The sequence below is a fragment of the Nicotiana sylvestris genome, chromosome 2 (assembly GCF_000393655.2).
Source record: "Nicotiana sylvestris chromosome 2, ASM39365v2, whole genome shotgun sequence".
Taxonomy (NCBI): Eukaryota; Viridiplantae; Streptophyta; class Magnoliopsida; order Solanales; family Solanaceae; genus Nicotiana; species Nicotiana sylvestris.
Genome location: NC_091058.1, coordinates 1241256 through 1313344, shown reverse-complemented (window position 1 = coordinate 1313344; position 72089 = coordinate 1241256). Strand labels below are relative to the sequence as shown.

The following is a 72089-nucleotide window of genomic DNA, read 5'->3' as shown; positions in this document are numbered from 1 at the left end:
GTTGTGACAAGCTCGATGGTGCACTCTAGAATAGTACATTTAGATATGAAATACTAGAATGTCTAGAAAATTTAGATGATCGCCACAATCCTAGAAGAGATAAATATTTACCTTTGTATGGCTCTCGTCCCTAGTGAAAGAGAGAATGTTAGGCGACCCAAAGATCCAGTGGATGGAGCAAGGGGAGCTAAAAGCGTAAGAATGTTTTGTTGAAGTTTTCAGAATAAAGAGATAAATAGAAATATTAGCAGAAGAATAAGAAGAGAGTAAATAATGTATTATGAGTAAGATGTGATAAATGGGTGATAACAATAAATCAAAATATGAAACGATAATAGAGTCTATAGTCAAGTGAAGGAAAAGACAAGAGGTGACAAACATTGAGGCAATAATAGAGTATAGGCCAAAGGTCATATCCTCATTTCGAGAAATGAGTTGGTGACTGTCACACCTCCTTTTTCCTATACACCCGAAGGGTGTAAGGGAGTTTTTTCCAATTTAAGTGACAATCTAAATGGGATGATATTTATTAAAATTCAGAGTCGTCACTTGGGATAATTTATGGTGTCCCAAGTCACCAGTTTAAAATCCCGAATCGAGGAAAAGAATGACTTTGTTTAACAGTCCGCGAACCAGAAATCCGAGTAAGGAATTCTGTTAACCCGAGAGAAGGTATTAGGCATTTCCGAGTTTCGTGATTCTATCACGGTCGCTAAACTGTTATAAATGGTTCAATTATCTGATTTTAAAACCATTATAAACTTATGTGTATTTTTACTTTAAACCGTTTTTATTTAATTAATTAAAGGAAGATTGCAACATCATTTAAAATATGTTTCAAACCACGTCACATAAATACACCCGCAGTTCACAACACATTTCAGCTAATGTTGAGATTTGAATTTGGGTCACATAAATGCGCACCCGAGTTTAGGAAGGTAAATTATTAAATAGTGCGCCTAAAGTAACTATGCGTTTTTAATTTTGCGAGGCCCTTGGAAATTTTCTAAATGGCACGCCTCAAATTCTAAGAATTTTAAGGGATATAATTAAGTGAGGACCACACATTTGGGATTATATTTGGTGCGGCGCACCTCAATTTTTTTTTTAAAACCAATTAATTGATTAAGGAGAGGCGTAATGTGATTCTACTATTTTTTACCAAGAGTTCAAGCCTGTTTAATAGCTGATGGACCTTGGTCAACATATGTTATTAACCAGAAGACTGCGTCCCAAGGACATAAGGGTATACCAAATTAAGAATACAAACCCAATATGGCTTTTGCTGACGAACTACCCTTTGACAATTGCTTCGGTTAATTATATAGGGACAGTTATGTGAGATTCCCAGTATAATTTGAGCCTATTTACATGCGTAATGTTAAGTAGAATCTTATGGGTCTATCCATTAGATGTAAGTCCTAAAGTCTATTTTAAACTAACACATTTCTGCATTACAAATGAATCAATGCATAGCTCGTATTTTAAGGCAACTTGGATCATTTTCCTTTATTCTAAGCATGAGTCATATTGATTACTACTTAAAAAGAATTTGATCACTCATTACATGAATATGGCACTATTGAATTACAAGGTAACATATTGTAATAACCATATGCATTGCTTAGCAAGAAGATACATACACAATTTATACCATTTGGCATGATCTAACTACGTACGCAACCAAATAACCTATGCACCCAACTTTCCCAGAAGACTTACAATTACACAACATTTAACCTTAAGATACTTGCTAGAGGACTGATCCCTCATCAGATAAAACCAAATACAGCTTTCAACATGATTTTTGACATTACTCAGCAGGATATAATGCACCAGGCAAACTCATTAAACTAAAATAAAACTAAGCTACTGAACAGAGCAAATTTGGCAAGATTACTAGAAGAAAACCAACTTGAACCAAATGGATTAAACCAAAGATCTATATTGAGATGCATTTAGACATAAACTGAAGGCCAAACAGTTCTAACTAATTAAATCAAACCAGAACCCTTATCTATTACTGATGCCACCAAGTCTAAACCACTCTAGGATCATTCACATCCAAACAAAACCCAATTTCAGCATTTGAAAAAGGCTGACAACAACTTCAATTAAGAGTCCAAGCAAAAGGGATACAAGTTATATCCAAACTTGATTAAACTTAATGTTAAACGAACCGCCATAAAAATTTAGAATCATGAAAAGATTCAGTTATACAATACCAAACTTTAACTATGAAATATTAAACAGAACATTGAATTTCTTTGCTAATTCTTGAACCAAATTCAACTCTCAATGAGTGCTATCACCAAGAGGGAGAATATGCACCAACCACTCATAGTTTCATAAAAAGTAAAGCTACACTATAATAGAATAAACAAGTTGATATTATGCTCTAAACTTCCAGTTTTCCATATCAAACATGAAGCAAACTTTACATTAGGAGGAATTAAGTAATATACCTGAGAAATAAGAGGAAAACAAGAAGTAAATGAGGGTCAATGGATACGAAACAACAGATCAGCAATGTAACAGTAGTAGCAACAACTCGAAATCAGATTTTAGAAATAATGGAATTTGAGCTATCTTAAATCAGATGCAGGATCTTTGAAGCTTTCGGAAATTCTAAGTAACCAAGAACACAAAAACCAAACAGAATTTGAGTGGCTTTCAACAAGGAAATGCAGGAAACTTAAGGCTATTTCGGAGTTTTCTTTTCAGTTTCCTTTCAACTATCTCTATCAGTGTCTCCAGTGAATTCTCTCTATGTTCTTAAGTTCTCTTTTCCAAATTTTTTTAGTCTTTTTCACCTCTAAACTCTGTCCTTTTATTTCTGTCCCCAACAACCCTTGAAATAGGCATTAAGTTAGTATTCTCTCCACTACCAGTCAACTTTTTCATTTTTAACTATCCACTAACTTAGTGATTATTATTTAATTCAGTAGTGCCCTTTCTAAACCTTATCACTTATTAGCAGCCACCTAATTCAATTATTGAGGTTTTCTTAGGCTAGACTACCTAAATTACCCCCCATGACCCTGTTATTATTTCAGAAAATAGACCAAACATGGGTCAGATTGACCCAAATTGACTTGGTGTGGGTATGTATAGCCCAGGTCTTGAGCTTCAAATTTCAGTGTCCAACTACAATTCAGAGAAAGATAGCAAAGCATATCCAATTTTAATCAGACCTCAAAGCCAAATGATCTCAATCAGCCCAAAGCTAAAAGAAACAAACAAAATAACTAAAATTCAACCAAGACTAAATAAGCTAATAATTATCATGCCATAACCAAAAAATAAAATGCAGCAATTTAACCGTAATTAAATTTTTTTTTAAAAAAAAACAAAACCGAAAAACTAACAATCGATCCTGAAATTGATATAAAAGAAAAATAAAACTGAGTTCGAAATTATTCGAACACTCAAACCAAGAGCAAACCATTAGAACAGGACTAGAATACAGAAGTTTCACCGGCTTTGCAACTTGTCCGAACCTCGTTCTACAATTGGGATATGACTCTAACAGAAGAAAAGTCACATGAAGTGCACACTTCCCAGATGATTTAGAAAACCCAGAGAGAAGAGGGTTTCTTAATTTATATATAGTTCAACAATATCAAAGCGGTAAAAAAATGGTATTTAGTACATTAGGTTCAAACATATAGATAATAGATAAAGCCAACTATAACAGGTATTATAAGCTTGAATTCTGAACCCTGAACCAGAAGTTTTGGGTTCTTATCCCCAGCGGAGTAGCCAGAGTTGTCATACCTCCTTTTTACTACCCCGGAAAGGCATAAGGGAGTTTTTTCTAATTTAAGTGACAATCGAAATGGGATTAAATATTAGATTCAGATTCGCCACTTGGGATAATTTATGGTGTTCCAAGTCACCGGTTTAAATCCCGAATCGAGGAAAGATGACTCTTATTTATAGTCTGCGAACACAAAAATCCAGGTAAGAAATTCTGCTAATCCGGGAGAAGGTGTTAGGCATTCCCGGGTTCCGTGGTTCTAGCACGGTCGCTCAACTATTATTATTGGCCTTATTATCTGATTAATCACATGTTTTAAACCTACGTGCATTTTTAAACCTTTTAACCGCTTTAAATATTTCAGGAAAATTCAAGGTTATTTAAAACACATCGTAAGCCACGCTACAGGAAAAGCACCCGTGATTAACGACACGTTCTATTTAACCTTGTTGGAAATAAGAACCAGGTCACATGAAATGTACACCCGGATTTATAACATGTTTATTTTTATTATTATTATTATTCCAAATTCTGGCAGGGTCACATGAAATGCACACCCGAGCCCCTTTAATCTAATTTGACGTAGTTTAGTGGATGAATAGCAACCCGATTTCTATACTGTGACAAAATCATGCTTAGTTATAACCAATTCGAGTAAACATACGAGCAGATAACTAAGTGAACAAATTCAAAGATATGAAGAAAAACAACTACGCAAACAACACGATCATATCGCCAAACAAACATTTAACACTAAGCTTGAATAAACGGATAGAGGGTGATAGAATTGGACCTCAATATAAACGAAAAATTGGTTGTTTCAATGTTTAACACTCAAAATGTGACTAATCGCGGACAGAACTTGAATTAGCACCGGAAAGCTCGAAACCAAAATGACCTCAATCAAACACAATCTTTAGAACCAACATACAATAGACAGTACAAACAGATTCGGACCTAATGCAGGAAGCTATCCTCCAGTAACCCCAACTCCATGTGAAGTCTAAACTTGATGGACATGAACATTTTTATAACAGACACCAGGTAATAGATGCTTCTTGAGCGCCAACATCACAGCAGAATCGGATCCAATTCGGATATCGAAGAATATCAATTTTGGGTTGAAGTTTTTTATATGGGTGGTTCTATGGAATTATCAAGAGGCACAAGAGAGAAACGTGTGATTCTATGCAATTACTTCACTTCTCTTTCACCCTCAGGACCATATCAATCACAAAATGCACCGGGTTCCAATAACATGAACCCAATACAACCAGCCTCGACACTGACGATAGGGGATTTGTGTTTGTTTTGTTGCTGGTGTGTGAGCTCCTAGTTTGATAAGATGAGGAGTTGATTAGGGAGCGGTGTGTGTTCAACGGCTGGTCGTGAATGGTCGTATCTAGTCGGAGATGAACGGCGGTCAGGGGTCCTTGTTCTCTGTCGTTGCTTTGTGTTTAAAGTGAAGAAGAAGAGGTGTTGTCAATGGGTGTGCTGATGGTTGAAGAAGGTGAAGCTAGGGGTGCTTTTGTTAAGAAGAAGCCAATGAAATGGCTTTTCTTCTCTTGTTGAAGGAGACGAGATTCATAGGGGGTTCGAAATCTATGTAAAAACGGCGCCCCTTTTCAGATCTTAGAGTCCCTACGTCTTAGAGTCTATTAGGTCTTGTATTGTTTTTATAGGGTTTGTTTTAGGTTAGGAGGTATGGCCTAGGAATTATGGGCTTGGTAATTATGGGCTAGGTCCAAAAATTAGGCCTAAAAATGGGTTGCTCGAGCCCAAGTTTTATTCTTTCCCCGCGAACGAGACTTAAATGCGATATCATTTATTAATTAATCCTCCTTAAGTAAAATAGTTATTAAAACGAGACTGGCCGTGAAAACAAAACTATTTTTGGTATTTTCAAGATTAAAAATGACTACAAAATATTAATGAAACTATTTTTTTGTAATTTTCATTTTCTTGTAATAAAATAAAGTAAAAGAGTCAAAATTAGTTGAAATAGCGATATTAGGACTAAATTAAATATTTACGAGCTAAAATATGAAAAATCTTGGGGAGGGTCAAAAATCACATGTCTACAACAGCATCTCACCTGTGTTGGTCTTTGGCGTTGTGCGGTAGGCCCATAGCACTTCCTATAGTAGTTCCGGCCATAGCCCTTTGGCATCTTCAAACTTTTTCTTTAATATGCTTAATCTTATTTTATTAGAGGATTTCACTTTACCGTTGCCGGCAGGATGATATAGCATGGAGAGTATCCGCTTGATATGCCATTTTTCAAAGAACTCAGTTATCTTTTTCCAGACAAACTGGGGTCCGTTGTCACAACTGATTTCTTTGAGGATGCCAAAACGGCATATGATGTTTTTACAGATGAACGTGATGACTTCTTTTTCGCGTATTTGAGTGAACGCACTTGTTTCCACCCATTTGGAAAAATAATCAGTTAAAACTAAAAGGAAACGTATCTTACCTTGCCCTACTGGGAGGGGCTCGATGAATATCCATCCCCCATTTTATAAATAGCCATGGAGAGGTGACGGAGTGCAGGAGTTCCCTTGTCTGGTGTATCATAGGGGCGTATTTCTAACATTGCTCGCATTTCTTGACGTACTCCACGGCCTCTTTTTTTATAGTAGGCCAGTAGTATCCTGCATGAATAAGACACCTAACGAGCTAGTTGCTGGTATAGGCGCTGCAGTGGCCTTCGTGTACCTCTTCGAGCACACGCCTTATTTGATTGGGTTCGAGGCATTTGGCTAACGGGCCACCGAACATCCTTTTGTAAAGGTCGTGGTTTATGAGACTGTACCTGGCCGCTTGTATTCGGAGCTTTTTGGCTTCTTTTTTATCTTGTGGGAGTGTTCCTTCCTATAGATATGATATGATGTTATTACACCAGTCCCAAGTTAAATTTATAGAATGTACCTCAATTTGGTCTATTGATGAGTGGAGAAGGGTGATCCTGTTCTCCTTGGTGATGTTTTTAGTTGCTGCTGCCAGCTTGGTGAAAACATTTTCTTCGATGTTTTATGCTTGGGGTATTTGTTCGAATCGGCATTCGTCGAATTCCGACAACAGTTTGTGGATTTCGGTCTGGTATTTCTACAACCTTTGTTCCTTAATTTGGAAAGTCCCGATAACTTGGTTCACAACGAGTTGAGAGTCACAGTAGAGGATGACCCTCCGAGCACCATACTTAAGGGCCAATTTTAATCCTGCAATTACGGCCTCATACTCGGCTTCATTATTAGTCCTTTTAGGACATTGTACAGACTAACGAATTACTCTTCCTGTTGAGACTTCGAGTACGAGTCCCAGTCCCGATCCCGATGTGTTGGACACGTCATCGGTGTAGAGTAACCAGAGGTTGGATCGCTCAGATGAAGTGCGAAGCGGTCCTTGCTCAACTTCGGGCAGTATCTCTATGCTGAAATTGGTGACGAACTGCACTTACCGCGACTTCGGGTACGGCTAGGTAAACTAAGAGGCACTCGCCTGGGTCTGTTTTGGCGAGTAAGGATGGCGAAGACAAGTATGCTTTTAGTTTCCTCAGGGCGTCGACACACTCTGTATTCCACTGGAGCTCGTTGTCCTTCCTTAATACATTAAAGAATTTATGGTACCTATCTGATAACCGTGAGATGAACATCGACATCACTGTTATCCGTCCAGTCAAATTTTGTACTTGCTTTTTGTTGGTCAGTGTTACGGGTATTCCTTTGATGGCCTTAATCTGTTCCGGGTTGACCTCGATGCCTCTTTGTGACACTAGGAAACCGAGGAACTTTCCCGAGCTTACGCTGAAGGTGTATTTTTCGGGGTTTAGTTTCATGTCGTACCATTTCAATATGTTGAAGGCTTCCTTCAGATGACCGATATGATCTTCTTTCCTCTTTGACTTAACCAACATATCATCGATGTAGACTTCCAATGTTTTACCAAGTTGGTTTTTGAACATTTTGGTGCCAATCTCTGATATGTCGCCCCCGCATTCTTTAGTCCGAATGACATCACTTTATAGCAGTATGTCCCCTAGTGAGTGATGAAACTGGTTTTTCCTGGTCTTTTCTTCCATAAGGATCTTATTGTAACCCAAATAGGCATCCAAGAAGCTTAGCAACTCGTGTCCTGATATTGCGTCGATGAGTTGGTTGATGTGTAGCAATGGAAAAGAATCTTTCGGACATGCCTTGTTTAGGTCCGTGAAATTTACACACATTCTCCATTTTTCGTTTTTCTTTTTCACCATGACCATATTGGCAACCCATTAAGGATATTCGATTCTCGGACGGAGCCATTTGCGAGTATCTTATCGACCTCTTCGCTGACGACTTCGTTGATTGTGATGTTGAACTTTTGTCTCATTTGCCGCACTGGCGGATATAGGGGTCGACATTTAACTTGTGGGTGGCGATATCTTTTCGGATGCCTGGCATATCTACATGGAATAATGCAAAAAGATCAACATGGACAGTCAAGAACTTATGAAATTTACCTGGTTCTGAGAGATTGTGCCCGATATAAGCCTTTTTTGTGTTGTCATTGTCGTCTAGCAGGACAAGATCAAGATTTTCTATCGTTGATTTGGATTCTTCCACGATGTCGGGGTCCTTGATAATGTCGGTCCGCACATTATGTTTGACTCCCGACATCGCTGATTGCTATGCTTCCACATTTGCTACTTTGAGTTGTTGGGCGTGCGCGCAATCTTGGGTGGTGTGATACCATTCTTGTGTGGTGTGTTTCTCCCCTTGAATGTTGAATATTTCCCATGGGGTAGGAAACTTGATAACTTGATAGAGACTGGAAGGGATTGCTCGCATATCATGTATCCATGGGCGCCCTATGATGGCGTTGTAAGTTGTTTCCTGGTTCATAATGTGAAATGTCGTTTCCAAGGTAACTTCTCCAGCTAGGACGGGTAACACTATCTCTCCAGAAGTCCGTTCAACTGCATTATTAAAACCTGTTATACATCGCAATATTATTTTATCTTCGAGTCTTATCTGCACGAGGACTCGAGGATGGATAATACACTCGCCGCTCCTGTCATCTACCATTATTATTTTTACATCAGTATCTGCGATACGTAAAGTGATAACACATCATAGTGAGGGAAATACAAACCGTCAGCATCCGACTTATCGAAGATGATAGTGTCTTCGAGGTCATCATACCATTTGTGAGTGATTGATTGTTTGAGTTTATGTGTGGTGGTGAATTTGACATGATTGATCGTTGCGCCATCACCCCTCCCCTCCCCCCTCCCCCCCGATGATCATCTGTATGGTGAGAGAGGGAAAAGGCAGTTTTGGAGGTCCTTGGGGTTGTTCGCATCCTCGGGCGAAGTTAGTCCGCCCTCGGTCTCTCAGCAACTCCTTTAGGTGACCCTGGTTTAGCATTCGTACTACTTCCTATCGTAATCCTATGCAATCTTTGGTCTTGTGACCCCTTTCTTGGTGAAATTGGCAGAAATCGCTTGATTTCTGGGTGTTAGGATCTGACCTCATCTTTTATGGCCAATGCACCTTTGGTCCGAGTTTCTCCAGGGCGTACACTATTTTTGAAGGAGAAACACAAAAATTATGAGCGGATAGGAGTGGAGGCATATCTTCTTGTGTCGATATGGTGTCGTATGTTGATGAGCATCCGTGTGTCATGGTGGAGGTAGGGCAAACGTCCTAATGTAGGATTGATGCCTTTCCCGACTGGAGCAAGGCCCCAAGTGATCTCATCGACCCTCATTGCAATGATCTTTCCTTGCTTCGGTTTGGAATTATGTCAACCGTTGGTTCGGGCCATTTAGATCGTCCTCGTCGGCTCATAACTCGGCGTAGTAGGCGTTATGGATTTCTTCCCAAGAGGGTATTTCATGAGCCTGCTTAGCAATTTTTTGGTCGCTCTCGACCCGTTTCTATTTAATCCGTTCTGGAAGGCCGTTACTTCCCTTCCCTCTAACACATTTGGCGAGCTCATTCTCATCTTGTTGAACCGAGCTAAGAAGTCCCTGAGTCCCTCGTCGTGCATCTGTCTTATGGCAAATATATCATTTACCCTAGCCTCTGCCTTTTTGGCTCCTACATGGGCGGTGACGAATTTGTCTGCCATTTTCTTGAATGTTACTATCGAGTGCGCTGGTAATTGAGAGTACCATGTCAAGTCTCCTCCTGTTAAGGTTTCGCTGAACTTTTTCAACAGCACTAATGGTACCTATTCTTTTGAGAGATCGTTGCCTTTTACGGCTATATCATAGTGGATGATGTGGTCTTCTGGATCGGTAGTACCATCATATATCTTTAAGTAGGGCGTCATTTTGAAGTTCTTTGGAATGGTGTAGGCGGGCGCTTCTTCACTCTATGGTTGCTCGATGAATTGACCAACATCGCGTTTTGGCAGCAACTTTGGAGCGCCTGGTATTTTGTCAACTCTCTCTTGGGGTTCTTTCATTTGGTCACGTCATGCCTTATTCTCATTTTCCATCCTCTCCATTTTCTTGAAAACGACTGTAAACGTATTATTGCATGCGTTATTAACAACATAAGTGTTACCTGTATGGGGGGCGTCTTGCTCACCCTCGTTTATCGTGACATCTGCATGTGCCACATTTCTATCATCCCTTTGGGCAGGTTTATCAAGGATGGTGTTCAGAGCACTTGTTAGCCACTCTTCCAGCAGGCTTCTTACTACCGGTGGTGCCTCTCCTGTTGCAGATGTGGAGGCTTTCCTTTCATGTGAAACAGTCACGCTTTCGTGCGAGGGAGGTGAAATGTCTCCTCCGGGTGTAATGTTAGGTGTTTCATTTTCATGATCCTCTCTACTATCCTCGTTGATGATGTCTAGGAGGTTGGTTGTGACGCCTACTATGGCTTTTTGCCTTGCATCTCCTTTCCCTGCCATTGTTGGTCTGTACCAAGCTCGGAAGAAGTGATTATCCCTTTCAAGAGTCTAGATGAAACTATAATCTTAGCTAAAGAAATCCTCACGGACGGTGCCAAATTGTTTGACCCAAAAGATTTTGAAACTTTTTTGATTAAATCAATTAAAGAAGTGATGATATGCTATAATTGTGTATTTTAGTAGCTTATTACACTCTAATTTAATGTAGTTTAATTGAGTTTTGAGCTTTAATCGCTAGTGTTTTGCACTAAATATGTGTTTTATGCCTTGTAGGAGTGATTCCGATCTATGTAGGCATTATGGAATGAATTCAAGTGATTTGGAGCTTTGAAGTCTGAGTAAAAGCCCAAGACAATAAGCCGGGATCGTGTTCGTAGGTCGTGTATCAAATCTGGATGTTAAAAGAGGATAAAATAAGTTCACTCTGAGAAAATTACACTATCGCGCCGTAAGGCACGGCGCAGCAGTGTAAAATGCTATTTGATGTAAAAAGTTGAGGTTGATGATAATTTCCATTAGCGCACTGCATGGCGCGGCACATGGTGCGGTGCGGCTGTACAAAATTTATAGAGCCAGAGTCCTATTTTGGGCAGGAGAAGGTGTTTTCGTCTGGGCCCGACCCTACTTGGTATATATACATGGAAAAACATTACTTTGAGGAAATCTAACAGACTTTTGACAGATCTTAGGCCTAGGGACACATCTTGGACGTGGAGGAACACAAACCACGCTTGGAGGAGGCTTCTAACTAGTTTCTCTTCTCTTCTCTTCTTTTAGTTTCATAGTTTATTAGTTCTAGAGTTTTTGGTGCTACATGAACGTTGTAGTTTGAAACTTGAATTGTTCTTATTATTTTATCATATTGGTTTATTTATTCAATCTTGCGCTTAAGTATTTGATTGTTTGATCACCAATTGAATACTATCTACGAATCTAGGATTGAACTCGGGAGAGGGAATTCTAGATTGCATATAAGATTGAGTAGAGCAAGATTTTACTCTTAGGGGGGCGGATTTGCGGTTAGGATAGGAATATACCTAATCGCCTTGCTTGGTTATTATATGGGAAATATAAATGCGTTCTTGTTAATCCTAATTCCATAGGAATATAGGCGTTAGGTTAGCTTGAATAGGCGAGTTGTACTTCGGGAGAAGGCTACGAGCAATATTAACCCTGTCAACCAATAAACCAGATAAATTAATTAGATGATTTAAGAGGAAAACTCAACGGGATTGTTAGTGATAATAGGCGAAATCTGGGTGATTTAGCTATTGTTTATGCTTCTGCTTGATTATATTCCAATGTCATATTATGGATAATTGATGGAAAAACAGGCTCTACTCAAAATATGTATACCTTGCAGGATGAGAAGCCTAATGATACTTTCAAGAGGAGATTAGAATGATTTATGAGCAAGAATAACCCCTAGGAGTCGAGTGTGTGCAAGGACTAGACGGAAAAAATCACCAAAATCGAGCTACTGAAGCGCGCGAACTATCGCGCTAACTTTGAAACTTCACGCGATAGTTCACGCGGGTCCTATCCGGAGAAGACTTTGTTTAGGGGTAAAATCGGAATTCTTTCTTAAATCCCACTCAACTTACATAAAGCAAGAACTCCATTATGGACAAGATCAGATTTTGGAGGGGAGTAAGTGCAAAAATACTATTCATCCTTGAGAGAGAAAGTGAAGGAGGAGTTTCATCTTGGAGCTAAGAGAGGAGAAGAAGAACAACATCTTGGAGAAGGATTTAAAGAGTTCTTTCAAACTTTCTTCTTGTTGATTGTTAATATTATGTTTAAAACTTTTATTGTTGATTTTTGTATGATTATGAGTAGCTAAATACTCTAGATTCTTGGGTCATGGATGTTAGATGATCTTGTTGTTTGAAGCTTAGATTGAAGATCTTAAATCTATCGTTATGAGTTGTTTATTTGATTCTACTTCTAATTATTTTACTGCGTAGCTAACAGTAAAATATTATTTACGAATCTTGAATTAAACTTGAAAAAGAAAATTCTTGATTGCATATAGAATCAAATAGAGCAAGATCCGGATCCTGGTCATCGGGTGAAAGATTCGCAATTAAGATAGAACTATACTTAATTGCCTTGCTTGGTTGAGAAATAGGATTTGTAAATGCATTTGAGTTAATATTAATACCATAGACATATAGGTATTAATTTAACTTGAATAGATGCATAAGAACTCGAAAGATTCTTATGAATATTATTAACCCTATAATCAATAACCCGGATAATTCAATAAATCAATCTTAAGCTAAAATAGTAGCATGACCTCTAGCAAGTCCATGACCCTGGAATATCTTTACCCAAATTGTTTTCAAAATATTGTGTAATTGGTGTAGTAATTTTGTATTGAATTATTGTTTAATTATTAAGTAAATTATAAATTGGTTCTTTATATATTTTGTGATAATTTAGCTTGAATTGATAGTTGTTTGAGACTACATAAGTCGATAAGTTGATCACAATTCCTCGTGGGAACGATACTCTACTTACTACTATATTACTTGTCGATCGCGTACACTTGCGTGAGTGTTTTGGTCGCAACAAGTTTTTGGCGTCGTTGCCAGGGAATTAAAATTAGCTACTTGACTGTTTTAAGATTTTATTAGCTGTTAATAAAAACCTAAATTTTCCATCTACTTTGTTTGTGTTGCGCAGGCTCTTCTCTTGAATGCGGAGGAGTAGAAGCACAAACAACCTCTTCCCTTTTGATCCTGAAATTGAACGAACAATTCATAGAACAAGGAAGGAGTGGGAAGCTAGAAACAAAACAGAAAGAGAGTTGGACATTCAAATTCAACCACATTCAACAGTGATGGGAGGTAATGAAGAACGTGCGGTGATAGAAGCAGCAAGGCCAAACCTTGCTAATATGACTCAGGCCATTGTGAAGCCTGAAATCACCGGTCACTTTGAGCTTAAACAGTACATGGTGCAGCTGATACAGTCCACTGGGCAATATGTTGGTCTATCTCATGAAGACCCACAAAGGCACATTCAAAATTTTTTGGAAATAACGGATACTTACAATTATCCAAATGTTTCCAAGGATTATGTCAGGCTGACCTTATTTCCCTTTTCATTATTGGGGGATGCTAGAGAATGGTTGCAAAAAGAGCCAGCTAATTCAATCCACAATTGGGATGATTTAGCAAAGAAATTCCTAATCAAGTTTTTCCCCACCAAAAAGACAAAGTTTTTGCGGAGTCAGATTCTTGGGTTTCAACAACGGGATGGTGAAACTCTTCGCCAAGCTTGGGAAAGATACAAGAAACTACTTCGGGATTGTCCTCATCATTGTCAAACTGATGAAGTATTGGGCCATAATTTTGTTGATGGATTAGACGAAACTTCCAAAATGAATCTTGATTCAGCTTGTGGAGGTAGTTGCATGGCAAAATCATACAGTGAAATACAACTTCTGCTGAATAACTTTACTGCTAATGATCATAATTGGCAAGGTGAAGGAGAACCAAGAAGAGCAATGAAACAGAAAGCAGGGTTACTTGAACTGGATGACATTTCCGCCATGAGAGCAGATTTAGCAAAGTTGGCAAATCAAATGACCAGAATGACAATGGGACCATCACAACCAATGCAGCAGGTTCAACAAATGTCAGTTTGTTGTGAAATGTGTGGCGATAATCACACCAGTGACATGTGCCCCGTGAATCCTGAATCTATTTACTATGTTGGGCAACAAAGCAGAGGGCTGATGAACCAACAGGCACAATATGGGAACACTTACAATGCAAATTGGAGGAATCATCCTAATTTCTCTTGGGGCGGAAATCAATCAAATCAGAATCAATATAGACCCCAAGGAAATTTTAATCAACCACAAAGGCCACCCCAGCAGGCAGAAGAAAGTACAAATGATTTGTTGAAAAAATTGTTGCAAGACAATCAGCAACTCAGAACGGACTTCAGAAGTCTTGAAAGGCAAATGGGACAACTGGCTGCAAATCAAAACACTAGACCTGTAGGGGCTCTTCCAGGTGATACAGAAAAAAATCCTCAAATGAGTGCAATTACACTTAGAATGGGAAGGGAATTAGAAGAAGTTTTAAAGAAGAGAAAAGGCAAGCTTGTACATGAGGGTGAATTGATTCCCAAAGCAACACAAGAGGAAAAGAAAGATGATACAATTCCAGCACCTGTAAACATTCCAAGACCACCACCACCATTTCCACAAAGGTTGTAGAAAAAGAATGATGATCGCATGTTCAACAAATTCCTCTCTATGTTGAGTCAGATTCAATTGAATATTCCGTTGGTAGATGCGATTTGTGATATTCCAAAATATTCCAAATACATAAAAGACATTGTGGCTAACAAGAAGAGACTGATTGAATTTGAAACAGTTGCACTTACTGAAGAGTGCACTTCAAGGGTCCAAAATAAGCTTCCTCAAAAGCTAAAGGACCCTGGCAGCTTTACTATCCCTGTGAGAATAGGCAATGTTGATGTAGGCCATGCACTTTGTGATTTGGGAGAAAGCATAAATTTGATGTCATTGTCTTTGTACAAACAATTGGGTTTAGGATCTCCAAAACCCACCACTGTGATGTTGCAACTAGCAGACAGGTCCATAGCTTACCCGGAGGGGGTGATAGAGGATGTACTACTGAAAATTGGGAAATTTATTTTCCCGGCTGATTTCATTATCTTGGATTTTCAGGCCGATGAAAAAGTTCCTATTATACTGGGAAGACCTCTCTTGGCTACAGGTGATGCTATAATTAAAGTAAGAGAAGGAAAAATGATCATGAGAGTTGACAACGAGGAAGCTGATTTCAATGTATATAAAGCAATTCAACTTCCGCGGCAGTATGAAGAATTATCTATGATATCTGTCATGGATATTGATGAACAACTTGTCACCTCAAGTGTATATTTGCAGGATTCTTTAGAAAAAGCAATTTTGTTGATTGAAAGTTTGGAGATTAATGATGAGGTTGAGGAGATGAAACATACTTTGCATGCAACATGTGAATATATAAAAGGTTTTAATCCCTTTGAACCTTTGAACAGGCCAGATGATCCTCCTCTGAAGCCCTCAGTTGAAGAAGCTCCCAAATTAGAATTAAAGCCTTTACCTTCTCATCTTCATTATGCTTATTTGGGTAGTTCTGAAACGTTACCTGTTATTATTTCTGCTAACTTGTCTGAATTGCAGGAGGAGAAATTGTTAAGAGTACTTCGTGAGCATAAAAGAGCAATTGGGTGGACAATGTCCGACATAAGAGGTATTAGTCCAGCTTTTTGCATGCATAAAATTCTTATGGAGGAAGGGCACAAGCCAAGCATAGAACAACAACGCCGCCTAAATCCGAACATGAAAGAGGTGGTAAGAAAAGAAGTGATCAAATGGCTTGATGCAGGTATTGTATTTCCAATATCTGATAGCAAATGGGTAAGTCCAGTCCAATGTGTTCCAAAAAAAGGAGGAATGACTGTAGTAACAAATGAAAATAATGATTTGATTCCCATTAGAACTGTTACTGGGAGGAGGATTTGTATAGATTATAGAAAATTGAATAATGCCACCCGAAAAGACCATTTTCCCCTTCCCTTCATTGACCAAATGCTCGATAGGTTAGCCGGGCAGGAATACTACTGTTTTTTAGATGGCTACTCTGGATATAACCAAATTGTTATAGCCCCAGAAGATCAAGAAAAGACCACATTTACATGTCCCTATGGGACATATACATTTAAAAGAATGTCATTTGGTTTTTGCAATGCACCTGCGACTTTTCAAAGGTGTATGATGGCTATTTTCACTGATATGGTTGAAAGATTTGTGGAAGTATTCATGGATGAATTTTATGTATTTGGATGTTCTTTTGATGAATGTTTAATGAATCTTGATAAAGTCCTTTCTAGGTGCGAAGAAACAAATTTGGTACTAAATTGGGAAAAATGTCATTTCATGGTACGAGAAGGCATAGTCTTAGGGCATAAAGTGTCCAAGAATGGATTGCAGGTGGATAAAGCAAAGGTGGAAGCAATTGAAAAATTACCTCCACCAACATCAGTTAGAGGCATTCGCAGTTTCTTAGGCCATGCGGGTTTTTACCGTCGTTTCATCAAGGATTTTTCAAAAATCTCTTCTCCTTTGTATAGGCTTCTTGAGAAAGATACATCTTTTAAGTTTGATGATGCTTGTCTGAAAGCATTTGATGAGCTGAAACGACGATTGGTTACTGCAATGATTATCATTTCTCCAGATTGGAAACTTCCATTTGAATTGATGTGTGACGCAAGTGATATAGCCATTGGAGCTGTTCTGGGGCAGCGGAAAGAGAAAATATTTTGCTCGATTAACTATGCGAGTAGAACTCTTAATTCATCCCAAATGAATTACACTGTTACTGAAAAAGAGTTGCTCGCAGTAGTATGGGCATTTGATAAGTTTAGATCCTATCTAGTGGGGACAAAAGTCATAGTTTACACAGATCACTCCGCTATAAGGTATTTATTTGCAAAGAAAGATGCCTAGCCAAGGTTAATTCGATGGGTTCTTCTTTTGCAAGAATTTGACTTGGAGATTCGAGATCGAAAGGGAACAGAGAATCAGGTTGCAGATCATTTATCCAGGCTGGAAAATATAGGTCATGTCACTGAAGGAGAATTAATCAAAGAAACATTCCCTGACGAACATTTGCTAGCCATCACTTCGAATGAAGCCCCGTGGTATGCTGATTATGTGAATTTCATTGCAAGCGGAGTGACTCCACCAGAATTCACAGCTGACCATAGAATAAGGTTCTTACATGATGTGAGATTCTACATGTGGGACGAGCCTTTTCTATACAAGCAATGCGCAGATCAATTGGTAAGAAGGTGTGTCCCTGAGGAGGAGATGAATGCAATATTGCATGACTGTCATTCTTCTCTTTATGGAGGTCATCATGGGGGAGACAGAACTGCACAAAAGGTTTTGCAATCAGGTTTTTACTGGCCAAAATTATTTAAAGATGCACATGATTTTGTTAAAAATTGTGACAGGTGCCAAAGAACCGGAACGATCACGAAGAAGCACAAGATGCCTTTACAAAATATTTTGGCAGTAGAACTCTTTGACGTCTGGGGAATAGATTTCATGGGACCATTTCCATATTCTAATGGGCACATATATATTTTGGTTGCAGTTGATTATGTGTCTAAGTGGGTTGAGGCCATTGCTCTTCCTACTAATGATGCGAAGGTAGTGGTAAGTTTCGTAAAGAAGCACATTTTCACACGCTTTGGAACTCCAAGAGTGTTGATAAGTGATGGAGGAACACACTTTTGCAACAAATTATTGAAAAATGTCCTAGCAAAATATGGTGTGAGACACAAGGTTGCTACTGCATATTATCCTCAAACGAGTGGTCAAGTTGAAGTGTCAAACAGGGAGGTAAAACAGATTTTGGAGAAAATTGTGAGCGCAAATAGGAAGGACTGGTCCGGTAAGTTAGAAGATGCATTGTGGGCTTACCGAACTGCATACAAGACTCCAATAGGTACTTCTCCATACAGGTTGGTTTATGGAAAGTCATGTCATTTGCCTGTTGAGCTAGAACACAAAGCTTATTGGGCAATCAAAAAGCTAAATATGGATATGGACTTAGCCGGTAAAAAAAGACTGCTACAACTCAATGAACTTGATGAGTTTCGGTTGCATGCTTATGAAAATGCCAAGTTATATAAAGAAAGAACCAAGAGGTGGCATGATAAGCACATCCAACATCGTGAGTTTGTGCCGGGTCAAGAAGTTCTTCTGTTTAATTCAAGGTTAAAGCTTTTTCCAGGAAAGCTTAAGTCTCGTTGGGCAGGCCCTTTCGTTGTAGTAAGCGTGACTCCTTATGGAACAGTTGAATTACGAGATACAAATTCAAGTGGTACTTTCTTGGTAAATGGGCAACGAATTAAACATTATTGGGGTGGTGACATTCAACGTCACAAAACTTCAGTAGATTTAATTGATGTATAATGCAATATGGCGTCGTGCCGCGACGTAAAACAGGGCGTTGGTTGGGAGGCAACCCAACGATTGTGGTATTTGTGAATATATAATTTTTTATGTACTAATAAATGCAGGTGAACAAGGGCAGATGCTATGAATTTAAAAAAATATATATACGGGGGTAACTGAAACGCGCAAAGTATCGCGCGAACTATATAGTTCGCGCACCATTCTGCCTGAGAGCGCTAAAACGCGCGAAGTATAGTTTGCGCGAAACTTCGTGCGCCTGGACGATATTATAAGACTTGAACTTTCAGGTATTTTATTTTCTGTTTTGTGTTTGTTTTATTTTGTTGTTTCTTTTATTTTAGTGAGATAAATAGAAAATACCCCTTCCCCTTCCATTAAAACCAAACCCAAAACCCCCAAAACACAATCATCTCTTCAAGCACTCATCTCATATCTCAAAATACTTAGGGTTTCTTCACTAAAATCATTAGCAGCTTCACCTCACGAATTCTAACAAGGTATGAACACTAGTTTTAGTTTTCTTTAGTTTTATGATTTCCTTTGGCTATTTTTAGATTTTAAGTTTCTTGTTGAATGTTAAGCTATTAATATAGTTGTATCTTGTTATTTCGGGTTTCAAACTTGGTAAAATATATTGTGGGGTTAGTTTGTTGTAAATGTGGGGTGCGTAGTACTTGAATTGGGTGATGAAGGAACTTTTGTGAGAAGCCATTGTTGCAAGACCATTAGAAAAAAGCTGTGAGAACCTACTGCCCACAAGGTGTTTGTGAAATAGCCTTAATGAGCATGATTATATAATTAACACCAATTTTGCGTGTGAAGTCTGAGTAACCGCAGCAAGTCATAATTGTTTTGTTGGGCTGAGTTAATATGTCCACGTTTTGCAGGTATTATGGCACCAACGAAAAAGCGCCAAGCCACAGGTCCATCATCAAGCCGCCAAAGGGTTGCTCCAGCGCGCTCTTATGACAACACCAAATTTGTCTCCCTTGAGGCTCATAACCGTTTTATAGCAAAGGCGGTTAAGAAGGCAATTGCTGAAAGGGGCATCAACATCAACAAGGTCAAGGAATGATGCCCCCACATGTTCAATGAGTTGATGGAGCGGGGGTTACAAGCTTTCATTGACGAGCCAGGGGAGGCTAATGAAATGGTGGTACGAGAATTCTATGCCAATCTACCCGAGCACGTCCACCAGGTGGTCACAGTGCGCCAGAAGGAGGTAGATGCCTCCATTGAGGTGATACGCGCAGCTTATCAACTGCCCGGACCTCTGCCTGAGAACTCGAACTTCTATGAATATGGGCGCCATCCAACCGATGCCAAGTTGGAGCGCTTCTTTGATGAAATTTGTGAACCAGGGAAAACAGTAGAATGGCTAGAATTTGGAGAGAAGTTCCATTCAGCCGTCTTAACTCAAGAGGCGAAGTGTTGGTTGTATGTGATCAACAATCGACTTATTCCCTCCACAAATACTACAGAGGTGAATGGACCCCGGGCTGCATTGATTTGGTGTTTCATCATGGGCCTTCCCTTCGACATGGCCAAAGTGATACATGACGAGATGTTCATCAGATGTCCCCAACGCCAGTATGGTTTCTTTTTCCCTTCTTTGGTGACTAGACTTTGCAGGAATGTGCAGGTGCCTGAAAACATTCGTGTAGATGGGCTGGTAAGAAAAAGCCACAAGATAAGACCTGGCCCGAACACCATGGAGGCAGTTCCAGCAGCAGAGATAGGTAGAGAGAATGAAAGTGGTTCGAATGCTTCGGAGGAGGAAGAGCATATGGATGTGGAGGGAGAAGTACTGGATCAAGCACCCAGAAGATCAGCTGCAGCACTATCACGCGCAGCATCCTCTTCAAGAAGTGCCAGAGTATCCCGATCCACCACATTGGAACAAGAGGTGGCTGATATACGCACTTCTATGCATGATTTGAATACTCGTGTGGACAAAATAGCTGACCGACAAGTCAAGTCGGAAAAGAAGTTCATGGGTTGGCTGCGAGCTTTGGGGCGTGCGTGCAACGTGAATCCCGAAACTGTGTTCGATCAAGAGTGACTCCTCAGGGAAGTACTTCTGCTTCATCTCTTGTTTATAATGAAATACATGGGGACATGTCTCGCTTTAAGTGTGGGGTGGAAAGGATGGTAGTAATTATTAGTAATAATTACTACTTTTTAAGTTGTTTAAATTGTTTTGGATTATTGGAATGTTTTGGTGGTGTGGTACAATATATAATATTTTGGGATTGCGTGATTATTTCACTTTTCTTTGAAAAATGTTTTGGTGATTTAGTATTGTTAGTAATTGTAGTATTGTTGGAGTAATTGTTCTTAAACATATCCAAAAAAAATTGAAAAAAATTAGACTTTTCCCTACGACGGATCTTTTAGACGAATTTTCTTGAGGGAACTGAGTCTAAAGAAAACGACAAAATTATTTTTTTTATTATTATTTTTAGGTAAGTATAACAAATCCCCCTTGGTTTTTCTTTAAGCCGTGGTTCTTTTCCAAGGGTTTATCTTGAACCGGGCATATGTAGTTTTTAATTTTTGTTTTCATTTTTTTTGATAGGTAGACTAAAATAAGGAGTTATAAGCTATAGAAAAGTGAACCCATAGCGTTGACACACCTGAACACAATAGAGCCTAGAGTGTAACGCGCTTAGTCTTAATTGTTGAATATCACTAAAAGTGCCTTAATTTGTATGTTTGTACTGAATTGAATGCTCGTAATGGAGTGTCTTGATGAGCTGATCTGGAATGAGTTATATGCCATGTGTGGTGAGTATTTGTGTAGTTCATGCATTGTACTTGCGTCTAAAACTTGCCTGGTATGTGAGTTGAAGCGAAATTTGAGGTGATGCTTGGTTTGAAAAATGATGTTAGGCTTTCTTTGATTTTTTTTAGCTTAATTGCTTATCACAAATAAAATTTGTCCCTAGTCAACCCTTTTGAGCCTTTAGACTTTTGTTTGGCACCCGCATTACAAGTCTATACCCTTTTGTTCTTAATTGACATTGTCTTGATCCTTTTACCTCTTAAAACACGTTAATTACGAGAGGAGAGCTAAAAGAAGTAAGAAGGAAATAAGTGTGGGGTGGCTTTTGAGTGGAACCAATAAAAGGATGAAAGGGGCACTTATGTTGTAAACGAATACACCACTAGCAGAAATTGAGTGACAAGAAAAATTACATTGTGTTTTGCTCTAGCTAGTGGGAATGAATTAATAGAGTGCTTAAAGAAGAAGGGCGTATTTTTGGGATGATATTGTGTATAAATGAGAAGTGGGTTGAAGAATTTATGCTGAAAATTGCTCGTGTGATGTGTTAAAGTGCTTAGGGGTTGAGTCACTATTCCTAAATACATCCTACCCGTCCCTTAGCCCACATTACAACCATGAAAAAGTCCTAATTGATTTTAGATCGAGCTAGCCTACATTAGTACAGATTTACATTAAGGGCAAGCTTATGGTACCAACTGCATGCATGTGACTTCTTTTGTGAGATTGAGTGATTTCCTTGATATATGCGGGCATATGAATTGAATGTGATGGATTGAACTAAGTTTTTGTTGATATAATTGTGAGGGCATATGATTCGTGACAGAAAAGCAAGTCTTGACTTCTATCTAGAGTACTTTGAGGAAGTGTGAATATTGCATGGCATTTGAGAGTCGATTTTGAGGCTAGGATTGTTCACTGCTAAGCGTAATACATGTACATTGTTCTAGGTGTAAGGCGTTAAGGGAAAGAGTTGAGTAAAGAATTCTCTAGTTGATTGCTCGAGGACTAGCAATGAATTAAGTGTGGGGTATTAATAATAGGCGAAATATGGGTGATTTAGCTATTGTTTATGCTTCTGCTTGATTATATTCCAATGTCATATTATGGATAATTGATGGAAAAACAGGCTCTACTCAAAATATGCATACCTTGCAGGATGAGAAACTTAATGATGCTTTCAAGAGGAGATTGGAATGATTAATGAGCAAGAATAACCCCTAGGAGTCGAGTGTGTGCAAGGACGAGACGGAAAAAATCACCAAAATCGAGCTACTGAAGCGCGCGAACTATCGCGCGAAGTTTGAAACTTCGCGCAATAGTTCGCGAAAGTTTCTGCCTGGAAGCTACTGAAGCGCGCGAACTATCGCGCTAACTTTGAAACTTCGCGCGATAGTTCGCGCGGGTCCTATCCGGAGAAGACTTTGTTTAGGGGTAAAATCGGAATTCTTTCTTAAATCCCACTCAACTTACATAAAGCAAGAACTCCATTATGGACAAGATCAGATTTTGGAGGGGAGTAAGTGCAAAAATACTATTCATCCTTGAGAGAGAAAGTGAAGGAGGAGTTTCATCTTGGAGCTAAGAGAGGAGAAGAAGAACAACATCTTGGAGAAGGATTTAAAGAGTTCTTTCAAACTTTCTTCTTGTTGATTGTTAATATTATGCTTAAAACTTTTATTGTTGATTTTTGTATGATTATGAGTAGCTAAATACTCTAGATTCTTGGGTCATGGATGTTAGATGATCTTGTTGTTTGAAGCTTAGATTGAAGATCTTGAATCTATCGTTATGGGTTGTTTATTTGATTCTACTTCTAATTATTTTACTGCGTAGCTAACAGTAAAATATTATTTACGAATCTTGAATTAAACTTGAAAAAGAAAATTGTTGATTGCATATAGAATCAAATAGAGCAAGATCTGGATCCTGGTCATCGGGTGAAAGATTCGCAATTAAGATAGAAATATACTTAATTGTCTTGCTTGGTTGAGAAATAGGATTTGTAAATGTATTTGAGTTAATATTAATACCATAGACATATAAGTATTAATTTAACTTGAATAGATGCATAAGAACTCGAAAGATTCTTATGAATATTATTAACCCTATAATCAATAACCTGGATAATTCAATAAATCAATCTTAAGCTAAAATAGTAGCATGACTTCTAGCAAGTTCATGACCCTGGAATATCTTTACCCAAATTGTTTTCAAAATATTGTGTAATTGGTGTAGTAATTTTGTATTGAATTATTGTTTAATTATTAAGTAAATTATAATTGGTTCTTTATATATTTTATGATAATTTAGCTTGAATTGATAGTTGTTTGAGTCTACATAAGTCGATAAATTGATCACAATTCCTCGTGGGAACGATACTCTACTTACTACTATATTACTTGTCGATCGCGTACACTTGCGTGAGTGTTTTGGTCGCAACAGTTAGCTAACCCATAACTCTAGAATATTCACCCACATTGAATTCGCCATTAAGCTTGTCGTTATTTTCTTTGATCTCTTAATTTGTTACTTTAGATTAATTTTAGTTAAATATTCATACGTTAGGATTCGCTTGAATAGATTAATTGTTTGGTTTAATTTAGTTGATAGTTAATTACAAGTCCCTGTGGGTACGATATCTGGACTTACAATCCTATATTACTTGTCGACCACGTATACTTGCATGTGTATTTGAGAGCAACAAGTTTTTGGCGCCGTTGCCGGGGACTTAGAAATTAACTAGACTACAAGATTAGATTTTTACTCTTTGTCTATTCAAGTTTTTTTTAAAATTTTATCTTAGGTTAATATTTACTATCTTTGTTATCATGGCATCTTGGAATGATAATTGGTCGAATATTGGTTATTCTTATTATATTGATCCTTGTCCATATTGTGGAGGACCTCACTGGTGGAAAAATTGTCAGAATGTTCCCGGGAGCGATTTGTGCGCACAATCTCAATTATTTGAGTGGAATATTTGTAATATATGTGGTGGTCAAGATGGCCATTGGAATGGTTGTCCTAATTTGTATTATCCTTCTCAGAGTTCTTATTATAATGTTTATGTGTTTGATAGGAGCAATGAAGTGGAGGATATGGAAAGCATGGCTCGTATTATGGACATGATAAGGCAAATAGCCGAGTAACAGGATGAAATTCGAAAGGTTATACAAAGAATTAGTGAATCAATCATCAGAATGATGGTCGAGGCGGAGGAAGTGGCTGAAGAAAGAGAGTTCCCACCAGAAGATAATTTAGAAGAAGCAGATATAGTGAGCCAATCTTGGCTAGAGGAACAAGCTCAACTGATAAAATCTCATGAGTTTCTCCGTGATGGTCTTTCAAATATGATAGAACAACTGATAGACGGAAGAACTGAGCTTAGGAAAGAGATAAACAAATTTGGCTCAGATATCCATGACATGCAGGCTTAATTGAATAAAAAGGTTGAGGCGTCTGATGTCCTACAACAAATTATTGTGGATACTGGTCAACTTATAGAGCAAAAAGAGGAATCCCAACTATTCGGCCAAATTATTCATGATACCAAGGTTGACGAAGAGTGCAAAATTGAGGATGTCAAAAATAATGCAATTTTGGAGTTGGAGCGTATTGGACCTCATTCTAAATACTTTTCAACATTATGTTTGGTTGGTGACATGGAAATTGATCCAATCGAGCATATGGAGGAGTCAATGGATGAGAAACAAAGTGTTTATATTCCGAAATTTGTGATGCCAAAAAGACAAAACGGCATCCCTCACTTAAAGGCCAATAAATGCAAGATGCGATATCTATTACTTGGTTCCTTTATATTCATACCACCGCCCCAGGAACGTGACAGAAAAATTGATGTAAAATTGGGAGCGCAATTTATATCCTCAAAGTGGAAAGAAAAGTGGTGAAAGTGATGGCATCGTGCCGCGACGTTAAATAACGCGCTTGTTGGGAGGCAACCCAATTCCAATTTTTTTCTCTTTTGTTTATTTTTTTTATATATTTTATTGTGTTACATTTTTTTACTGTGTTATTTTTTTTGTAGTATTATTTTTGTATTTTGTAGGAGTAGGAGCATGGAGTCATAGCCAATAGGCATGTGCAAAAGCGAGCAGGTGGTTGAAACTAAGTGTGAGGTACCCGCACAAAGGATCATACCTGGGAGAAATCTGAGTATCCCGTGAACTGCTAGTTCTTCGGCCTTTGGCCTACTAGGGAGTCTCTTTTACCCTCTTGTTATTTATAGTGTGTATTGAGGATATTGCACAATTTTAAGTGTGGGGTGAGGAGATTGTTGGGGTGAGTTTCTGTGGTATTTTAGCTTAGTTGTAGTACTCGTTCTTAGTGTAGGAGTTTTTGTTAAAAAAATATTAAAAAGAAAAATGGACTTTTCCCGACGATGGATTTCCTGGACAGTTTTCTTGAGGGATTTAAGTCTAAAGAAAAAGGGCAAAAAGATTTTTTTTGTAGGTAGTGTAACAATTTTCTCTTGGGTTTTCTTTGTGTCACGGTTCTTTTCCAAGGGGTTTGTTTGAACCGGGTATAGTTAGTTTTTATTTTTTAGAAATAGGAAGTCTTGTGCTATGTTTTGAATTGAAGCAATCTCTTTTAACCTTGTCGTGCCTTGAGAATAGTGAGTACTTTTGTGGTGTTGCTTAGGCTCAATTTTTTACTCTTGTATAAGTACCTTAAATTGTATGATCTTAACTTTGCTTAACTTCTTTGACTAGAGTGTCTTGATGAGTCCAATCCTGAGTGAGTTATGTACCATGTGTATGTAAGGTTTGTGTTATTCTGTGCATTGCATTTGATGTCTAGAACTTGCCCCGTGTGTTTGTAAAGCGAAATAGTAGTTTTGTTCAGTCTTGGAAGTGATATAGGCATTTCTTTGTTGAGCCATATATATATTTTACTCGCCTAATTGCTATGTATCATAGTTAACCCCTTTGAGCCTGTAATCATGTTTCTTTGGCAACCACATTACAAGTTTTACCTATTTGTTTGAATTAACCATCTATTTGAATCTTTTCACCTCTCATGAGCACTTGAATTGTTATGAACTTTGTAAAAATTAAAGTGTGGGTGGTTGGTTTGGCTTTTGAGTGGAACTAATGAAATAAGGAGAAAGGTGCATCGTTTTGAAAAAGTAAGAGCCACATGAATTGAAAAGGAAAAAATTTAGTTGTATTGCTGTGAAAATATGTGATGGTGGTGACTCTTGATGTAATTGTGCTTAAAGAAGTGGGGAGTTAATATACATTGATGTGAAGGTGGAGTTATGGTTTGACATAAGTGTGTGGTTTTCAATGTTAAAGTGTATGTATTAAAGTACTTAGGGAGGTATAGTCACTCTTATATCTAAATGGATCATACTCATCCCACAGCCTACATTACAGCCAAATAAGGTCCTACTTGATCTTAGACTGAATGAGCTCGATTAGTAGAGTAATACACTACGGGCAAGCCTATGGTGCATCTTTTGTGGCATATGAATGTTATTTCTGAGAGTGAGTGAATTCTTTCTATCTTGAGTTCCTAATTGTTTTTAAATTTTAGTGTGTGGAACTATTCTCTTTTGTTGTGTGAGGCCACTTGATTCATGAAGGAAAGGTAATGTCAGTGACCTCTTTGTTAGAGTAAGTGGGTGAGTTGCGAATAATGCGTGGTACTTGTGAGTAAAATCTTCAGGTTAAGATGTTACGCTCTTGTGCTTAGTCTATTTTAAATATTCTTGGTGTGATGAATTAGGAGAATTGCTTAAGAAGGTTGTGTCTATATAAAGTGTATTTTGATTGCTCGAGGACGAGCAATGGTTTAAGTGTGGGGTGTTGATGACAGGCTATAATTGTGTATTTTAGTCGCTTATTACACTCTAATTTACTGCACTTTAATTGAGTTTGAGCTTTAATCGCTAGTGTTTTGCACTAAATATGTGTTTTATGCCTTGTAGGAGTGATTCCGATCTATGTAGGCGTTATGGAATGAATTCAAGTAATTTGGAGTTTTGAAGTCTGAGTAAAAGCCCAAGACATTAAGCCGGGATCGTGTTCGGAGGTTGTAAACCAAATCCGGATGTTAAAAGAGGATGAAATAAGTTCACTCTGAGAAAATTACATTGTCGTGCCGCATGGGACGCCGCAAGGCGCGGTGCAGTAGTGTAAAATGCTGCCTGATGCGAAAAGTTGAGGCTGGTGATAATTTCCATTAGCGCGCCACATGGCGCGCTGCATGGTGCGGTGCGGCTGTACAAAATTTATAGAGCCAGAGTCCTATTTCGCGCAGGAGAAGGTGTTTTCGTCTGGGCCCGACCCTACTTGGTACATATACATGGAAAAATGTTACTTTGAGGAAATCTAACAAACTTTTGACAGATCTTAGACCTAGAGACACATCTTGGACGTGGAGGAACACAAACCACGCTTGGAGGAGACTTCTAACTAGTTTTTCTTCTCTTCTCTTCTTTTAGTTTCATAGTTTATTAGTTCTAGAGTTTTGGGCGTTACATGAACGTTGTAGTTTGAAACTTGAATTGTTCTTATTATTTTATCATATTAGTTTATTTATTCAATCTTGCGCTTAATTATTTGATTGATTGATCACCAATTGAATACTATCTACGAATCTAGGATTGAACTCGGGAGAGGGAATTCTAGATTGCATATAAGATTGAGTAGAGCAAGATCTTAACTCTTAGGGAGGCGGATTTGCGGTTAGGATAGGAATATACCTAATCGTCTTGCTTGCTTATTATACGGGAATTATAAATGCGTTCTTGTTAATCCTAATTCCATAGGAATATAGGCGTTAGGTTAGCTTGAATAGGCGAGTTGTACTTCGGGAGAAGGCTACGAGCAATATTAACTCTGTCAACCAATAAACCAGATAAATTAATTAGATGATTTAAGTGGAAAACTCAACGGGATTGTTAGCTAACCCATAACTCTAGAATATTCACCCACATTGAATTCTCCGTTAAGCTTGTCGTTATTTTCTTTGATCTCTTAATTTGTTACTTTAGATTAATTTAAGTTAAATATTCATACTTTAGGATTTGCTTGAATAGATTAATTGTTTGGTTTAATTTAGTTGATATTTAATTACAAGTCCATGTGGGTACGATATCTGAACTTACAATCCTATATTACTTGTCGACCACGTATACTTGCGTTTGCGTTTGGCAGCAACAACAAGATGAAAGGGAAAATCTCAGCCAATTATAATAAACTCTAGAATGAGGAATATAAGGGATGCAAAAGGTAAATAATATTTATTGATCTCGTGGAACCGAATGATTAAGCGTAAAAAGAACGATCACCAAGAATGTAGAATAAATATTGTAATGGATGCTCTTAATCAAAAGTTCCTTCCCTTTACAAGGTTTTTTCCTCACTATATATAAGGGACAACCCCTTTCTGAACCCTAGAAAACATATCATAGGGAATATTCGAAGTATATTCCTAAAGCCTCCTATTAGACCCACATTACTGCGAAAGTCATGTGTCCTCTATCCGCTCGCCAGTCATCACCATCTTCGACATGACGTCATGTTGTAAAGATCTCATCTTTTGTTGTATTGGTCAGTAGCCGTGGTCGTCCAAATTTGGACTCATACAAGGAACGGACTCACAATAGAAGTACAGTCTAACAAAACTTAATAACTTTAATTTAAATCTTGTATTTATATTTGGGAATTCATTTTATATGTAAAAAAAAGTTATTCCAAATCCAATTACTAAAAGAAATTGCAATCCAAAATCGAAAACTTAAAATTTTGGATCCGCTTCCCCGCAGAAGCAATGGAGTCACAATAATACAAGTAATATAATGCAGCAGAACCAAGTCACCAACTACCTAACTTATATGATGTACTGGCATTATCCTAGTTGCGATATTTTTTGGCCATTTGTATATAAAATAATCCGTATGTAACGGTGGATCCACCTCATCTCTAACTCAGAATAGCAATAAATGAGTGCTATCCTCTCGAGAGGCAACCAGATTCCAATAAATACAAGTTTCAAAACACTGGCTGTCGATAAAAAATAGTACTAGTAATAGCATACAAAGGATAGAAGGCATCACAGACGTGGCTGGCAAAATTAGACAAATCCTCAAAGCGCTGCTTTTGGCTGCCAAGAATTGCGGAGTGCGCGTTGCGTACTCATATTCCTATCCATACATGTCAGCACCTCGTGGTTATTGTATCCACACGAAATAACATCTCCAAACACATTTAGTTAGTGTTTGGCTATAGATTCTTTATTTAAAAATTATGATTTTGGTGAAATTTAGTTTGTAGATAAAAATTTGCTTGGACATTATTTGCAAAACGTATTTTACTTTTTTATTTAAAAAAACATGAAAGGTGACTTATATTCATAAATTTTATCGAAAATACCCAACAATACCAAACAAACAAACTTACTAGTCCTGTATAACACAATCATTAGCTACTACAATTCGTCAAATGCAATAATATTACAAGATCCATTAGCCAAAAAAAATTATAGTAACTAGCTAGTGGATTAGTTGGGTCATAATAGATGGTGAGGTTTTTTTATAAAATACAAAAGTTCGGGGTAATTTTTAAAATTGTTAGAAAATTCAAATGTAATATTTTGGGCCAAAAATAAGTTGTTGAGCTAGTTTTGGGATTTAAAAATTTTGTTTTCAAAATCTGCAAAAATTTGGATAAAATCTATAAACGAACAGGTTTTGTCAAAAAAAAAATTTGGAAAAAACTTGGCAAAATTTATAGACAATCGGGGCCTTAGTTTATGCTGTAATAGATTGAAATAATATATAGTATAATTTAGGAGTCTCTTCTTCAAATTTATACTCTTTTGTTTTTTACTGTATGGTCTATAGACGTTAATAAATTGGACGTTTGAATTAGAAAAGTTTCATGCGCTACGTAAGTGGGATTATACTAGATTGTTGTTGTTGTTATTGTTGTTCGTAAGGCCTATTAGAGGGAACGACTCCTTTCATCCATCTCATTATATTTCCTGGCCGTGCAAACTATATAAGTTAAATTATTTCTCTTATCCATATCTCCAAGTCTACTAGAATTTACAATGGATGTCATGTTCAAAATAATACACTAATAAAAAAAAGTCATATAAATTGAACTAAAAGGAATACTAAGATAGAGCTGCTTGTTTTATCGTACTGTTGTACCTAACATCACTAAGGGGTCGTTTGGTGGGGCATATAAGAATAATGCTAAATAAGATGTATTAGTAATGCATGGGTTAGTAATGCAAGGGTTAGTAATGCAAGCAGTAGTCTACAAAGATTATTTCTTATGCATTGTTTGGTGTGATGTATTAAAAATTAAAATGCATTGCATAATTTTTAAGAAATTTATTTTTTTACAAAAATATCCTCCATATTCTTTAACTTAAGGAACTTTAAGGATAATTTTGTCTTTAACCATGCTAATGCATGCATTAATAGCATTTGTATAGCTAATGTCATGGTTTTCTATGCATTAACTATACATAGGATAATACCAAATAGAGTGTATAACTAATACTTGTATTAATTATACATAAGTTGAAAAAGTGCACCAAACAAAACATTACTAATACACAAAACTAATGCATGCATTATTTTCTCTAACACACTCCACCAAACGACCTCTAATTCTAATTTCTCTGTAAGAAAAGAATGGAGTAAATGTTTTGTATGTTTTTGAGCCAAAGAAAACTAAAAAGATGATTTCCTTTTTCGTCAATAATATGGGAATGAGAAAAAGAATAATTGGATCGCTGCTTCTGTCAGATGGGATTCAAATTAAATCAATCTCGTCTTTATTTTTATTTTTCTTCGATCAATATTTATTGATCTAGAAGAAGAGCTAGTAATGATATTCACGTGATACAAACGTGACGACAAGTCAAATCGGATGGATAACAGGATAACATATTTTCTTCCAGTCGCAGCACGTTTACATCTACCTACATCTCCAAGTCTACCAAAGGAAAGCAATTAGCTGGTAGGTGACCAATTCAATAGGCAAAATACCTTAAACCACTTTTAAACTTGGCTCAAATTATTAATATCCTTCCGAAAATATATTCGATCTTAATTAACCCCCTCAACTTGGCCTTTTTAGGGTCATTACCTCCATAGACGTTGATGTGACAAAAAGTGTGGGTGCACTCGCCTGACACGTAGATTTTTCTGTCTATGTGGCATTTTTTAAAAAATAAATTTTTTTTTTTACCTTTTTAAGAATATTACTTTTTTAGATAATTATTTCAAAAAAAATTTATAATAAAACTTGGATATAACTACATTATTTAGGCTGAATATTTTTATTTGGCCAAAAATAATAAAGTTTTAGTTAATCTTTTTTTGAATTTGGCGTGAAAATAAAGATTTATACAATTGAAATAAGCATCTAAAAAGTTTTTAAAAATACATAATTGAAAGTTATAAATCTTTATTTTCAGGTCAAATTCAAAAAAAGATTAACTAAAACTTTATTATTTTTGGCCAAATAAAAATATTCAGCCTAAATAATGTAGTTATATCCAAGTTTTATTATAAACTGTATTCGAATAAAATTATCTAAAAAGTAATATTCTTAAAAAGGTAAAAAAAAAATATTTTATTTTTAAAAAAAATGCCACATAGACAGAAAATCCACGTGGCAGGTGAGTGCACTCACACTTTTTGTCAGATTAGCGTCTAGGGCGTAATGGCTCTCAAAAGGCCAAGTTGAGGGGGTAATTAAGATCGGGAATAGTTTGGGGAGGATACTAATAATTTGAGCCAAGTTTAGGGGTGGTTTAAGGTGTTTTGCCTTTTCAATACTAGAATTTTGTTTGGATTTATAATTTGCCTTTTAGTTTATTTAAAAAAGAACGTTATACTTTGTTATTTATGAATTCTTAATAAGACGATTATAGTCCCATAAATTTATAAAATTTATTTTAGACCATAAATTTTAAAAATTATTTTTATTCTTCTTTAAATCAGCCAATCACCTAAATGAAACGGATAGAGTATTAATTATGGTTATCCTTTTAAAAATAGAATCAGACTTCATTTGGAATATATTTCGCATATTCTTCCTTGTAAATGTGCGCTACGAATATCCAGACAACTTTTAGAGACAAAACAAACACATTAATTTTTTTGGGTTTGTGTGTATTTTTAAAAGAATAACTAAATTAATAGTCCTAAAAATATTGGATATTTGGGAGGTGGAAGAAATCAGGATAGTAGCATAAAAAATTATTTTTCGAAAGAAATATTTTCACTTTTAATCAAACACTAAAAAAGTTTTCAGTCACATAATCAAATATTAAAAAATAAATAACAAAATAACTCATTTTCGAGGAAAACATTTTCCTTCGTATCAAACACATCCATAGACGTGACTCGACCAACCAATATGGATGACATTCAACACAATTACATTTCATTTTATAGTGAGTGGCCTAACAATAGTAATATCATACTCTAGAAAATTACTAAAACAATTTACCAAAAAGAATTATTGTGCCAGGCTTGATGCATGCATAGCCGAAAGCGGTGAATCATTATGTTCTCCTTGATTTTTTTTTTCATCTATTCTACATGAATTGACTTTCCTGGAAAATTTAACCAATTATTGAATGTGATATTGATTTTGGAAAATTTTAAATTAATTAAAATTAAAATTGTAATAGTACAGAGAAGTTAGTTGAAAAAGGTATTGCATATTTGCATTAAAGTTAAGGGCAATTCAAAATGTAAACTACTTAAATAAATTGCAGTTAAACTGGGAATAGGTATGTGGATGATTAGATATGAACCTTGGTCTGAATTATGATGCATATTAATAACAAAAGTTTCAGCCATGTCAAATGCCTGATGGCTAGGAGAAAACAAAATAAACTTAAAAAGTAAATATATTTTCTTAATAGTATGGTGGAAATAATTCATAAAAAGGTACATATTTCTTGTGAGATTGATACAAAAGTTAATGTTGATGCCTCTGGAAAAACTATGTTACAACAGTTAGGCCGTAAATAATGCTATTCCTTTCTTTAGATTTTATTTTATTTCCTTTTGTGCATTAAAATAATACTACATTATTGTACGAAATAAAAAAATGAAGTTAGCATGACGTGGCAAAACTAGAGGGATAAAGTTGATGGGTGGCTTAATACTGATTTAGGTACATTTTAAGTCTTGATTTGTTTTCTTTTGTATTAATTTATAATTTATGTCTTGATCACCAACAACAACAACAAACAAGAACAACCCAGTATAATCCCACTTAGTGGGATCTGGGGAGGGTAGTGTATATGCAGACCTTATCCCTACCCTGAGGTAGAGAGGCTGTTTCCAAATAGACCGTCGGCATCCTTCCCTCCAAGAACTTCTCACCTTACTCTTGGGAGACTCGAACTCACAAACTCTTGGTTGGAAGTGGTTGGAAGTGGAGGTTGCTTGCCATTAGAGTAATCCTCTTGATCACCAAGGAAAATAATTAAAAAAAACATTAAGCATGAGAACAGACGAAGGAAATTCAACAGTTGAGGACGCGTCTGATCTACGTGAGAATTGATAAAGAGGAATATCCAAAAGCATAACTCCGTTGTGGATTGGGAATATTCTTTCGTGTCAATGGAGATCCTATTCCAATTCCACCTCCATAAATACCATTGTTGTACATTACATCTTTCCCAACTTTTCGTACAATTTCCTTCTTCTTTCTTTGTCCAAAATTTCTTCCCCGTTTTCTCTCATTATTTTTTCTAATACAATGGCTCTTAAAGCCGTTCATGTTTCTGATGTTCCCAATCTAGATCAAGTCCCTGAGAAACCATCTTTAGCTATATATTCCACCCGCTTCTCTCAAGGTTTGTTTTGTGTTTATTTTTATTTTGATTGAATCAGTTGTTTTACATTGTGTGGATTTGTAGAGAATTTGACGGAATATTGATTTTATGCAGGGGTTGAAATTGGAAGAACATCGTTTAAGCCGTCGAAATTTTTAGTCGTTGGCCATAGAGGGAACGGGATGAATTTGTTGCAGTCTTCTGACCGGAAAATGAAGGCTGTTAAGGAAAATTCTATTATTTCATTCAATTCAGCTGCTAATTACCCCATCGATTTTATCGAGTTTGACGTTCAGGTAGGAATATACTATCTCTCCTTCCCCCATTGTGTTTTCTATGTTTTCCTCTTTGTTTCTTTGGGGGGGGGGGGGGTGGGGGTGGTTTCCGGCGAATATTTTGTTCCGTGCGCCGCGTGCAATATTTGTTTTTTTCTTTCTATCCACTGTAGCAAACCGAAAAGCCCGAAAATCAATGAACTTTTCTCCGTAATAATTACGACAAATTTAAAAAAAACGAAAAAAGTCCAGTCTTTTTTTTTTGCTTTCCCGCGTCAAGTACCGCATTGAGTCCGACTATATCTGCCGCCTATATCTGCCGCGTAGAATCGTTCGGAGAAAGCGAATATTTTTTCATACCCCAGTCTTGAATTCGAGACCTTTAGTTAAGAGAATAACAGTATCATCCATTGTACCATATTCTTGGGGGGTAAAAGTCCGTCTTTTTATTAGCCCTTTTGAGTAACTGTTGAAACTGGGATTTTGGACAATTTACTTTAATTCCAAAACCCTAAAGATTGGATCCTGCCCGAGGGTTCTGAGAAAAATTCAGTAGGCTAAATGAAAATTAGGTAAAAAAAAAATTAATATGCTAGTTTAAACCCGCTGTTTTTTCCCATATTCACCACAAGTAAATTTACAATGATATTCTATAATGATACTGATTTGGCTCTCTCTTTTTTCTGCTATCTTTTGGGATTGCAAATTAATAGATGTGTAAAGAGTATCATGAAAAAAGTTGCTGATTACTTGGAGTAAAGAGCCCCTTGGGCTTTGACGGGAAAGTAAAGAAGTAAATGTCATTTTTTGTAGGTGACAAAGGATGATTGCCCGATCATTTTTCACGACAACTTCATCCTCACTCAAGAAAATGTAAGCTCTTCAAAATTCTATATGATGATTTTACCTTTTCCTTTTATGTACGTTGAGCTTGATTCTCATGGTTGCAATTATGTAATTTATGCAGGGTACAATCTATGAAAGAAGAGTAACCGAATTAACGCTAGCTGAATTTCTTAGCTATGGACCTCAAAGAGAAGAGAGTGTCACTGGAAAACCTTTACTGAGGAAAACAAAAGATGGAAAGATTGTTAGCTGGACAGTTGAAACCGATGATTCAGCGTGTACCTTAAAAGAAGCTTTCGAGAAAGTGAACGCTTCTGTAGGCTTCAACATTGAACTCAAATTTGATGACCACATTGTTTATGAGCAAGACTACCTCGTCCGCGTTCTTCAAGCCATTTTACATGTTATCTCAGAGCATGCTAAAGGCAGACCAATTATCTTCTCAAGTTTCCAGCCTGATGCTGCTCTGCTTGTCAAGAAACTCCAGACTACTTACCCTGTATGTTCCATTTTAGTATTGATGTAAAACTTTGATTTCAATTAGTAGTACTATTTACAGAAGGGGAGCCTTGGTGTTCTGGTAAAGTTGCCGCCATCCTGGTCACGGGTTCGAGCCGCGGAAGTAGCCTCTTGCAGAAATGCAGGGTAAGGCTATGTATGATTGACCCTTATGGTCCGGCCCTTCCCTGGACCTCAGCGCATAGCCGGCGCTTAGTGCACCGGACTGCCCTTTTTTCAAGTACTATTTTCAATTGATTTTGACTTTTTGCATTCCAATCTTGCAGGTATTTTTCCTCACAAATGGAGGAACAGAAATTTACTATGATGTTAGAAGGAACTCATTGGAGGAGGCCATTGAGTTGTGTTTAGAGGGTGGTCTTGAAGGGATTGTTTCAGAAGTGAAAGGTATATTTAGGAATCCAGGAGCAGTTAACAAGATCAAAGAGTCTAAACTCTCTCTTATGACATATGGCAAACTGAAGTGAGTAATCAATATTGATTCACATGTTGTTTCTCTATTACTAATCAATGATCCGTGAAGGAGAGACCCTTGGCGTAACTGGTAAAGTTGCTTCCATGTGACCAGGAGGTCACGGGTTCAAGCCGTGGAAACAGCCTCTTGCAGAAATGCAGGGTAAGATTGCGTACAATAGACCCTTGTGGTCCGGCCCTTCCTCGGATCCCGCACATTGCGGGAACTTAGTGCACCAGGTTGCCCTTTTTGATCTATGAACGAGGAACGCTAACCGTTTTTTGTTTTTCGTGTCTCAGTAACGTGCCTGAAGCTGTATATATGCAACATCTGATGGGAATAGATGGGGTGATAGTGGATTTGGTTCAAGAAATAACAGAGGCTGTGAGCAACCTAGTGAAGAAACCAGAGGAGGTTGAAGATGAGATTTTGCTGGAAGGGGAGGAAAAAGTTCAAAATAGACCTCAATTCTCACAAAGGGAATTGTCTTTTCTTCTCAAGCTTATCCCTGAATTGATACAATAACATGCCTGCTCACTACTTTATGCTTGTATTTCTAGTGTGTCAAAACAAAGCATTCAAACATTCCCCACCGTTTGGTTATTGTAGATAGTGTTTGTAAGCAATTTAACTAGTTTACAAGCGTGAATGAGTACTCACCCTTTTCACTGGGATTGTCATACTTAGTGTAGAAATTTAGGTAGGACCTTCAACTTTTTCATTTTTTCTTTTTTCTTTGTAACCTTTACTACCTCTCGTTCAGTCATTTTTTCTGGCCATACCGGGTCCTTTGTAAACTATTGTACAATATCTTTGAACCAGAGATAAAGAAGCAAGGGTTCCATATCTATAGTTGCTACTCCTATTGTTTATTGGGAAAATTTCACATTAGAACAACAGGGCTCTCCACTTTATAATTTTATAGCCCGTATTTTAATTTACAATTAACTAGCACAAAAATAATAGGTAAAGATTCATCATCCAACCCCAATAGGTTTTCAAAATTACTATTTAATTTTAAAAGAGACTCCTCAAGCTTTTAAATTAATTTTGGAATTAGTAACTGTGACTCAAATATTAGTTCAACAAACCAAATTTATTTGAATGGTGAAAATTAGATTTTTAACAAGCTTAAATATGTGAGTTTAAATTCCGAATTTGATTTTGTGAGAAATTTGGAGTGAATGTTATTTAGACTTGTTAGAAATAGAATAAGGAGGTTGTATATAAAATTTGAAGTCACTTAATGGAGATTTGGACTGGTTTTGAACAAGAATTGCAACTGAAAATTGTGGAAGAAGTTCGTCTACAGACGCTTGTATAAATGTGTATAAAAGTTTATAATAGTATATAAAGTGTGTTTCTACACTCATATACACTATTATACAAGATTATACATAATTATACAAAAATCTGACTTCGTCTTCTTCCTTGCGTCTTTTCTGAAATTTAACTCAAATCTTGTTCAAATCTACTCCAAATCACTTCAAATTTAAATTTTGAACTCCTTTTGATATTTTTAATCAATTGAAACAACACCAAATTCAAACAACTAACAAATTCAAAAAAGTCATTTTCGAAAGCAAAGCTTTGAATGGTCTTCAATTGCGGATTTCTATACTTCAATTTTCTTATTGCAAGCAGGTGATACAAGAGGAGAAGCAGAAAATACACGGCCTCTTGAAGCATATGTAGAAAATGTGAGAAGAAGAGAGCGAAAACAATGGTTGTGAGAACACAGATTTAACTACATAGCTTTTAGAAGCAATGGTTGTAAGAACACAAATTTTGAATTTGCTACTGTTTTCAAAATATGTACAATGTGGGCAAGGTCGGGTAAAACCTAAAAATATGGGCCATTTTTTGTTATGGGTGAAGTCATGTGTATTTTTTGTAATTCTTTCTTGTTTATTTTCTTAATAGTCTTTTGATAACAGTTTTATGAACACTAGGGCGTTAAGTGGTTGAATTGGACCAATTTAAATGAAATAAACAAACGAATTGGGCTAACTTTACATGGATCAGAACAAGTTGAGTTAATGAATGATTCTGACTGAACATCTCTAAAGTTTGCCTAGGTTAATTGAGTTAAGCAATTATCATTGCCAATATTCTTTTCCATTTGTTTGTTTATCTTTTATAATTTGTTTAATTACCAAACTAACTTTTTTCTCTTCGTAGAGAGTGTGTGAAAGTGTAGAGAAATAAAAATAAAAGCCAAACGCTAGATGGATGAATTGGGATTTTTGCCCAATCTGACCTATCAATATATGTATTCTCAGCCGAATCGTTCGGAAAAGTTGTGTGTACACACTTTTGTTGGCTAAGATTGACACCTTAAGGTAGTTGACCACGAGTTATCAACGTATCAACTGACATTAGTCCAATTTATACGTACCATTTAACTAACAAAAGTATTTGTCTTTATATTTTCATGTTTGCAAAGAGAAATTCTTCTAAATAAAATTGTCGTTTAAAAATTTTTGGAACTTAAAAATAAAAAAGGGAACATCAGCCTATTGGCATATGGAGAAATTTTTCTAGAAATGGTGAAAGAGGAATGTACATGTTACAATGGGTAGGGCTGGAAAATCACAGAGTAGCAAAATAAATTATCCCCGTGCATCGTTTTCTTTATTTTCAAATGACGTATCTACCTTCACGATGGTAAGCAGCCTCCACTTCCAACCAAGAGGTTGTGAGTTCGAGTCTCCCCAAGAGCAAGGTGGTAAGTTTTTGGAGGGAAGGATGTTGGGGGTCTATTTCGAAACAGTCTCTCTACCCTAGGGTAGGGATAAGATCTGCGTACACACTGTTGCGGAAGCCAAATGTATATAGTGTGAATAAGTCACAACTACTATACCAAAAATTATGACAACCACCAAATAATAAATAAGACAATAAAGCAACAATAAAAGGAACACCAGAATTTACGAGGTTCGACTAATTTTGCCTACTCCTCGGACACAACCAATATTTTATTTCACTCCAAAAATACAAGTGAAATAATACTAAAGAGAGAAGATACAAATGCCTTAAACAGATGAGAAGGCAAATGAGAGGTGTGTTTAAATCCTAAACATTAAGCCTTCTTTTATAGGGGGAAAATCCCCCCAACTTTTGTTTTCCCACCGATGTGGGACAAACATTTTGTCAAATTCAACAAATCTCCACCTTGGCAAAATTCCACATCTTCAATTTTCTCTCAATAACAAATTTTGGTTGTGTCTTCATCTTCAATCTTCAGTGTTCAACAATGTTGATCAAATCCAAACAATGTTGAAACTTGATCGCAGTCACCACCTTTGTCAGCATATCAGCAGGATTCTCCGTAGTATGAATTTTCTTCACTGTGACTCCACCTTCTTCTATGATTTCTCGTACAAAATGATATCGAACATCAATGTGCTTCGTCCTTGCATGATAAACTTGGTTCTTCGCTAATTGAATAGCACTTTGACTATCACAAAAAATTGTGATACCTTTTTGTTCAACACCAAGCTCCTTTAGCAATCCTTGAAGCCAAATTGCCTCTTTCACAGCCTCTGTAATAGCCATGTACTCTGCCTCTGTTGTAGACAAAGCAACTGTTGACTGCAAAGTAGACTTCCAACTAACTGGTGCCTTTGCAAAAGTAAACACATAACCAGTAGTTGATCTTCGTTTGTCCAGATCACCCGCAAAATCTGAGTCACAATATCCAACTACAGACTGATTGTCTTCCTGCTCAAAAACTAACCCGACATCTACAGTATTATGAATATACCGTAGAATCCACTTCACAGCTTGTCAATGCTCCTTCCCTGGATTGTGCATATATCTGCTAATAACTCCAACAGCTTGTGAAATGTCAGGCCTTGTGCAAACCATTGCATACATCAAGCTACCAACAGCATTTGCGTATGGTACCTTTGACATATACTTTCGTTCAACTTCATCCATTGGCGACATAGTAGTACTTAGCTTAAAATGGGAAGCAAGTGGAGTACTAACTGGCTTAGTCTTGTCATCTATGCCAAAACGTTGAAGTACTCTCTTCAAATATTCCTTTTGAGATAAACAGAGTTTCTTTGAACGTCTATCTCTAATTATCTCCATGCCAAGAATTTTCTTTGCCTCACCCAAATCCTTCATCTCGAACTCCTTCTTCAGTTGAATCTTCAACTTATCAATTTCTTCCAAATTCTTGGAAGCTATCAACATATCATCAACATATAGGAGAAGATATACAAAGGAACCATCTTTAAGCTTGTGCAAATACACACAATGATCGTATTTGCTTCTCTTGTACCCTTGCCGCAACATAAACTCGTCAAATCGCTTGTACCATTGTCTAGAAGATTGTTTCAATCCGTACAACGATTTTTCAAGTTTGCACACCATATTTTCTTTTCCAGCAACTTTGAATCCTTCTGGCTGAGTCATGTAGATTTCCTCCTCCAAGTTTCCATGTAAAAACGCAGTTTTTACATCCATCTGAACTAGTTCCAAATCCAATTGTGCTACCAAAGCCAACATAATTCTAATGGAGGAATGTTTTACAACTGGAGAAAACACTTCATTGTAATCAATTCCCTCCTTTTGAGCATATCCTTTGGCCACCAATCTTGCTTTGTAGCGAACATCTACTTGGTTAGGAAATCCTTCCTTCTTTGCAAATACCCATTTGCACCCAATTGCTTTCTTTCCCTTCGGGAGATTGGCCAATCTCCATGTATGATTCTGATGAAGGGACTGTATTTCATCATTCATGGCAATCCTCCACTTATCTTCTTCTGAACTTTGGACAGCGTCTTTATAAGTAGTAGGAACATCATCAGCTACAATTGAGGTTGCACAAGCAACCGTCTCTATGAGACGAACAGGTTTCGTTATTGTTCTTTTTGGCCTGCTGGTTGCTATTGATTCAAGTTGTTGTTGAGGTTCCTGAGTTGGAATCTCCTCTACTGGCTCTCCTTCCAGAGGGTAATCTTCATTTGTTTCCTCATCTGCTTCTTGTGTAGGAAAAATAAATTTTCCCTCAAACTCCACCTGCTTAGAAGCACCTTTATTTTGTTTGGTGTCTTCTGTTACCTTATTTACCATAGCAGATTCATCAAAGGTAACATCTCTGCTGAATATTACTTTCTTTGTCATAGGACACCATAAGCGATATCCTTTGACTCCAGAAGTAATTCCCATAAAAATAGCCTTCTTTGCCCTTGGATCCAATTTTGACTCCGTCACATGATAATATGCAGTTGAGCCAAACACGTGCAAAGAGTTATAATCTACAGCAGGTTTTCCGTACCATTTTTCAAATGGTGTCTTGCCATCAATAGCAGCAGATGGTAGACGATTAATGAGGTGGCATGCATATGTAATTGCCTCAGCCCAAAATTCTTTGCCCAAGCCAGCATTGGACAACATACACCGTACCTTCTCCAGCAAGGTCCGGTTCATACGTTCTGCCACTCCATTCTGTTGTGGTGTATGTCTAACAGTGAAGTGTCGGACGATGCCATCATTTTCACAGACCTTATTGAAATGATCATTTTTGTATTCACCTCCATTGTCTGTGCGAATACACTTGATCCTCCTGCCTGTCTGATTCTCCACCATCGTCTTCCATTTGAGAAAAATTCCCAACACTTCATCTTTGCTCTTCATTGTATACACCCATACTCTTCGGGAAAAATCATCAACAAAGGTTACAAAATAGTGCTTCCCACCCAATGAAGGTGTTTTGGAAGGACCCCAAACATCAGAGTGTACATAATCCAAAATGCCTTTAGTATTATGGATCGCTGTACCAAATTTAACCCTTGTCTGTTTCCCTTTAACACAATGCTCACAAAACTCCAAGTTGCAAGCCTTTACTCCTTTTAACAATCCTTGATCTGATAGAGTTTTCAAGGATTTTCCTCCAGCATGTCCCAAGCGCATGTGCCATAGCTTGGTTGCTTCTGCCTCTTTGTCGTCACTGGATGTCACTGTCGCTGTCCCAATAACTGTACTGCCACGATAGCGGTACATATTATTATTCTTCCGATTAGCCTTCATTACCACTAGTGCACCGGAGCATACTCTCATCACTCCATTTTCTGCAATGATTTTGAACCCTTTTGATTCTAGGGCTCCCACAGAGATGAGATTCTTCTTCAAATCCGGTACATATCGAACATCTGTTAATGTTCTGATCATTCCATCATGGTTCCTTAATCGTATTGAACCAATGCCATATGAGGTAAGAGGGCTGTTATCCGCTGTGTGGACGACTCCATATTCTCCTTCTTGAAATTCCACGAACCAGTCCCTGTTGGGACACATATGATAGCTACAAGCCGAGTCCATCAACCATATGTCTGATGATGTTGATGACTCTGTTGTAACTAATGAGAAGTCTGAATCATCACAATCAGCTACATTTGAATCCATAATGGCCTTTCCATTGTTATGTTTGGCCTTATTCTTCAACTTCGGACAGTCTTTCTTCCAGTGCCCTTTTTCTCGACAAAAGGCACATTCATCTTTGCTGGGTCTGGATCTTGACTTGGATCTTCCCTTCTTTGTCCTCGTTTGATTTTGAGGACGACCCCTCACAAATAGTGCTTCTCCTTCTCCGCCCTTCTGTTTTTCTCGCTTTCTTTGTTCATAGCTGTACAAAGCCGAACAAACTTCTCTGAGAGAAACTTCGTCATTTCCATGGAGTAGAGTAGTTTCAAGGTGCTCGTACTCATCAGGAAGTGACGCCAACAACATTAAGGCCAAGTCACCATCATCATAAGTTGTATCCATATTTTGCAAATCTGTGACCAACTTATTGAAACTGGTGATATGTTCATTCATCGTGGTACCAGGAACATAGGTGAAGTGAAACAGTCTCTTCTTCATGTACAATTTATTTTGACTGTTTTTCTTCAAAAATTTATCCTCCAGTGCTTTCCATAATTTACTTGCAGAAGTTTCCTTTGTGTATGGATATTTCTGCTCTCTAGCAAGGTAGGATCGAATGGTACCGCAAGCAACACGGTTGATAATTCTCCAATCTTCTTCTCCAATAACATCTGGTTTCTTTTCTTCAATGGCCAGATCTAGCCCTTGTTGAAAAAGGACATCTAGAACCTCGCCTTGCCACATCCCAAAATGTCCGGACCCGTCAAATATTTCTACCGCAAATTTCGCATTTGACACAATTCTTGTCATAAGCGAAGATGTCAATGATGACGTATTGTTGACACTTGATGTAGATTCTTCTTGTTTATTGTCTCCCATCTTTGACACAAATATTATTTAATAGCTGACGACACAAATCAAGATTATTTCCTTTCTGGTGTGGAAGATCAGACTAAGCTGCAACCACAGAGCATACTCAGACAGAACCTTGACTCAGTTACCAAGATAAATCTTTTCTGATGTGGAAGATCAGACTATGCTGCAACCACAGAGCATACTTAGACAGTACCTTGGCTCTGATACCAATTGTTGCGGAAGCCAAATGTATATAGTGTGAATAAGTCACAACTACTATACCAAAAATTATGACAGCCACCAAATAATAAATAAGACAATAAAACAACAATAAAGGGAACACCAGAATTTACGAGGTTCGGCTAATTTTGCCTACTCCTCGGACACAACCAATATTTTATTTCACTCCAAAAATACAAGTGAAATAATACTAAAGAGAGAAGATACAAATGCCTTAAACAGATGAGAAGGCAAATGAGAGGTGTGTTTAAATCCTAAACATTAAGCCTTCTTTTATAGGGGGAAAATCCCCCCAACTTTTGTTTTCCCACCGATGTGGGACAAACATTTTGTCAAATTCAACACACACTACCCTCCTCAGACCCCACTAAGTGGGTTTATACTGGACGGTTGTTGTTGTTGTTGTATCTACCTTCACGGGAAAGCAAGAATGAGGAGGACACAAATGTAAGTTAGGATAAATGGATGTCGATCGCGAGTTATATGTGACTTTTCTACCGACAAAAGTAGAGGGGAGATGGTTGTTATTTTACCCTTAAGGAACGGAAAGAAAGAAAATTATTTGGCATCATAAGATAGTAGTCAATCGCAGAGCAATTTGAACTGAAACTGATCAAAAATTATCTTTGAGCTGAATGTAAAACTTGTCAAAAGTGTGGGTGATATGTCCCTAGTAATTTGTATTTCCGGCCATAGTATTGGAGAAATGATGTAATTTAACAAATCTGTGATCTATCAAATTATTACTAACTTTTATCAGGAAAAACATTCTACTCTTATAAACAACAACAGGATGTAAATAGGGGTAGTAAGTTATCAAATCATTCATTAATACAAGTATTAACACCCAACACATTGAAATCCTAGATTTGTAAAGAAACTATTCAAGAACTCAAAAGAGGGAAAAAGCTAGGTTTTTCTACTACAAGGTAATTCTACCGCTCCCTCTCCAATTATGAAGTTCAAGTGAGTTATGTAGTGCATTTGAGTAAGAACAAGGTGATGGAAACTTGATAATAGAGTATAATATACTGGAGTTCTACTATACTTTGCTGGAACTCCTGTATAATATACTGGATTTCCAGTATACTTTGCTGGAACTCCAGCATAATATATTAAAGTTCCAGCAAAGTGTAATGGAGTTCCAGTATATTATATTGGAACTCCAGTATATTATACCGGAGTATTTTCGGATTTTGAATATTGTTTTCGTTCAAATTTATCTTTACATGAAAAGTGGTTAAATTTCGATAACTTTTAAAAATGTGGTTATTTTTTAATGACCATTTGTAAATCTGGCTATTTTTAAATTTCTCCCAAAAAATAACGTTATGTGAATTCATAATGAAATGGTTGGTAACTAGATAAACCAAATCAAAGAGTCTACAAAAGAAGGCTTTAGGAAAAGTAAGTTTATCAATATTGGGCTTCAGCCTTTAGAAGTTGAGCAGGCCTTTACATTGAGGAACGGCCCTAACAAATGGCAGCTCCATTAAGGAACTACCTTTGAATTAATTCATATTTTAATTTAACTTTTAATGGCATGGGAGTACACACTACCTACCAGATTATTTAATAATTTACCATTTTCCTTATTGAGAATAGGGGAATCTAAGTAGAGCGCATGACACAATACTTTGGGGCGATGGCCGGTGCTTGTTGAACATTGACCCTAGCACTTCTTTAATTGGGGTTTGGTGTGTTTTATTACACGTTTCCCACTGTCTACGTATTTATTACCGTTTCAAATTAGATGATGTATTTTATTTTGTAGTCTATTTTAAAATAAATAACATATTTTTAAATTTGAAAATAATTCAATTTTAACTCTTTATTTTATCCATTTTACAATAGTGAAAAACTTTTATAACCACACAAAGCTTTTATCCCTTAAGCTTTTAAGACTATAATTTTCGTTAAGTTTTGTATCGAGTCAAATTACCTATCTAAATTTTGGAGTACTAGTCAATTTTGGAGATGATAAGTTATGGTCATAGTCATGGAGTCCGTGTTTGTACAACTTTCAACTTTATTTCTTTTCTATTCCTTAAGACATATATAAGACAAACCTCCCCCCACTCCCCTAAATGCCTAGTCCTTTGCCATTTAAGAGAAACAATTTCAAACTCCAGCAGTCAGTCCACAGGTATGGAGGAGCAGAAGGAGTGTGCAAAACCTACAGAGGGCGCAGTTGGGAGCTTAAATCTGCCCATTGGATTTAGGTTTCGTCCCACTGATGAAGAGCTATTAATTCACTACTTGAGTAGAAAGATATTTTCCATGCCTTTGCCTGCCTTAATCATACCTGAAATACTGGATGTTTTCGACTCCTTTCCTTCTGACTTGCCTGGTAAATTACAGTCACCCCTTTTCTTGAACAAGATTAAGTCTTTTTTCATCTTTAGTTGTGTGCATGTTTGTAGGCTTTATTTGAAGGGCCTACCGTGTGACCAGGAGGTCACGGTTCGATCCGAGGCAACAGTCTCTCGCAGAAATGCAGCGGAAGGCTGCATATATTAAACCCTCGTGGTACAGCCCTTCTCTGAACCCGCGTACTGCGGGAGCTTAGTGCACCGGACTAACTTTTTTACATGTATTCGAATAGATGTCATTGTCAGTTTTTTTATGTTGCAAAAAACTATTAGTGAATCACTATTTATAGCAGGGGACTTGAGGGAGAAGAGGTATTTCTTCAGCAAAGCAAATGGAGATATAAACAGCAAGGGGTGCAGCAGATTGATCAGTGGCAAAGATTGTTCTGGCTATTGGAAGGCCGTTGGCCAGGGCCAGTTAATTGTGGTTCCAATTTCGGGTTCTGCAACTACTGGGATAAGCCACCAACAACAACAGCGGCTACTTCTTGGGATGAAAAAAGTCCTTCGATTCTACCAAACAACGCGTTCTGACTGTTTAAGAACTCGTTGGATTATGCACCAATATTCCCTTGTCACAATTTCCCCCTCTGATCAGGTATGAACACTGACATTTCCTAATTCCTATGATCGGCCTCATATCTGTGTTATTTATATAAACTTAACTTGGTTCATTGTTTATCGGAAACAGTCTCTCTCCCTTTAGGGTAGGGGTTAACCTCCTCGGACTCCACTTGTGAGAAATTAATGGGCTTGTTGTTGTTAACTTGGTTCGTCGATATGCAGAATGTTAACATGATGCAAGTAGGAGATTGGAGCGTCTTTCGCGTATACCAGAAGAAATTACTAATATCAAAGAATTTGAGGACCAAGTCTAATGGTTTTGCTGAGCAATGTAACATCAAGACAAATACCCGAAAGAGGCCTCTCAATGAAGTGTTAAAAGAGAAGGAGGTTCCCATTTAGGCTATTACTCTTCAAAATTAGCAGTCACTTACATCTCTTCTAATCAATTACTGGAATTAGATCAACAAGTTACCAGTTGATACTTCAGATTTTATATTTTGTTTTTATTCTTGGGCCAGCTTAGTAGTGAGCATCCACAAAAGCTTGGTTTAGTTGTTTATTTTCGAGTAACAACAAAGAGAAAATTGGCAGCACTTGGCCTTGTCTTATAGTATCGATTTGGTTTCGGTTCTTCTTGTATGGTTGTTACACGATGGGAGCACTGTTTTAGAAAAAAGACATCATGCCTAACTGGGTTGGGTAGGATATTTTAGCCATTTTTGCATTACTAGTTTTCGACTCGTCCGTATCTGACCTGACCCACTCATTTGTCACCCCTAGTTAGGCTCGTAGAGACACCTTTGTTCGCAAATTGAGGCTAGTAGATCAAAAGCTAGCTAATGAACGAGATTTAGATTAATGTTAAGAATATCCAATCTCTCTTTCTGCGTTTTCCTATCTAATTTTATAGCAACTTTCACTTGGGATTTAGATTAAATTTTAAGAATAAAAGGGATTAAGATGATTGTTTTTTCATGTCGAGTTAAAAGCAATTACAATTCTGTTTTTTTTAGAAGTGGGAATACTTATATTAATACTAAAGTAGTTCAGAACTACTTATAACATACCAATTCTGTATTATTTAACAGCTCAAGATTCCCATTGTCACCCATCTTGAATTCCTGACTAAGTAGTTGCTTAAAATATGAATATTTTGAAAAGCAAAGCAATTACGATTTGCCAGACAAGGAAAGTCAAATATCATAAAGATAGTAGCACTATTCTCGACTCTCCAGAAGACAGAGTGGTAGACAAACGAGTCTCTCTGAATAGAGTGCAATAAATTAATTAATGAAAGTAGAAACTAAGCACTTTTCACATTATCAGAATAGTTTTGCCTTATTGGTTGTCGTAACTTGTGAGAAGTGGCATTTAATACTCCCTCCGCTCCAAAATGAGTGATTTTCTTGTTGTTTTTATCGGACTAAGAAATTCACTTTTTAATATTAATCCAATGAAATTAATCATATTAACCTTTATTATCTCACATAAACACTCCTAATATATACTCGAACATTATTTACTCCAAAGGCAATGTAGAAAAAAATGATTAATTCATTCTTAAAAACTGAAAAAATCACTTATTTTGGACCATAAAAAAAAATTTAAAATCACTTATTATGAACCGGAGGGAGTACAAATAAAGACAATTACAGAGATGGATCAAAAATCAGCACTTTGCCCAGCCAACGTACGTGTCTGCTCAAAGCTGAAAGGACAAAGTAACGGGAAAAAAGAAAACTGCAAATATGCACTGCAATAGAGAAGAAAGATGAAAGAAGATTTTGGGTTACATTTGTTTGTTTCCTCATTTACTCTCAAAATAGCACACCTTATTATTTACAGCTTTTTTTTCAGACGTGTGAATTCTCGGCAAGTTTCTGAATTGGTTAGATAACTAGCTAGGCCAAAAAACAGAAGATAATGATAGAGTAGAGTAGTTTATAGGTTGAAACTAGTATAGTAGGCAGTACTAAACGGCAATATAATTTTGGGTTGTTTTTGAAGTTTTGTGAGTGATTTGAGTGAAAATTTTGAAAATCAGCCTTTTTTTGGGTTTTTCAGATTTTCTAAAAAATTCAAAATGCACCTTCAAGTGAAAATTGGAAATTTTATGACCAAACGCTGATTTCAAAAAAAAAAATCGAAAAAAAGTAAAAATTTTCTTATATCCAAATCGAAGATAAAAGTCGACAATGAGAAGTACTAGCAAACTCATTCATGTTTTTCGTGTTTAATGTTGAACTCCAGTATAAGTCACTGGAGTGGGCATATTTAGGGGTGGGCATATTTCTTTCGGAACCGAAAAAACCGACCGAACCGAATTTATTTTTATTTCGGTTTCGGTTATTCGGTTTGTTCGGTCGGTTTCGGTTTAAAATTTTAAAATTTTAGTTTTTCGGTTCGGTTTTCGGTTATTAAGTTTTTTAGTTCGGTTAACCGAAAAAACGAATTATTAGTATATATGTTATTTAAGTTATATATAGGCTAAGCCCATAGGTAATAAATTAATACTATTAGGTCTAATCTATCAAAGAATCAACCCAATTAAGTAAGTCCATCAACTTTCCAATCTTAAAGACTTTCCCTCTATTAAAACTTTCCATAGCATATGTGATAGATACCGGGAGAATTTCACACAGAGTTGTAATTTACACTATGTTTGAATTTTATAATCCATAATAGTGTGCAAAGTTTAATCTATTTTTTTTCTATAAACACAATATTTCCAACAATTTCGAAATTTTGAGAAAAGTCAACAAATTCACCGGTCGTATTATTATATAGAAGGAGTCCGATATGATAATATTCAAACCGAAAACCGAACCGAAATAACCGAACCGAAATTAAAAAAACCGAACTGAACCGAACTTATTTCAGTTCGGTTTCGGTTACTACTTTCACAAAACCGAAAACCGAACCGAATTTTTTCAAACCAAACCAAACCGACTGAATGCCCACCCCAACCTGCATTGCTTATGTCCAGTCTTGGATGTATGCGGTAAAAAGAGAGAAGAGTTTTACATTTTGGTTGATCGAATGCTGTAATCTTCTTCTTATATACTATTGAATATATACTCCACATAACTAACTTTTCAATTGAGTGAGACATGAAATTTATTTTCTTTATCGTGTGGCTCACTGATCAATTCAAGATGCTTGAATTTAGTGCTGCGCAGTTGGGTTCTCTTGCTGATTTATGTAATTGTGAAAATTAAAAATTAGTGTCACACATTATAATATGTACTTATTTATTTTTGTTATGTTTACAAACAAAAAGAAAAAAATAAGAACTTTTCTTGTCTATCCTAAAATTTATCCAAAGCTCCCAAATCCAAGTTAAATAACCCATATGTAGTTTCCTTGATTCAATAAGCAAAATTCCCAACGCCTCCTCCCCACGTCTAAGCTGGAAATGATCATTATGTTTTTATCGTTATAATGCATAAAAAATCTAAAAGCTTATATCCCTACATATAGGTTTCTAACTTGGGTTGAGTTGGATTTTTTTAATGTCATGGATTGGGTTCCGGAGTAAGTGTTGATTTGGGTCAGGAAGCTTTTTTGTTTCTTTAACGGAACTAGTATACGTACCCGCGCGATGTACGGATTGTTTCAAAGGAAAAAAAAATGATATAGTAGAAACAGGTCTTTATTGTAGACTAAATTTAGCGATCACATTCAAAAGAAGTAAATCAAAAAATAAATATATGAAGTTCATAGGATTGTATCTATGTTAGGGACCACCAATATTTATGCACAGAAACATGATTAGTAGAGAAGGTTGGATAACTGTAATAAACCAAAAGCTAAAGTAGATTTCCCAAAATTCACTGTTCATATACACATTGTCCATAGTTGCAGGGAAAATAATATAATGACACAAAATCTCAACCAATAATCAAACATATTTTCATAGTAGATATATAATAACCGAGAGTTTTGTTATAGTCAATTTCGATGAACACCAAATCCAAGAGAACATACATGCGATAGAAGGCATCAGCGTTCAATTTTTACTATTAATTACATCATTTCTAAACTAAATTAGCAATTTCTATATAGATTTGGATAGCTTAGTTGTTGCAATATACTGGAGTAATGCTATAGAAGCACTTGGCTTTAAAACGATTAGTCCACCTGAAAAGCAGAAATTTTTGTCTCAAGTTATGATCAGAAAAAACAAAAACAGTTATACATATGTGTAATTCACAATAATTAAGAAATCACCTTTTTGTTGTGGTGTACTTTGGATCAGAAGTATATGAGAACATAAGCAAGGCAGTCATGTTGGTTGATGATAAACGACGACTCATATGGTTAACTAAGATCTTGAAAATACTTAATCCTTGTTAGCATAATCTGTATAACAGTTTTAAGTCTTAGATGAAATGCATACATTAAAAACATTAATTATCATCAAGATTTTATGTCACTTATAGACATAGCAGTGATGTTGTTGTTCCAATCGAAAACATCTTCATTAGAAGCTACATGCTCCTTTACAGCTGAGGCAAAGTTCTCTGTTTCATACTTAAGGTAACTTTTCTTACCTGTAGAAAGAAATATATGTTGCAGACTATTAGATGAAATAATAAGTAGAACATTTGGCACTCTTAGTGAAACAAAAGAATGTGAAATATTAGAAGATTTTATGAACAATATGTTGCCTTTATTGCTCTAGGTGAATCCACCCCAACCGTACATACATAGTTGCATAAAAATATGGTAACACTTATTAAACCATTCTAACGACTACTGATGTTGAGAGTCCACCAACACGAATAACTATCTCATCAGATATATCTCAAGTGAATTTATACAACAAAGGACCCAGTATTGCTCCTTTTGACATTACTTTGAAAAGTGAAAATAAAAAAGAACCTGCAAAGCCTCTCTAGTAAACCGTGTTGCTACACTTGATACTCGAACATTAGCACGTAATGACAGCCATATGTCAATGTACCAAGCAATACCAGAACATTAAGCCCCGGAAAGAAAAGTAGAAACAATGATATAAGGTTTACTATCTGTATTTTTGTTTGTTGCAGGAAAATCAAAAAGAAGAAAAAATCTTTAGGTTTTTTCAGACTGTTGCATCCGATACAGGGGAATTACCGTATTCTTAAGAAATCAAGCAATCAACAAAGACATGCTCAAGGTTTCACCTCTAATCAATAGTTTAATGCAAAAATAAATTGCATAAATTCTTGCTTCCTTGTGGATAAAATCATCAATCGACTATTTGGAGAATTAATTAATCAGTAACTCAACTCCGTCACCCTCTTCTTGTGGATAAAACTCGGTAATCGTAGTTCTATCCATTGACAATCTCTCAACAGAATGAGCATCAAGTGCTAATACCGCACTTTGAATAGTCAATAGAGAGAATTTGTATAAAATAATATAATATGCAAAAAAGAACACACTGAAATAATTAAAAACTCACTCGAGTACTTCTTTATTAAAAAAATAAGTTTTACTCACGCCAATTTTGTTCCATCATCCTCGATAAATGCACTTTCTCAAAGAATAAAATTTTGTTAATCCACTAGAACTAACTAAAGTATAAACAAAAAGCTTATTGCATCATTTGTCATATATTTCAAAATTATTCAAAGTACTGCACTTATCATTATAATTAAATACTATTGTACTTAGCTTAAGCTTTTGGCTTTAGTAAAATCAAAGTGATTCATCTGTAACATACAACATTTAGTTGTGCTTTGTTGCGCAATTTTAGAGATACAGAGAAAAAAATTGGTAAGCAAAAAAAAACTTACACCGTTTGCTCTAATCTTTGTCCTTTTTCAGAGTTTGTCTAGCCATGAGAAATTCCCTTTTCTTTTTCACTTTATAGCATATTTTATTGGTTATTTGTAATTTTAGGTTCATGTTGGTGCTCCTGTTGGTAAGAGCCAATATTCTCATTAAGTTTTGTGTCAAATGATGCATCTCACACAAGGTGTTGCACTCAATGACACAAGTTGTGATGACCTTTTGGTCATCACTTATTTCGAAAATAAATTCTGTATTCCAAGGCCTTAAAAATATCTTTTGTCTCACCTCGATTTGCGTGCACAGTCCGGGCGCGTTCCCAGAAAGCTTTTATGTGAAAACTAAGAAAAATATTGAAATTGGCTTTTAAAATCGAATAAAGTTGACTTCGGTCAATATTATTGGTAAACAGACCCGGGCCCGTAATCTGACGGTCTCGTAGGGTCCGTAGTAAAATATGGGACTTGGGCGTATGCCCGGAATTGAATTCCGAGGTCCCAAACCCGAGAAATGAATTTTTGAAGAAAATTATTTTCTGAAAAATATGAAAGTTTTTAGAACCGAATTGATGAATATTCTTGATGGCATCGGGCCCGTATCTTGGTTCAGGAGCCCGATACAAGTTTGAAATAATAATTAAGATAAATCTATAAAATTTGGTAAAGATCGGAGTTGGTTTGGTATAAAATGGACCTAAAGTTGAGAATTTGGGAAATTTGATGTTCTTGAGTGATTTCATGAATTTGAGGTTTAATTCATAGTTGTTGATGTTATTTTGATGATTTGATCGCATGAGCAAGTCTGTATGTTGTTTTTAGGGTTGTGTGCATGTTTGGTTTGAGCCCCAAGGGCTCGGATGAGTTTTGGATAGGCCACGGAGTGAATTTAGACTTAAGGAAAATAGTTGCAGGTTGCAGGTATGGTGCTGGCCTCTAATCTCGCAATTGCGAGATCAGGGGATCGCAAATGCGAAGCATGTGAACTTGGGAATTGCGAGGGGCTCTTCGCAATTACGAAGTAAGCCCTGGCCAGCCTTGCTCACAATTGCGAGCATATCTTCACAAATGCGAATACCTCAGAAATCCCTAGTTGTCGCAAATGCGACAACCCCTTCGCAAATGCGAGTTCGCAAATGCGAGTTCGCAATTGCGAACATCTGATCGCAAATGCGAAGATAGTAGGTCCTGAAGGGGTTCGTAATTGCAAACCCTGGTCGCAATTGCGATATCTGCGACCTGCTAAATCATAACTTAGTCGAATATTTCTCATTTTTCAAACTCTCTCAAACCTAAAACATCTTTGGGCAATTTTTTAGAAACAACTACTCTTCCAAATCGATTGTAAGTCATTTCTAACTCATTTTCTTTAATCTATAATATCCTTTCACCTGATTTCAACTCAAAATCAAGGGTTTTCATGGGGAAAATTGGGTGTTTTGGGTAAAACTTAGGATTTTCGAATTTTGGGGATTTGGACCTCGATTTGAGGTCTGATTTCAAAATAAATTATATATTTGAGTTCGTGAGTGAATGGGTAATCGGTTTTTGGTTCAAACCTCGGGTTTTGCCCATATGGACTCGGGGTCGATTTTTGACTTTTTGGGGAAATCATTGGAAAACCTATTTTTCATGCATTAGAATTGATTCATTTAGCATTTATTGATATCGTTAAGTAAATTATGGCTAGACACAAGCGAATTGGTGGTGGAAACAAGAGGTAAAGTGGTAGTTGAGGCTTGAATTGTGTTCGTGGCATCGAGGTAAATGTTTGGTCTAACCTTAGCTTGAGGGATTATGAGTTGTGTCTTATTTGCTATGTGTTAATTGTGGAGTACGACGTATAGGCATGGTGACGAGTATCTATACGTCGGTGTCACGTATGCCCGTGAGTTTCGTATTGTAATTGCTATGACTCCGTTGTGATTTATTCATGCTTAATATGATGATTTTCATTGTTGGTTCCCTTGCCGGGATGTTATTATTTATAATATTATCTCCCTTGCGGGGATGTTATTGTTTATGAAATTGTCTCCCTTGCCGGGATGTTGTTGTTATACTCTTGTTCCCTTGCCGGAATTCTTTTATGATTGATGTTGAATTGTAAATGGGATCGGGTTGTACGCTGCAATAGTAATATATGAAATGGGATCGGGTTGCATGCCGCAACGATATTATATGAAATGGGATCGGGTTGCACGCCGCAATGGTAATACATGAAATGGGATCGGGTTGTACGCCGCAACAGTATTATATGAAATGGAATCGGGTTGCACGCCATAACGATAATATATGAAATGGGATCAGATTGCACGCTGCAACGGTATTATATAAAATGGGATCGGATTGCACGCCGCAATGGTATTACATGATTTGGGATCGGGTTGCACGCCGCAACAAGAAAGAAATGAAAGTTAAAATTGTGTTTGTCTTCCTTATTCTTGTTGGCAATTTAATTGTAGTTTCTTTACATTTCCTTTATTGGTATTCTGTTGTTATATGATACTCCCCGTAGCATGTTTTCCCCCTTCCATCTTTAACTGTAAATATCTGATTTTATTTTTTCGTTGTATATGATTTAACTGCATAGGTTTATTTGGTAGTCTGGTCCTAGCCTCGTCACTACTTCGCCGAGGTTAGGCTAGACATTTACTAGCATATGGGGTCGGTTGTGTTGATACTACACTCTGCACTATGTGCAGATCCCGATGTTGCAGCTTTTAGACCGCAATGAGGTTGCTGCCTTCAGTCCATCAGGCGACCCGAGGTAGTCCTGCAAGCGTCCGCAAGCCTTGGCGTCTCCTTCTATCTTTCCATTCTATTTCTTTTATCTATTTCAAAGATGGCATTGTATTTATGTTTCGGACCCTTATCTGTAGTATTCCTAGACAGTCTGTGATATTGTGACACCAATTCTGGGTAGTTTTGTTATGGATCTGTATTGGAATTATTATTAAATTGTTGCATTTCGTTCTTCTGCTTATTTATTTCTATTGTTTATATAATGTCAAATCACAACTATTAAAGGATTTAAAATGGAAAAAAGGTAAAGTATTTGGAATGATTGGCTTGCTTAGCTTTCACTATTAGGCGCCATCACGACTCCCGAGGGTGAAAAATCTGGGTCGTGACACAAACTGCTGGTCTTCACACTCCATGTCGGACCAGAGTAGCCAAAGTTGCAGCTCAATATCGCACACAAATTTCGTATCATTTGGTTCCCTTTGCAGCACATTGATGCAAAAAATTGAGCTTCACATTGAAGTTTATAATTTTTGTGAGCTTTAATCACGCAGATACTAATTCTATCAGATTATAAATGGGGAGTTTCTACAATGTATCACAAAAATTTCCACTTAGAAGAAGAAGTTTACATTTCTTACTGTATGGATCATAGATGTAACGACTCGACCGGTCGTTTTAAGCTCTAGCGCGTCGTTCAGCAGTTGGAAGTCATGAACAACTTCATTTTAGGTATATTGACTTGTACGTATGGTCAGAATTGAATTTCAAGAAATTCGGAGTCAAATTGGAAAGAAACTTTTCATTGCGGCAACCTTAGGTTGAAGAAAATGGCTAAATGTTGGGCGAACTACACCGATTTGATTCTCACAGGGCGTGAGATACGTAGGCAACCCTCGTCGGGTCCAACCTCCCATTTTGCAAAAAATAGCCCAAAAATGTCAAAAATTTTAATTTTTCGTCATAGAGTCGGGTGATGCCGTTTTTATCAAAAATAGCCGAATGTTCCCAAAAGGGACGCCGGAAGGCTGACTTTGTATAAACGGCCACTTCTGTCATTTTTTTATTATTGATCGGTTGACTCACACAGCCTTAAAATCTTCGTCCCTGAAGTGCTGAAAGGTCGTGTTCGGAAAATCGGGTCTTTCTTTTATGAAAAATAATCAAATCGTTTTGAGTCAAATAAATTTTCTTTTGTTTAATCACATTAATAAATGTGCAGAATGAGCACGACTCAAAATGAACCTTTTTCAATCATGAATAAAATCCCCCTCCAGTTGCGGCTATGGTGGAATGATTTAGGCAAAGAAGGGCGAGACGAAGTCAAGAAACATCTGAAAGGTCTCACGGGTTTGTTAGGTATCAGGCCTCGAGGGGATATTATAAGGGCACTGGTCATTTACTGGGAACCTGCGCACAATGTCTTCCACTTCTCGGACTTTGAACTCACCCCGACTTTAGAGGAAATAGCAGGGTACATCGGCAGTGCTGAGGCTCCGTTGAGGCGTAAATACCTGGTTGCTCCAAGAGCCGTAGCGGTGCACCGATTTTTGGACTCGTTAAAGATATTCAGAACGATCCATAACCCAGACTTGGCAAAAGGTTTTTGCACTCTGAGCTTCATATACCAAAGATACGACCACATAGGAGGATTCGACAAGCCAAAAAACAAGTTGTGCAGCAAAAGTAACCGTCGAAAGTGGGATGAACATAGACGGGTCGCTTTCATGATAACCTTCTTAGGGCTTTTAGTGTTCCCAAGAAAAGACGGGAATATTGACATAAAGATAGTTGGGGTCATCAGTACTTTTCTCACTCAAGATGACAGCACGCTTGCGCCCATAATTGTATCTGATATCTTCCGAGCTCTCACAGCCTGCAAAGCCGGAGGGAACTTTTTCGAAGGGTGTAACTTGTTATTGCAAATGTGGATGACCGAACACCTATGTCACCGAGCCCAGTTCCTGAGACATGGATCTTCTGAGAAACCCTGCATAGAGGAGTTCTACACCAGAATTAATGAGGCCCGCTTACCTGAAGGAGTCTCGGCATGGACCTCATACTTCCGGACCCTCAACGCCAGTCAAATACAGTAGACACTAGGATGGTTACCAATCGACGAAGTCATATATATGCCAGCAGCTATGCCCCATTTTCTATTGATGGGACTCAAGAGCATTCAACCTTATGCGCCGTATCGGGTTTTGAGACAGTTTGGGAGGTGTCAGATAGTGCCGAAAGATGAGGACCTGAGCACCCAAGTAATTGAGATCAGTTCCGATGGCCAGTTTCCTGAAGCAAGGGTCCGCCAGATTTGGAACCAATGTCAATACTTTGGAGGCAAATACTTGTGTACTGAATCGGGCAAAAGGGGAAGTTTCACCCGGATATCAGGCTTGGTACAAAGGGGAAGTGTCGTCTGGAAGGCCGGCTAAAAGACCTCACATTCAAGAATTTGCCAAGTCCTCACAAGAGCATTGGGGCTGGTTGGCGAAGGAAAAAGAATACAGGGCCACAATAGGCAAGTTGAAGCAACATGTCATAGATCTTCAGTTTGAAAGAGAAATTCAGACCGCAGCCGATGAAGGGGACAGAAAGAAATCAGCCCAAGAAAATGACTCCCTTAGAGCTCAAAACCGACAAGTCATAATGGATGCCGACAACCAACAGAGAAGCCGGTCCGATAAAAGGTTGATAGCAGGGTTAAGAAATCAGGTCGTTAAAAGCCGAAAAGACTTGGAAAGATCCGAGGCTAGCATAGCAAGAATGCGGGCCAAATGGGCAAAAGGTGCAGCAGCACGGAAAAAGCACCTATGTCAAGTGAGAAGGGATTATGAAGGGAGCATCGCAATATTAAGAGAAACAAATTCCACTCTCAGAGATCGGGTCTTTAAACAAGCCCGAGATGCTAGAACGGACAGGGAGCACTGCTATGATTCAATAGCCCGAATGCAAGAACAAATGGAGAGGTTCCAAGATCAGCTCGTTGACAACACTCAAGTATTGGGATTAAAGAATCAACGAATAGAACAGCTGTGTATGGAAAGGGATAGAATCAGGGGTAGGATCGATGAGATTGGGCGCTACATCACCACGAAGTGCCTAACATGTGACGAAATGTCCCGTGATACCCTTTTTGCCTCAGTCATGGGTTATGTCCACCGGATCATGGAGGAATTAAAAATCTTGCAAAGAGGCCTGGCACCAAAGCCCGCGGAAAGGCCGAACGATGCCTCGCGGGCACCAAAATTCAAGGTTTTAATGTATCCCTAGTTCAAGTCTACACTTGTTTGTTTTTAAGAGTGTGTTGTCTACCCCTCTGTTCTCTTTTCATATCAAACAATGTTAATAGGGTGGAGTCTATTTTTTTTAAAATGATAGCTTGTAATAGCATATTTTAGTAATAAAATGCAAAATTGTGTCTTTATTTTTACTTATGTCCGAACTACGCAAGGTCTGATTCATGCGGGGACATGATACGTAGGCAATTCACATAAGATTCGACCACCACTAAAAGATAAAAAGAAAAGGTAAAATGAATAAAAGAAAGGACATAAGCCGGAATGACGCATGCAGTCAAAGCAAAAACATGTTAGAAATGGTTAAACTGCCTAGGAACATTGCATTCCCCAATGTGAAATTGCAATGTGTTAAACTCTAACGCTAACAAGTTTGTTTTTTATATCAGAGGAAGAGATTTCAAAACAGTTAGCTCGTTAGAACGTTCTGGCAGGTTACCATTACCACACAAGATCAAAAGGGCCCATTTCGGAAAGTATGTCTGGTTCGGACAAAAGTGTTGAGGAGGAAAAGACGGATATGCAAATGATGAAGGAGGAAGTAGACAGGTTGAGACAAGAGATAGCTGGGATGCACCTAGTCTGGGCTAAGGGACAAACGCCACCAATACTTCCCCCTACTCCTACCTTTTCACCAGCTCGGACTCCGGAACACCCTTCCACGGGTCCATCAACGAGCTTCCCCATTGCCCAATACTATCAGGGGAAACTTCCTATAATCCCCAAGCTTCACCACCCAAACAAAACCCTCCTCCACCAGTTGTTCCTGTTTTTGTGGCACCTCCACCCGCCATATTGCAAAAATCACCTGATGAACTGGTGTTTCAGGTTCACGACAATCAATACTATCCTCCTGAACTCACATTCAAAGCACCCGAGCCCTACACTTACACCCCTCACCTTCAGCTCCCGACAGAAACTGAGAGGCCAGCTAAGAATCCGGAGCAGGACGAAGTGCTCCGTAAAGTGAAAAGCTTGGAGCAATCCTTCAGGAATATGCATGGATTGGGCAGCCAAGTCAGTGTGTCTTATAAAGATCTGTGTCCCTTCCCCGATGTTCAATTACCGGCAGTTTTTAAGATGCCAAAGTTTGATCTATATGAGGGACATGGTGATCCCATGGCGCATCTACGAGGTTTCTGTAGTAAGATGAGAGGGGAAGGTGGAAAGGATGAGCTGCTGATAGCCTATTTCGATCAAAGTTTAAGCGGGTCCGCATTAGAATGGTACACGAGGCAGGATCCTAGCATGTGGTATACCTGGGACGATCTAGCACAAGCATTTGCATGTCATTTCCAGTATAACCTTGAGATCGTCCCTGACCGTCTCACACTGTTAAAACTGGAGAAAAAGCCTAGAGAGAGCTTCAGGGAATTCGGATTTCGTTGGAGAGAACAAGCAGCAAGAGTCGATCCACCAATGAGGGAAGATGAAATGGTGGACTATTTCTTACAAACGTTGGAGCCAACTTACTTTGGTCACCTAGTGACATCAGTTGGTAAGTCTTTCAATGAAGTAGTAAAAATGGGCGGTATGGTTGAAGAAGGACTCAAGTCCAACAGGATAATGAGTTATTCAACAATAAAGGCCACAACTCAGGCTATCCAAAGCGGCACGGGAGGTGCGCTCGGGAAAAAGAAGAGAGAGGAGGTCGCAACAGTCGAAGCAGGTACTTGGTCCAGATCAAGAGGTCCATACCCTCGCTATCAACCCCAGACCCCATTACCCAAACTATCCACACAATCCATACAACCCTCCACAACCCTATTATCTACCACAAGAGCCACATTTCTCCGTCCATCACGCCCAAACTTGCACCCATCCTCCGGCTCACCCGCAATGGCATGCACCGGCTCCCCAACATACATATCCACCTCCACAAAACACATATCCACCTCCACAAAACACATATCCACCACCAAGGGTCTACAAGAATCCTTCAGGGATCAGGCTTTCAGGAATGAAAGGATACAGAAGCCGAGAACATTCACTCCGTTGGGAGAAACCTATACTACTCTGTTCCACAAGTTGAGGCAGATAGGCCTATTAAGTCCTGTTGAACCGAAATTGCCAAATCCCCTTCCCAAAAATCTAGACCACTCAGTAAGCTGTGAATATTGTTCGGGGGCTCCCGGGCACGATACTGAGAAGTGTTGGAAGTTGAAGACTGTCGTACAAGATCTTATTGACACAAATAGGATCGAAGTTCAGGCACCAGAGGCACCCAACAATAATGAAAACCGGTTACCGATGCACCATGAGGCCCACATGATCGAACTAGTGCACGAAGGAGGGAAACCTAAAACACCCTCACAAACGGTAATGATGATTCGTACCAGTCCAATCGAAAAGTCGACCAGTGGAAAGGCAGTGGTACAGTTGGGAAAGGTAGATGACAAACCATTTGTGGTAGTGGGGAAAGGTTCGTCTATTGCTGCGGAGAAGCCAGAGTCAGTCAAGGCAGTGCTGCAGGGAGTATCAAACACACCAGTGTTAGTGGTGAAGGGGGTTCATGTAGAACAAGTTGTTATCAGGCCAGTAATGCAGTTGCCGATAACAAGCGAGAAAGTTGTGCCGTGGAGCTACAGTCAAGTAACAGTGATGCATAAGGGGAAGGAGGTTGTGGAAGAAGTATGCGAGGCCCAGGGGTTAACTCGTTCGGGAAGGTGTTTTGTTCCCGCAGAATTGAGAAGGGCCAATCCTGTAACAATAAAGAAGCCAGTGACAGAGGAAGAAGCAGAGGAGTTTTTGAAGAAGATAAAGGCACAGGACTACTCAATTATAGAGCAGTTGAGGAAGACACCAACCCAGATTTCGTTGCTATCCTTATTGATCCATTCAAACGATCATTGTCAGGCCTTAATGAAGATTCTGAACGAAGCCCATGTCCCGGACAAGCTCTTAGTGAACCATTTGGAGAAAATAGCGCACAAAATCTTCGAAGTAAACCGAGTGACATTCTCTGACGATGAGTTACCGGTAGAGGGTACAAAACACAACAGGGCACTCTACTTGACGGTAAAATACGAAGACTCGGTGGTCACTCGAGTACTAATTGATAATGGGTCAAGTTCCAATATTTGTCCTTTGGCCACTCTGAACAAACTAAAGGTTGCTGATGATAGGATCCACAAGAACAGCGTCTGCGTCCGAGGTTTTGATGGGGCGGTACTGACACAGTGGGTGATATCATACTAGAATTAACCATTGGTCCAGTCGAGTTCACCATGGAATTTCAAGTGATAGATGTGGCGGTGTCGTATAATCTTCTATTGGGACGACGGTACACATGCCGTTAGTGATGCCATTGTGCCCTTCATAGAAACCGACGATGACAAGGGCCTATGGGTTTATCAGGTTTTTGACGCAGTCTCAGTAGACAAAATTCCTGAGGGTGGGGGACTTCCACTTCCCAGAATCACAGCTGCAACCTTCATGATAGTCTCAGAGATATTGAACAGCGGGTTTGTACCAGGAAAAGGTCTGGGGATTGATCTGCAGGGAATGGTCTAGCCAGTTTCTTTGCCCAAGAACCTGGATACTTTTGGGTTGGGATTCAAGCCTACCGCAGCGGATGTAAAGCGGGCCTGCAAGTTGAAGAAAAGAGTCCGGGTCCTTCCTAAGCCAATCCCGCGCCTATCCAGATCATTTGTCAAAGCAGGGTTCAGAAAGTTGCCAGTCCCGGAAGTTCTCGAACCTCTGATCGGGCCAGATGAAAATTTGAATGAGGGCTTTGAAAGAATGTTCGCTGATGTCAACATGATAGAAGCTGGAGAGGGTTCCAGTAAGGCAGACATATAGTTTGTGGGGCCTAGGGCCAATGTCAACAATTGGACAGCTACTCCTCTTCCTACTCGGAGGGAGTCCTGGTAGTTGACTCTGATTTTCCTTCTTGTTTTCTGGATTATTCCAGGGTTGTAATCTAGATTCCTTTTTATATTTATTATTGCTCAACAGAGTGTGAAACCTTGTTATCCCATAATTCAATAAAATAAAAGCTTCTTCTTCATTCCTTATTTTATTTTTATTTTTAATTTTTGTTTCCTTCTTTTCTTTTTCTGAACAGTTCTTTTCATACTGGTCTTAACGACATGGCATGCATAACGGATCTTCAACCTAGTCTAAAAGATCAATCTGATTCCGAACTAATCATACAAGAGGTCGATTATGATAATGAATCGGAATACGATGAGGATGAAGCTTTCGAAGAGATAAACAGAGAGTTAAGCCAGTTTGAAGAAAAATCCAGGCCAAACTTAAATGACACAGAAGCCATCAATTTAGGGGATGCAGTCGATATCAGGGAAACTAAAATAAGCATCCACATTGCACCAAATATCAGGGAAGAATTAATCAAAACACTTATTGAGTTCAAAGATGTTTTTGCATGGTCATATGATGACCGCATCTTTTTCATCCATCAGAATGGACGGCATTCATTACACCGTGGGGAACTTATTGCTACCGAATAATGCCATTTGGTTTGAAAAATGATGGGGCAACGTACATGAGAGCGATGAACACTATGTTTCATGACATGATCCACAAAGAAATTGAGGTGTACGTGGACGATGTGATCATAAAATCCAAGCATCAGGAAGACCACGTAGCAGACCTAAGGAAGTTTTTTCAAAGACTTCGAAGGTATGATATTAAGCTCAACCCGGCTAAATATTCATTTGGTGTTCCATCTGGGAAGCTGTTGGGATTCATCGTCAGTCGGTGAGGTATTGAACTGGACCCGTTAAAGATCAAATCTATCCAAGATTTGCCACCGCCGAAGAACAAGACAGAAGTAATGAGTCTGTTGGGAAGGTTGAATTACATCAACAGGTTTATTGCACAACTCACAGCAACCTGTGAACCCATTTTTCGGCTACTAAAGAAAGATGTTGCGATAAAATAGACGGCAAAATGTCAGGAGGCATTTGACCAGATCAAAGGATATTTATCAAATCCATCTGTGTTGGTTCCACCTGAGCCGGGAAGATCGTTAATTCTTTATCTAACGGTCCTGGAGAATTTGTTTGGCTACGTGTTGGGGCAACACGACATTACAGGAAGGAAGGAGCAAGCCATCTATTATCTCAGCAAGAAGTTTACAGTGTATGAGGTTAAGTACACTCAACTCGAGAAGACATGTTGCGCCCTAACTTGGGTGGCCCAGAAATTGATGCATTATTTGTCTTCATATACTACTTATCTCATTTCACGCTTAGATCCACTAAAGTATATTTTCCAGAAGCCTATGCCCACAGGGAGGTTAGAGAAATGGCAAATATTACTCACGGAGTTTGACATCGTCTATGTAACAAGGACGGCCATGAAAGCCCAAGCACTGGCCGATCACTTGGCTGAGAATCCTATTGATGAAGAATACGAACCGTTAAGGACGTATTTTCCTGACGAGGAAGTAATGCATATAGATGAGTTGGAATTACCTGAGGAACCAGGTTGGAAGCTTTTCTTTGATGGAGTCGCAAATGCGAAGGGAGTTGGAATAGGAACGACACTTATTTCTGAAACAGGACGTCATTATCCTGTTACAGCTCAGCTGCGTTTCTATTGTACCAACAACATGGCTGAGTATGAGGCATGCATTTTGGGTCTGCGACTAGCTGCAGACATGGATGTTTAGGACGTTTTGGTCTTGGGAGACTCGGACCTCTTGGTGTATCAGATTCAGGGTGAATGGGAAACATGGGATTTGAAGCTCATACCATATCGATAATGTTTGCACGATCTAAGCAAGCGATTTCGATCAGTGGAGTTCAGACACATCCCAAGAGTTCACAATGAGGTTGCCGATGCATTGGCCACTTTAGCATCGATGTTTCACCACCCAGACAAAATTCATGTTGACCCGTTGCACATCCAGGTTCGTGATCAGCATGCTTATTGCAACATGATAGAGGAAGAAGTGGATGGCGGGACATGGTTTTATGACGTCAAGGAGTACCTCAGGATGGGGATATACCCGGAGCAGGCCACCGGAGATCAAAAAAGAGTCATTCGGCGATTGTCGAGTGGATTCTTACTCAGTGGAGGAGTGTTGTACAAAAGAACCCCAGATTTGGGATTGCTGAGATGTATAGATGCCAGTCAAGCCACGATAGTTATGACAGAGGTACATGCTGGAGTTTGTGGGCCACATATGAGCAGATACGTATTGGCGAAGAAGATTCTTCGAGCAGGGTATTATTGGCTCACTATGGAGCGTGATTGTATCAATTTTGTGCAAAAATGCCATCAGTGTCAGATACACGGAGATTTGATTCATTCTCTGCCGACAGAATTGCATACAATGTCAGCACCATGGCCATTTGTTGCCTGGGGCATGGATGTCATTGGACCAATTGAACCAGCAGCTACCAACGGTCATAGGTTCATTTTGGTGACCATCGACTATTTCACTAAGTGGGTTGAAGCTAAAACTTTCAAGTCAGTAACCAAGAAGGCAGTGGTGGATTTTGTTCACTCCCATATCATCTGTAGATTTGGGGTCCCAAAAGTGATCATTACGGATAATGGTGCTAATCTTAACAGCAATTTGATGAAAGTGGTGTGTCAACAGTTTAAGATTACACATGTAATTCCACACCATATAGTCCCAAGGTGAATGGAGCGGTTGAAGCAGCCAACAAGAACATCAAGAAGATACTGAGGAAGATGATAGAAAGATCCAAACAATGGCATGAGAAATTACCATTTGCATTGTTGGGTTATCGCACTACCATTCGGACTTTAGTAGGTGCAACCCCTTATTTGTTGGTATATGGAACTGAAGCAGTAATACCGGCGGAAGTTGAAATTCCATCCCTTCGGATTGTCGTTGTGGCTGAGATTGATGATGACGAGTATGTCAAAACCCGTTTGGAGCAGTTGAACTTGATTGATGAAAAGAGATTGGTAGCTGTGTGTCATGGCCAGTTATATCAAAAAAGAATGGCGAGAGCCTACAACAAGAAGGTGCGCCCCAGAAAATTTGAGGTGGGGCAGCAGGTGTTGAAACGAATCCTGCCACATCAGGCCGAAGCAAAAGGCAAGTTTGCCCCGAATTGGCAAGGACCATTCATTATAACCAGAGTTTTGTCCAATGGCGCTTTATGTTTAACAGATATCGACGGGAAATGCGTCGACATGGCTATCAATTCTGACGTAGTTAAGAGATATTATGTAAGATTTATTTTGATTGTAATTGTTGTTTGTTTGTGGTTGGCATTTATCGGAGAATGAAATGACGGAGGCAATTCTTTCTTCTATCCAAACACTTTAACCTTTGCTTCCCCTTTTGAGCCTTATTTATTCTTTCATATCCCTCTTTTGGAATCAGTAACTAAAATGAAAGAAAAAGAAAAAGGAAATAATGATAATAAAGACAAAAGAAAAGTCACAAGAAAAAAAACAAAGGAATTGGGAACTACGTTTGGCCTGATTCCTCAAGAAGGATACGTAGGCGCCTCACGGCTCGGTCATAATGTAACAAAAAAGTAAAAATCCCCAAGCAAGAAAAACTGGGGCAGAAGTTTGTGTTTGTAATTTTGGGAAGAAAGTTCGATTCCAAGAGTTGTAATGTTTTACCCATCAAAATGATTTTGAACCCTCTTGATACCCCTTTTCTTTAAGCCATACACACAAAAAAAACATATTGATGTCCAAAAAAAGACCTCCCGATCAGCCTCCGAGAAGTGCCAAATCAAGCAAATGAAAGTCGGGAATAACACTCTGATCCCAAACAAAGAAGAAGATCATAAGCTGGAAATGAATTGATAGCCGAAAGAATCCCCAGCAGAGAGAGTCATATCGGCAGCACTCCAATCCCCAGCTGAAAAATAAAATAAAATGAGAGAGTCTTATCGGTGAAAACCTTCACAGGCACCATAAGGCGACGAAAGATGAGAGAAATAAAACGAGAGAGTCTTATCGGTGAAAACCTTCACAGGCACCGTAAGACGACGGGAGTTGAGAGAAACGAGAAAGTCTTATTAGTGAAAACCCCTCGAAGGGCACTATGAGGCGACAAGGCAAGATTGATGGAAAGGGTACCCATTTGGCAAAGAGTTGGGTGTTTATTTATCCCTAGCAAGATGAGGCCATCCGAAAGATTGATTGATACGAATAGACTGGGTTGATCAATCCGGAATGCACGACATGATCGTTGGGATCGGTTATATATCAGATAAGTTCTTTTCTTTCTTTTTCCCCAGCATTTGTTCAGAAAGACTTCTTCTTCTTTTTATTTTTGAAATCATCACTTTAACATTTCTTGGTTTAAAGACTTTACCTCCATAGCAGTTTGTTTTTGAAAAGGATTTTCAGAGCTTACTACCAGTTGCCAAAATGGTGAGCAAAATGCGAATAGGACAGGCCAAAGATAAGGCGACAAAGAGAAAGAAGTTTGTCGCAAGACCAAATGACGGATGGGTCTAGATCCCAAGAGGACCAAATTTCCAGGGGAAGTCGGAGAAAAACAGAAAGAACAATAGTTAAAAAGTTAGGGATCAAATTCCAAGAGGATCCCAGCAGATTTGCGAGATACAGGAACAACTCCGACAGATTCTCGACCAAGCTCCACAATGGTCGGACAACACAGAGCGGGGAAGAAAAAGAAACGAAAAAACCATCCCCAGCAGGAATATCAGCCCCAGCAAACAGTATCATCCCCAGCAAGTTTTATAGCAAAGCAGGGAAAAGAAAAGGGAAAAACCATCCCTAGCAGACGTGGCACGACCACTCGCCCCGTTTTAAACTAACAAATTTTTCTTTGATTTAAAGCAGGGAAATGAAATATTATTGACCGCAGGAATACAGGGTCACAAAGAAGATTATTAAACTGGGGCAGAAAATTTTCTCTCATTACGAAAATTTTCTTGAAATCAGATAGCCATTTGGGAAAGAGAGAAAATAACACAAGTTTTGAAGGAAATAAAATCCTCAGCAGTATACAAAAGGGAGATACAAGTTTTAAAAGAAAAGCAATCTTGGAAGAAGCAAGAGAACCCAAAGTGGTAAAAGCAATGACCTTTGAATCAATAATCCCCACCATTGTTAAAAGGAGGAAGATAATTCCCCAACAATGTTATTCCCGGCAGGTTTCAGGGAAGTGAAAGCACCAGCTTTAAAGGAAGTAGTCTTTGAAAAAGGAAAATAACATAGTTGTGAATAAAATACCGGTGTAGTCCCCAGCAGTTTTCGGAGGAATAAAACACCAGTTTTGAAGGAAGCAGTTGATGAAGTCAGGAGCCCGCCTGAAGAATGGAGGCTGAATTATTTTTAAGTTGTTGTTAAAGTCAGGAGCCCGCCTGGAGAATGAAGGCTGAATTATTTTTAAAGTTGTTGAAGTCAGGAGCCCGCCTGGAGAATGGAGGCTGAATTATTTTTAAGTTATTGTTGAAGTCAGGAGCCCGCCTGTAGAATGGAGGTTGTTAAATGTTAAGTTGGAGTCAGGAGCCCGCCTGGAGAATGAAGGCTGAATTATTTTTAAGTTATTGTTGAAGTCAGGAGCCCGCCTGTAGAATGGAGGTTGTTAAATGTTAAGTTGGAGTCAGGAGCCTGCCTGTAGAATGGAGGTTGTTTATTTTAAGTTGGAGAAGTCAGGAGCCCGCCTGTAGAACGGAGGTTGTTGAATGTTAAGTTGGAGTCAGGAGCCCGCCTGTAGAACGAAGGTTGTTTATTTTAAGTTGGAGTCAGGAGCCCGCCTGTAGAATGGAGGTTGTTAAATGTTAAGTTGGAGTCAGGAGCCCGCCTGTAAAACGAAGGTTGTTTATTTTAAGTTGGAGAAGTCAGGAGCCAGCCTGTAGAACGGAGGTTGTTATATTTTTAAGTTGAAGAAGTCAGGAGCCCGCCTGGAGAATGGAGGCTGGATTATTTTCAAGAAGTTGTTGAGGTCAGGAGCCCGCCTGGAGAATGGAAGTGTTACATTTAAAAAGTTAGAGAAGTCAGGATCCCGCTTGGAGAATGGAGGTTGTGTCATCTTTCAAAAGTCAAGTTGGAGTCAGGAGCCCGCCTGCAGAACAGAGGAATACATTTCAAGATCAAATCAGAAGTCAGTAATGAGGAGGGTTACAAAAAAAAATCCCCAGTATAACAAGCTTAATGTAGGAAGCAGTGTCCCCAGCAGACAGAGCGGAATGATAAAACTTGTGTTCAGAAAGGCAAAAGGCCAGTGTCATCCCCAGTAGTTTTCGAAAGAAAAGCACCAGAGGAAACACAAGTCGACAAGAAAGCAAGACAACTAGAGCAAGTGGAAGATAGATAAGATTTTGTAATTCCTAGTTTAGTCTAACTTCTTATTTTCTTTTGGCACGGTGTAATAAGGAGATCGGTAAGCAGTAGCAACAGCATGCAGCAGCAGTAACAACAAAATTGCAGTTTCATGGTAGTCCCAGCTACCAAAACTTCCCGAACTACATTAACCCGATTCCCTTCTAGCCAGGGATATGTAGGAAACCTTTTAAGCAAAGGTTCGGTTAAATCTTTTTCAAAAATGCTTCACACGGAGTATTCCAACGGGCAAAAATCGCTCGTATCCGCTCACTTTATCTTTGCACGAAAACCCTTTGTTTTTTTGGACAAAGAGGGGCAGCTGTGAGCACGTGATTTTTACTTCACGAAAACTACTCCGAAAGAAATCAAAAAATAAAACAAAATTCTCTTGGTGTACAATTGTTAGGATTTGCGTGGCATTTTTGATAATTACTTGTGTTTTGTCCGTAAATGTTTACCGTGTTGTAGTTAATTGAAAAATACAAAACAAAAATACATGTTGTATGCATATTTAGGATTTAGTTATGCATTTAGGAATTAATTAAACCGTCATTTGGCTCTAAAAAAGAAAATCACAAAAATATGTGTTTTATTCTATTTGTTGTCATTGTGTGATTTTATTTTAAGGTTTTAATTTGTGTGTTAATTGTTGTAAGTGTTAATTAATATTTGTGTAGTTGTATTTTGATTTTACAATTTAATTAGGAATTATTTTTAAATTAAATTTAAGAAGGAAAAGGAAAAGAGTTCAAAAAATGAAGAAAATTCGGACTGGACCAGTTTTTAAAAGAGAGTTCAGGCCCAAAAGTCACACGCCCTACCCGACCTAGGTCTGTCAACCCAAAGACCACCAAACGACGTAGTATAGGGCAAGAGCTACGTCGTTTTGATGGTGCCTGGTCCAGTTAATCTCAGATAACCCCAAACGACGCCATATTGGCGTCTCAAATCTGAGTCGTTGATCAAACTGGATCGAACGATCCAGTTCAACCCCTGCATAATTGAAACGGCGCCGTTTCAGGCATGTCAATCTAAACCATCCATCTCCATTGATCCAATAGTCCTAAGCTTCCCTCACAACCCGGTCCATTTCGACCCGGGTTGACCCAGTCTCTGAATGAGACCAAACGTTGTCCCCTTTAAGTGAATTGATCCAGGACGTGGATCGTGATTGATCCAACGGTCAAGATCAGACCACCCTTCCCCTATATAAACTTAATATCCTACCCCAGCCTCCCCCCAAACCAAACACCCCCCCTTTGCCCTGTTCATCATCGTCTCAGAGACGAAGCCCTTCCCCCAAACCCTAGCCGCCATAGCTCCCCTTCGCCTGAAACCCGGCGGCAACTACGCCACCGGCCACCTCCTTAACATCATAGATCCACCTTAACACCCTGGTTACGAATCCACTACTCCCTTGGCTCGAATCAATCCCCATCTTCTCGAATCTTCATTTGAAGATTCGAGCCAAAACCCAATCCATGCCAAACCATCCCAAATTCATACCAGTTACTCCCCCTGTCCTCACTTGTAACCAAACCAAGCTTGGTTTGGTTCGAATCTAACCAGAAACCTTCAAGCCCAAAATCGACTATATGAACCCTAGAAATCCAGAACCTCGGGGTCTGTCCAATTAAATGAAGGGTTGGAGTCTAATAGACCTTAATCGATGTGTTCTCAGTTGAGAACACTTCGATTAAAGTCCGTTCGACCTCAAAAAAGGGTACGAGTCAGAGTTCAAGTCAAGATTGTCTAGTGTCCGAGTTCTTGAGGTATTTATCTTTTCCAGTTGGTTCCGTTTTGTATATGTTTATCTGTTTAGTTTAGTTTTTTTGGGTTTTCAATTTCTTTGTCGATTGTCTAGTTCCTCTCCCTCAGACCTTTTATTTGGTCGAATTTGTTTCTGTTCATTGTTAATTATAGGTTGTATAGTCGATTCGAATAAATTCGTCGATTAGTTTAGCTTTATTATAAATCCTTGTTCTTGTCATTGCTACTTGAATGGCCTAATTATCTATTTCTGAGTAATTACTGTCAATTGTTGTAGGCAATCGTTTAATCAGTTATCATCGATTAAGTCTAGTTTTATCAGTAGTTTCGTAAAATGATTTAAGGTCGAATGTTGTGTGTGCTTGATCTATGGACATTTAGCTTCATGGCATTGTCAATAGGCTGACAATGAACCTGTATTCATGTTACCTGCATTCATACTCATTTTTGGTTTAGTTTCAATTTCAGTTATAATGATTCTGTTGAGTTCTATGTTGTGATTCAAATTCAGTCCATGAGATTCAAGGGGAACTCAACCTTAATCATTCAGTTTGTTAAGAGAATTGGTTATAGTTGTTAATCAAATTAGTTTTGGCTAATTGCTAGTTAAACAGATTTCAGAATTAAGGTTTTAATACAGTTAAATAATTGTATTAGGGGGCAGTAATATTAAGGGGTTTTCAGGGATGATTTAGGAATGAAATAGTTAGGATTATATTTTAGTATTAGTGCTTTGTTAGTGGAGTATTAATTAATACACTAATGGGGAACAAAAGGGAATGGAGGGGCTGAAAATAAGGAAAAGCTTCCTTAGTGGGATTTAAAGTGAAAAAAATAGATTTTAGTGGAAAATTCTGATTTGAATAAGGAAAAGGGTCGGGCAGTATGTTTGAGAGGGGGGCAGATTTGTATAAAAGGGTGTTGGGGACTGATTTTTAAAGCAGAGAGAGAAAAAGAGAGAGAATTTGAGAAAGAGAACTAAAAAAAGGCAGAAAGAGAACTAAGAAAAAAAGAGGGAAGAAGACTGAAAAGCTATCTTCTGAATAATATTAGAGAGGAATTTTGGAGAGTTTAAGAGTGAATGAAAGCTGAACTTTGAAGAAAGAGAAAATATTCATAGTTCAAGTTAAAAACCTGTTGGATTTTATCATCAGAATTCAGTAATTTTAGAGTTGAATAGGCTGAATTTTTTAGTAATTGGAGAAAGTTAAAAGAGAGGGTTGAGAGATAAAACAAAACTGAAAAGTAAAATCTTTCTTCCACTGTTAAAAATCAGTGTCAGTTTGCTACTGTATCATTGAAGCTTCAAGCTTCTTTTCTTTGAGTGTTTGAAAACCAGAAAATCTACTATTCTATCGCATTTCTGAATACATTTTGTATCTGCATGTGATTGCTGGTGGTATTTCTGGTTTTATTCCTGGGTTTCT

General features: G+C 38.0%; 2 protein-coding genes across 3 annotated transcripts; both read left to right on the top strand.

Moving 5' to 3' along the window:
• Nucleotides 1-34100: 34100 nt before the first annotated feature.
• On the top strand, nt 34101-37250 carry LOC104231427 (glycerophosphodiester phosphodiesterase GDPD1, chloroplastic-like). Its single transcript, XM_009784431.2, has 6 exons — nt 34101-34329; nt 34423-34604; nt 35397-35456; nt 35551-35928; nt 36215-36411; nt 36702-37250. Exons 1-6 carry the CDS (start codon nt 34233-34235, stop codon nt 36925-36927), a joined length of 1140 nt encoding a protein of 379 aa, XP_009782733.1. The 5' UTR covers nt 34101-34232; the 3' UTR covers nt 36928-37250.
• An 8642-nt stretch (nt 37251-45892) lies between these two features.
• Nucleotides 45893-47443, top strand: LOC104218517 (NAC domain-containing protein 41-like). Of its 2 annotated transcripts, none has more exons than XM_009769036.2 (3): nt 45893-46222; nt 46538-46842; nt 47031-47443. In XM_009769036.2, the coding sequence occupies exons 1-3, from the start codon at nt 46021-46023 to the stop codon at nt 47208-47210; spliced, it is 687 nt and encodes a 228-aa protein (XP_009767338.1). In that variant the 5' UTR covers nt 45893-46020; the 3' UTR covers nt 47211-47443. The 2 variants fall into 2 exon arrangements, with proteins under 2 accessions (XP_009767338.1, XP_009767337.1); XM_009769035.2 differs by having other exon boundaries at nt 45939-46222; nt 46535-46842.
• The last annotated feature ends 24646 nt before the right edge of the window (nt 47444-72089 follow it).

Excerpts from the sequence above, each read along its gene's own strand:
- LOC104231427 (XM_009784431.2), top strand. The coding sequence starts at position 34,233 with ATGGCTCTTAAAGCCGTTCATGTTTCTGATGTTCCCAATCTAGATCAA. Across the intron at positions 35,457-35,550 it reads TCATCCTCACTCAAGAAAAT|GGTACAATCTATGAAAGAAG; the intron begins GTAAGCTCTTCA and ends TAATTTATGCAG. Across the intron at positions 36,412-36,701 it reads ATGACATATGGCAAACTGAA|TAACGTGCCTGAAGCTGTAT; the intron begins GTGAGTAATCAA and ends TTCGTGTCTCAG.
- LOC104218517 (XM_009769035.2), top strand. The coding sequence starts at position 46,021 with ATGGAGGAGCAGAAGGAGTGTGCAAAACCTACAGAGGGCGCAGTTGGG. Across the intron at positions 46,223-46,534 it reads CTTTCCTTCTGACTTGCCTG|CAGGGGACTTGAGGGAGAAG; the intron begins GTAAATTACAGT and ends CACTATTTATAG. Across the intron at positions 46,843-47,030 it reads CAATTTCCCCCTCTGATCAG|AATGTTAACATGATGCAAGT; the intron begins GTATGAACACTG and ends GTCGATATGCAG.